The 72,089-nt window shown below is 38.5% G+C and overlaps 3 protein-coding genes, 1 long non-coding RNA gene and 1 pseudogene across 10 annotated transcripts; 3 read left to right on the top strand and 2 right to left on the bottom strand.

Moving 5' to 3' along the window:
* Positions 1 to 8,857: 8,857 nt before the first annotated feature.
* Positions 8,858 to 12,783, bottom strand: LOC103701691 (protein SMAX1-like; annotated as a pseudogene). The gene is made up of 3 exons (XR_015975388.2): positions 11,321 to 12,783; positions 10,615 to 10,921; positions 8,858 to 10,512 (listed from the first exon to the last, which is right to left on the bottom strand). The product of XR_015975388.2 is annotated as a protein SMAX1-like (transcript).
* A 25,662-nt stretch (positions 12,784 to 38,445) lies between these two features.
* LOC103701690 (putative xyloglucan glycosyltransferase 5) lies at positions 38,446 to 42,472 on the top strand. The gene is made up of 5 exons (XM_026802473.3): positions 38,446 to 40,024; positions 40,310 to 40,618; positions 40,720 to 41,010; positions 41,102 to 41,215; positions 41,300 to 42,472. The coding sequence occupies exons 1-5, from the start codon at positions 39,281 to 39,283 to the stop codon at positions 41,942 to 41,944; spliced, it is 2,103 nt and encodes a 700-aa protein (XP_026658274.1). The 5' UTR covers positions 38,446 to 39,280; the 3' UTR covers positions 41,945 to 42,472.
* Positions 42,473 to 48,259: 5,787 nt separating this feature from the next.
* Positions 48,260 to 49,330, top strand: LOC113462368 (uncharacterized). The gene has a single exon (XM_026802428.1). It carries the CDS (start codon positions 48,260 to 48,262, stop codon positions 49,328 to 49,330), a length of 1,071 nt encoding a protein of 356 aa, XP_026658229.1.
* A 5,021-nt stretch (positions 49,331 to 54,351) lies between these two features.
* LOC108511096 (uncharacterized) lies at positions 54,352 to 64,165 on the top strand. 5 transcript variants are annotated; one of them, XR_001879129.4, is made up of 3 exons: positions 54,352 to 54,622; positions 55,808 to 55,913; positions 59,421 to 64,165. It is a non-coding gene; the product is annotated as an uncharacterized LOC108511096 (long non-coding RNA). The 5 variants fall into 5 exon arrangements; XR_003384624.3 differs by having other exon boundaries at positions 55,808 to 59,525; positions 59,635 to 64,165; XR_015975387.1 differs by lacking the exon at positions 55,808 to 55,913 and adding an exon at positions 55,710 to 55,807.
* LOC103701689 (cyclic nucleotide-gated ion channel 17-like) lies at positions 63,106 to 71,719 on the bottom strand. 2 transcript variants are annotated; one of them, XM_008783856.5, is made up of 7 exons: positions 71,326 to 71,719; positions 70,151 to 70,649; positions 66,727 to 66,939; positions 66,275 to 66,582; positions 65,834 to 65,945; positions 64,963 to 65,199; positions 63,106 to 64,145 (listed from the first exon to the last, which is right to left on the bottom strand). In XM_008783856.5, exons 1-7 carry the CDS (start codon positions 71,379 to 71,381, stop codon positions 63,414 to 63,416), a joined length of 2,157 nt encoding a protein of 718 aa, XP_008782078.1. In that variant the 5' UTR covers positions 71,382 to 71,719; the 3' UTR covers positions 63,106 to 63,413. The 2 variants fall into 2 exon arrangements, with proteins under 2 accessions (XP_008782078.1, XP_088572290.1); XM_088716164.1 differs by lacking the exon at positions 64,963 to 65,199 and having other exon boundaries at positions 71,326 to 71,708.
* Between the last annotated feature and the right edge of the window lie 370 nt (positions 71,720 to 72,089).

Below are 72,089 nucleotides of genomic sequence, written 5' to 3'. Positions count from 1 at the left end.
AAAATTAGAGGTAAAGTTTTTTTTTCAAAAAAAAAAGTTGAAGGAATTGAAATATACTTTTCTCTAAGCTAGAGTGCAACGAGAAGGTGCTCATTGATCCAGTTGGGAAATTCTCTAACACAGAAAAGACTTGAGCTTGATACAAATATGAAGTGGATTTAATTGTTTGCGATGAATTATATGACTAAATTGAATTTTCAAAACCTATATACCTAAGATTTAAGGATCTCGCCAAGCATTATTTAGATGGAGAAGAAGGGAGGGCACATAGGAACTATTCTAAAAATTTTATAAAATAAAATAATTTAAAGTAAATTGACCATTTGCAGTGAAACCACCATGAATTATTTTTGTAATATACAAAATGTATTATCATAAAAATATAGTTTTGTCATAACGTGCTACGTTTAATTTGATCGGTCGTCGAATTGATTGGGATTAATGAGACTTTTTTTGGGGTTAAATTCTGAAATTCCAGAGCCTGCTCCTCACGTGATGCAGAAATTGACCGTTAGGGTAAGAAGTATGAAGAGAGAGAGAGAGAGGAGGAGGTACCCAGGTCTCACGTTTTCACATGGCTCATGATTCCCAACAGAAAGAAAAGATTGGAAACGACGAGGAGAAAGGTCGGAGCGGACAGAATAGTTTTGAGTGTTTTCATTGACGAAAGGGAAAAGGGCAAAGAAAGAAGGAAGGAGAGAAAGGAAGAAATAAAGAGCTGGATTTGACTCAAAAGGCGTGGAAAGTTCTGCTGGTCGTTAAAGTAGGGTGGGACCTACCAAACGACGCCACCTTTTCCAGTTTGTGATGAAGCATACGCTAAGCCTCTTCCTTTTGGGTGCCCCCAAAAGGGTGCCCATGGTCGTCGGTCATCTCTTTCTTTCTTTTTAGCTCAAACTTCAAAGTAACGGCATTATAGTGTTATAACAGTCGTTACCGTAGGTTGATGGAACTGTTATGTTTCATAATTACTGATCATTAGATGATCACTATATCGTACCAGTTGCTTTTTTTTTTCTTTCTTTTTGAGGCTGAAGGAGGCAAACTATAGAAGCAACGTCTGCTCGACTTGGATTCCCTCGCAAGTAGGACGGCCTTAGCGAGATTGGCCCTTTTTTTCAAAAATATATATATTTTTAAAAAAATTTAAAATTCTAAACATTAAATTGTTTTATTATTGTGAGGAAATGTAGGTGTTCTAAAAATAAATAAATTTCTCCAATAAGTTAGCGACTTATTTTTTTTTTGAAAGAGAGATAGAGGAAAAGAATGTTTGAAAAATATAATGACGATGCTGCCATCAAGATTTGAGCTCCGTACCAAATATTTTTCTAGAATAGATAAGTCGAAAAAATCAAATTACTTGACGATACATTTCTTAAGACTTGAACCTAGAATGCATGTGGTTATTGATGCGTCACCTAGTTTGCATCCATACATACGTATATATGTGTGTACATATTCATGTTTGTATGGTTATGCATGCATCTATTTTTTAAAAAAATATGAGAATATTTTTATAATTATAATAAAAAGATTATACAAATCCATAAAGTAGGCTATAAACTAGTGATTTTACCCCTACTCGTCCATGGGGGAGGAGGCTGCGAGTTCACATCCTGATTTTGTTATCCCCCAAGCACTTGACTTAGAATTCTAATTTATAATTTTTCAAGATCTTCTAAAAAAAATCAAGGAATAGCAACAGCCTCATTTGCAAATGACCTGTACGGATAAGTTGTCATTTATTGGGGGGCAATAGAGGGGTAGCTTAATTTAGTGCACTAAGGGACAATAATGCTAGTATAACGTGAATTACTAAAAAAATTTGAATTGTTCATGAGTTTTTCATTGACTTAATCTTTCAATTTCTCAATAATCAAATTGCTCGAGTATTACTATTCATGAGTTATATGAGAACTTCATAATTTTTATGACTAGTTATCTATAAAATATTCATTGGCCATTTGAATCAATGATATCATTGCCCTCGTCTACTGTTAATGCCTCTTATATTAATTTTGGATAATTAATAAACAATAGATCAATAATTTATCCTTTTTTTTAGGTTCTACATGGCTAGGTTTTTTTTTTTTTTAGTAAGTCGGCTGCTCATATTGCTCGCTTATGAGCATAGCCAGCTACATCACTATCAAAAAAGCTACGGAAAACTGCTAGGTTTCTTTGTAAATCTCTGATATCATGTTTAACTGGTCGATAGTTTATAATAAAAAAACATGGTTGCGGAAACGTTCCTTCTAAGCTTTTGTTGAGAAAGAAAAGCTGCATGTGGGGCAGGACAAGGATAGAAAGTCCAACTGAGATGACGAAGGAGGCTTAAAAAAGAGAAAGGATTGGAAAGTTGTGCACAGTGCCCTTTCAAATATATAACCAACCTCACAAACGTGTTTCAGCTAGATGTATCGAGTAATGTTCTCTGCTCCTTTTTAAGCTTTTAAGGAGAAATAGATTGCTTTAGAGATGAACAAATGGCCTCCTCTGGCCATCGCAAGTCGTTGAAGAAAGAAAAGATGGTAATCACCGAGCTTGTTGGTTTCTGTTCTGCCTTTTTTTGTTACCTTTGCGTGGTCCTCTCGAAAGCTACTTTATTGACCCTTAATTTGCTATGTATTCTTTCATGAATAACCTTTATCCCTACTCTCTCTCTCTCTCTCTCTCTCCACACAAAGTCCAAAAGCTTCTTTTCTTGAAAGGAAAAAAAGAAATTAAAAACCATTAACTTCCCTGTTTGCGACAATTAGGTGACATAAGAGCATTTCCGAATGCTAGTCAAAATTGGTTTATTATTTCTCAAGAAGGCCTAAAAAACTTTACTCAGAAAGGTTGGTCAAAATAACTTTTCCAGGAATTTTTGAATAGGATGACATGCACATTCTTAAGTTCATGGAACTTTTTTTTAAGGCACTAAGCTTATCTTAGGCCGTAGGATTACTATGCCCTAAACTTTGAAAGGAATCGAGGCCATGCTGCACATGCCATTTAATATATTTCTCTTATTTATAATCATATCAAGTTTTATCGTATCTATTTGAATTTGTCTTTTTAAAGTTATTTTTCATTTTTATTTGAGTAAAAATCCTCTTTTGATTATTAAACTAATCCATGATGACATGTACATACAACGAAAAGGAGGCTAATTGTCGTATATCTATGCTAAAGCTAATCATGGGCTAGATTTAGGCGCAAAAAAAAATCAAATTTTAAATAGATCCAACCTAAAGTCGAACTAAAATATGTCCGAGGCCCAGCATATGATCAGCTCTAATCCATACTCCTCTGCCATAGAACCGCTTTGGGTCTCCTTGGGATAGCATTTCATGGGGATCAGCTGAAGAGCTCATCCAATATTTCATGACTCATACAATGCACATTGCCCACCCAATAGAAAACAAAATTCAACTCTTCTCGTCATCGTTGCCTTTCCTACATCCGAGCACGGCTTTCATTACTTTTACTTCTTTTGGCACCACGCATCAAGACTTCCTTTCCTTCCTCTCAATGCCTCCTAATGTTCGCTTTAATGGGTCCTCGCGGACAATGTAGGTAGAGGAAAGCTACAACTCCGCCCAAAGTGGCCCGCCTTTCACGTGGGACGGTTGTAATTTGGCTCGCCACCTTTGTTTCAACCCTTGGGTCCTCATCGCTCATGTCGCCATCCTTTGATTAGTCTTGCACTTGTTTTTTTTCATTTGTTCCAATGTTACTAACATGTAGGCCCAACCTTTGCAACGCCAAGTTGTTTGAATTCCCCAAAACATAAATGCAGATATATAAGCTTTTATTAGACCAAAAAAGAGTTCGACATAGCCTATGGTATTTGAGAAACATTTGCCCTCTAATACAATAAAACTTGGGGTTGATGAAGTATTAGTTAATGAAGGCATGGATGCGTGTGTGAAAGGAGCGAAAGGGAAGGAGAAAAAAGGAAGTTTGGAACAGGGAAAAGGCAATGAATGGAAGCACATGAGTTGCAGTTGGGAGCAGGACCCACCTTTTTCTTTTTGTTTTTGACAACCCCTCGGCTCTCGTCTTTGTCTGAATGGCTCGAACCTTTTCAGACTGCTGGTGGATGGATGGCTGCTGCTGCCTCCTTTTAAACTACCCCTGGTGCATTAATGAGTGGGGTCTATGGTTGGAAATCACACCCAAAAAGAAGAGGTTTAATTGGGTTGGCTTAGCCTTTACGGCAGTGATATCGTATACGGCCGCTGCTCTCCGTTTCAAACAATACAAACTAAGGCGAAGGGAAAAGAGTTCAAGGGTGCGATCGGGCAAAGCTAGTTGAAAGAAAAAACTAGAGGTCCCCCCCCCCCTCCCCCAATTCACGTTTCTTACTTTTAAACGAATGCTGATGTGGTGGTGCTCAGAGAACAGCCAAATATCATGTGAACTTATCCTGGCACTCCTCAATGTACTGCATCGATCCTCAATTACTACATAACACATGGAAATATTTAAGACCAAGTATCCATTTTCTAGAACTAGATCGCCTTCGTCCATTTGCTGCAACTGTTCGTGACTCCATCTTATACCTAGCTAGGTTGAAATCCATCTCCCTCGATAGATCGAATCAAATGCTTGCGAACCGGGATATTGAGTAATAAGGATTTGGAAGACAGGTCAATGCCTTTCAAAATGAACCTCCACCCCTTGCCTTAAAGCTATAAACGATAATAAAAAAAAAAATTATTTTTTTTTCCTATGGGATTCAGATTGTTCCACTTCAAAGTTATTTCTACCTGCTTAAATATAGGCTTAGTCCAGCATGTAACCCTATAATTTTATTGGCTGTACTGGCCTAATCTATAAACTCAATAAAATTTTCAGTCTAATCATCTAAATAGATTCTTAATTGAAAATAGATTGACTGAAAAATAAATTAAGTAAACAAATATTATTATCAATTCAAAAGGTAAACTATGATGTTCTTCCTCATTGTGACATCGGATTACCATTTTGCTTTCCCATTCCTCTACTTTTTTCCATCCTTCATGTGATGGGTAGATCTTTGTTGCACTTGCTCATATCATCTCACCAATCAACTTTCAGCTCTTTATCTTCGCTTAGTGCGACTTCTTATTCTAGTTATGGTTTTTATTATTTTAAAGACTTGCTCACTTAATTTACATGCTTATTCCTATATATGTATGTACACAAATTAATTTTTAGACCTCTTCCCCATCCACTACAATATTTTCTACCATTACAATTTACTAGAAGAAAAAACTTTCACATGATAGCAAGCATTATCCAAAAAACTACACAACGCTTTGTACAAACTTTCCCTTTATATATAAAGAAAACTTGTATTTTGATGTTTTATAACTGTAACTATGAACATTGACCGAGAATGACCCCAACTTGATCTTGTCCAGTCATTTGAGTGCAAAATCTCTGAATTATCTTGTTCTTTTTCTTTAAATACATCTTAGCGGCTTTAGATGAAAGCTGAAAGAGTCAGATAAATACAGAGACCCCAACATTTGGTTGGGTCACTTGAATGTGCTTGGGGGAGTCGGCTTTGGCACCAAGGTGCAATCGGGTTTTTTTTGTTTTCTTTGCTTGCTATGACGGACATGTTAAATTACACGAGTCCGAACACACCTAATAAAGTTAGAAAATAAAACATCACGGAATATTCTAAGCAAATTTTCATTTTGAATCCACAAGATATCACTGCGTGGTTGGTCGTATAAGCGACTATCCAGTCCGCAGCACCGTTAGCCTCCTTAAAGACGTGCTTGGCCTCAAGACCCGCTCTGTCTCCATCCATCAACCAAATATAACGCAGCAGAGGATGGTCCTCTTCTAAACCGCTCGGGCCCCTCTGGATCAAGCATATCACGGTGATGGAGGCGCACTCGGCTTATTTGCCTGGTCCATGCAAGAGAAATAGCGTTCCCAACGGCAGCGAAAAGAAAGGTTCGTCCCTGCAACGCCATGCGCATGCCGTTCTTCTGGCGGGCAGGGTTGGCCTCGTCCAAACCAGACTGGTCCATGCAAGTGGGGTGGTTCGATCCTTCAGCGGTGCTAAAAGGCAGCATTGTCAGCCACCCTCCTCCTCCTTGGAGTTAGCGTAAAGGTTTCGTGGGGATCGCTCTAGATTTCGTGTCTGACAGCACCAAAAACATAGCACCCCACCTAAGCTAGCAGCCACTCCCTTCCCCACCTGCTCTATGGTTTCTCTCTTTCTGCGTGTCGAGTTGGAATCCGTCCACATGTAGGTCGGATTGGATAAAAATCCAATCAAAAATTTATCAACCCAAATCTAATTTATTTATTAAATAAATTAACATTTTAAATATAAATTCGATACACGTAATTCAATTTGGCTCACGCAACCCATCTATTAAATAGGTTGGATCAAGTTAAACAGATCAGATGTATTTTTAATAGCATAAATAGATTAAATAGATTGAGCGTTAAATATACTAAAAATAGATTTTAAATGGACTCAATTATTAAATGGGTTAAAAATGGATTATAATCGGATCAAAGGTTGATTAAAGGTTTAAATTTGAACCCAACACGTTCAATAAACTGGTTTATAAGAGTTGATCTATTTAGGACCGATACCTATTTATGTCACATTGAAATCTGTTTAGAGCAGGTTGTTTGCTCGTCATATCATAAATTGTCACCCCTAGTTGGAAGCTAGTTTGGATAAATAAATATATTGGTTCAAGGCATGGAATATTAATGTTTTTTTTATGGCTGGGATGTCATAAAGTTAGATGGTAAATTTCTTTCAGATATTTGTAAAGCTGCATCACGGTCCAAGAGAGATCGAATATTGTAAAGGTTTGGAGGACACATCATAGAATGTTTCATTTTTCCTTTTATTACTAACATGGCCATGGATGTCCCCAAATTTTGTGGTATACTTAGATACATCAGGTATTGTCCTGGACAGTTGTAGGTGATTATCATCAATGCTAAGTCCTCCTAAGTGAATTTAAAAGCCATCTCAAACTTAAATGATATATTAGAAAGGAAAATCCCAAGTGTATAATCCAAAATCCAATTATCTATTGGTTTCATCAGGTGCATCATTCAAATACAAGTCCAATTCTCAGACATTTGCTGGCTCTTGTTATTATTGCCGTCCATATTTTTTTTTTAATATAATTCGGTCACATATTTTAAGTTAGAAATCAGCATGAACATAGGTAGACTTTTGCCAGACACACGAGGTCAAAAAGTAAGTAATACATTGCCTTTCTCATGCAGGGTTGAGAACTCGGTGAAATCAAACCAACCCTCAAGAAAAAGGTTTCTGCTTTTAACTAGGTCTAATCATTACCCATTGGAAGAAAGATCAGGGAGGAAGGTTTTAGGCTGCCAACTTATATAAATGTTGGTCAATACGTTAGGCCAGTAAATTTGTCAAACTGGATGGAAAGTCAATTAAAGATTTGTTTGGAACATTGGATTGAAAATTTTATGAAATCCATAAATTAAATTAGTACAACTATCAAAGTCATAGAATTATATATTAGATTAGACCTATATTCATAAATACGACGAAGTAGCTTTGGAATGAGCCAACCCGAATTTTATAGAGAAAAAAAAAAAATCTGACAAGATCTTTCTTTTCTTCTAGATTTTTATGAATATATGTTTAACTCAATTTGTAATTTTATAATTTTGCTTGTTGTGTTGGTCCAACTTACGAGCCCTATAGAATTTTTAACCTAATCACCTAAACAAGTTGTAAAATTGGACTGAGCCTGTAATTGATTGGATCTAACAACTTTATGAGTTAGAAGAAAGTCCATCTTTACTGGCTACGTACAAAACCAAATTGGTAATACAGGTTTTCCGTATTGGACTCACATTTGCTATTATAATCAGAAAAAAAAAAGTACAATAAGGGGCAACATATTTTTTAAGAACTAAAAACTTAAGAATTCAAACTTTTAATATTCACAATTTTTTATGTAAAATTCAGAATCTTATATGTGCATTATACATGCCAAATATATAGGTCCTTCCAAGAATGGAGTCATAATGGTCCTGAAAGTTTATGAAACAATATTTGTTTTTTCCACAGGCCACAAACGCTGTTTCTTCCTCACTGCTTGGTTTTCAGCTATCACCAAGTTGGACCATAAAAAATTGCATATAAATAGTTGTCGTTTTCAACCTGACCATCTTAATTAAGATGCTCCTGCACGAGACCACCAATGTCCCAAACGCAGCAGTACTAGAAGAGATGACTCAAATGAGAACACGACCTCTCGGACCCGAAAGAATCTGCCCACCTAAATGACCACGTCTTGCTGAATACAATGCGCGAGAAAAAAACAATGTGTTTTTTTTTTTATTATTTTGGGTACAGCTGTTGCTCAGTTTTAAGGTGAGTGCAGCCCAAAAAAAAGAAAAAAAAACCTAGAATGTGGGATGGACATGCGGACCAAACATATATACTGAGAAACTAACGGAGCAGCAGCTTCGGTAGTCTCCTATATAGCTAACTATTCTGATGAGATTTTTTGGCGGGAGGAGAGAGGACTATCCAGTATATTCCAAAATTTATTATTTTTTGATTTTTTTTGGAAAGAAAAGTTCAGACTGAAGATGTGATGCAAGGATGGTGAGCTACATAACATGTCCAAAAAGCCTTTTTCGAGTATTGAAATAATATTTAGTGGACGCCAATATAATTTTTAATAAAATAAATAAATAATATCTTAAAAGAACGTATTAGTAACTATCCTCAAAATTACAAATCATACGAGCGCTGAGCCTCTCGCCTCCAGATTTTCCTTCTTTTTTTTTTGGTTGGTAGTTAAAGATTCTCTCCTGGAACACTAACCACCCAAAGAAAGGTAAAGAACAAAAGGATACCACTATATTTACATATCTACCCTTAACAATATGTGAATGCCCACCAATTCTCCGGTGCCCATCTACGGCGGTGGCCACCGTCCCCGGCAGCCAATTTCCGCTGCAGCTCCACCGCCACACCAGGGACCGACACCCTTTCCACCCACTCCTCGAATCCACCGCAACTGGTGGCTCCGGCGAGTCAAAGGCCGCCGACGATCCGATCAAGCGATCGTGCGTCGTCGTCGATCAGTATTGACCGCCCACCGCCCACGACTGCAGCGAATTTCGCTGATACGGACTCGAAGACCTTCCTCCGCAGTGGTTGCTGGAGTCCACAGGCTTGAACACGACCGCATCGTCCACCAAGTCCATGAGCTCAGAGGCCGCCGACGATGACGTCGAACACTTGACCGCGAGTCGCCGCTTCTCGATCTCATGCTCGACGGTGAGGTCGCTGGAGTTCCTCGAGCCTTCCCCGACGTCGTTGTCCGCCCCCGCTACCAAATTTAAATCGAGCGATAGGCCTGCGCCACCCGACGGCTCCTTTCTTGGCTTCACTGTTTGATCGTCATCGCACAGCCAATCCGCTCGACGCTTACGGGGACTGTCCCCGATCGAGAGCTCCAGTTGCCACCGACGATTGGCCGAATCCAATCTTTTCTGCTCGCTCTGCAGAATGGAGTCGGTGGAGGTCCGGAGCTCCTCCGGCAACCAGTCAGCCGTAAGGATGAATATGACGCTCCCCAGGCTGACCTCCCGGCCATAAGAGTCCGGCAGCCGGCCCCTTTCCATGGCACGCTTGATGCTGCCATGGACGAGCCCGTCTGCCCGATCGATGTCTTCGAGAACGACAACCGAAAATGGGTTCCGGCGGATGGCCTCCACCACCCGGTCCAGAGAGGTCCTCCCTCGGGAATTAGCAGTCGACTCACGGTCATCGCCGTCCGACCGTGGGATGCCACTAAAATTAACAGTCACCGGGCTAGTGCCAAACACCAGCTCGGACACCGCGGTCGCCATCTTCCTCTTCCCGACCTTATCAGGGCCGATGAAGAGAAGCCAAGTGTCGCCCTTTGGCCCCAAGCTCCGCCGCCTCCCATTGCCGGACTTGCACCGCATCACGACTGTCGCTACGGTGGAGGCTGCCTCTGGCTGCCAACTGACCTTATCGGTGAGTCCCCTGAAGAGCCTCTTGAAGGTGTCCATATCGGAAATGCCAGCAATCTTGGCTCTCTGTAGATCTGAGAATCCATCTTGCATGCACCCGGCCGACTCCTCGGCAAGCTCTTTATGAGTCTTTTCCAAGGAATTATCGTCCTTAGGGGACTTCAAATGCCCGAGAACAAGATCGGTCCTCACCGGGCTTCCGGGAGAGCTCGTAGACTGCTCCGGCAATGTGGTCGGTGCAATGTTGCCCTGGTTGCTGTTCACCTGAAGCGGGGGAAGGCTCCGAGAAAGTGTTAATTTCGGTTCAGATGGTGGGCGAGGAGCGAGCATACTGGAATTGCCCAAAGCGGGCATTGAAAGGGCTGGAAGCAGAGGCCTTTCAGAGCTGAGAAGCATCGGTTGGAAGTTGGAGTGGAGGAGGGAGCACGTCTCGCGCCACCTCTTCAGCAGATCCTCTGTGCTCTGCTTCCACACGGAATCTTGCTCCTTGGACTACAGAAGATCGCCACCACAGTTCAAAAGAATCAGCTTTAAGAATCACGAGAGTTTCGGTTCGTAAATTGGATTAGGGGATGATGGAAAAAGCATTCAGACCTGAAAATGATCGGTTGTGGATTTAGCGCTGCCTCCATTGCTCATCTTCGCGAGCTGGAGCCATTGAGGCAGCGTCTGATGAGCATCCGGTTTCGAAGACGATTTCTCGAACTCCTTTGCAACAAGCTTGGCTAGCTCGCGCTCGTAACCATCCATGCACAGTGGGCAGAGGGTTATCCTTCGGGAAGGGTCAGCGCTTTCCGGCGGTCGTCTTGGAGGTATGGCGGCAGCGCCCACCACCACCGGGAAACCTTTCATCGGGGCTAGAGTTTCGACAGAGCTGCTGAGGATTCCATTGCCCCCAGGCCTGCAATTCAAGTAAAACCATAGCTCAGCTTCATGGCAACCATGTTTCCTTTTAAAGTTCACGTCTCAAATGAAACCAATGGATCTACCAGCATTGCAGCTAATTGAACGGATGAGGCGAGACTGTGAGCCTTACGATCTCAACCAAGACCAGAATGCAATCAGTTGGAACTCTTCGCTTTTAAAAAAACAATAGCAGCGGAAGCAGCGACTAACGCCATCAGAGAAACTAGTACTGTTCACTAAAGGATGGGTCCAAAAATAGAAACTATGGAACCAAAGCAATAAAATGGAATGCAATCCAGGGAGTTCTATTGAAACGGCTGACGAAGAGGATGAGGAGGGGGAGGAACAATGAGAATAGGAGGAGGAGAAGAAAAAAAAGAGAAAAAAATCACACCTTGGGAACATACAGGGGAGGGGCGACCTCGGGGCGATCGGCACAGCCTGGAGGTCCCAGTCGTTCTCCATCGTGGGGTGGTAGACCTGACACCGGAGGTAGGTGGCGCACGACGCGGTGCCAACGAGCCACAGCCGGCCAGCTTCGCCGAAGCTCTTCAAAAGCCTCCCCATCTCCACCACCGCCGCCCGGCCCGCATCCGAGATGATCGGCTGTGGCTGAGCTGGTGCTGGACCCAAGGAAGCCCCGACGCCGGGAGGGCACTCCACGAGCCATTTTAGGTCCCCGAGATTGAGAATCATGCTGCGGCCGCCGCCGATCCGGGCCTCGATCAAGCTACCCAATTCTCTGATCCTCGATGGAATTTGGGACCGGTCGGGGACCACAGTGGATTCCTTGTCCAAGTAGATGACTTGGGCGGCCCGGAGGGGAGGCGGGGCGCCGCCGGACTCGATCCTCTGCAGGACCTCTCGCATGACGGCGTCCGGCTCGGAGTCGCCGACGAAGACCGGGTTTCTCTTCTTGGGTCTCATCAGTATGTCCATCACCCCGTTCACCTCCTCCCTCCGGTGCAGGTCTGCGCCGCCACCAGCGGCGGCGTCGGCTTGGTGCTGGTGGAGGCGGGGGTTGATGTAGAGGTTCCGGGGCGGGGCGCGGTAGGCCAGATTGATGCCGAGAGCGGAGGCGGCGGAGGGGGAGGGGGAATTGGTGGTGGAAGGGGCGGCGGCGGAGGAGGAGGAGGGGGAAGAGGAGGGGAGGGACTGCTCGATGGTAGCCTTGACGGCGGTGCTGGAAAAGCTGGCCTCGCGCATGACGCGGCTGACGGAGGGGTCGTCGAGGATGGATATGACGAGCTGCTCCAGCTCGACCTTCACGGCGAGGAGCGGCTGCTGCTGCTGCTCCGGGCAGCCGCGGCGCTGGTGGGCCTGGGCGCGCTTGAGGGCGGCCAGGAGGGCGTTGGAGATGGGAGGCTCGGTGACGCCGGAGGAGGAACTGGTGGGAGGATTGGAATTGGTGGAATTATCCCTGGTGGGATTGGGGTTGGAGGAGGAAGAGGAAGAGGAGGTGGGGAGGCGGTCGAGGGCGACGGAGAAGCAGAGCTCGAGGGCGCGGCACTGGAGAGGGTGGGAGGAGTTCGGATGGGAGCGGATGCAGGCCTGGCGGAGTAGGCCGGAGGGGGCCGCCAGGAGGGTGGCGGCCACATGGAGAGGGGTTGTCTGCCCGTGGTTCCGCCGCGCCGCCTCCGCGATCGAGTGCGTCAGGACGCTCGCCGCCTCCGGCGTCAGAGTCTGCTGGATTGTGCTCAGTCCCGCCCTCATCCCGAATCTCTTCTATCTCTATCTCTCTCTTCTAATTCTAATCTAATGAATAAAAATCTCACCTTTCCAAGCTTACACACATTGGCAACCAAGAAAAAACACAACTTTTTTTTTTCCTTAAAAACTCTATTCTTTTTCCTGACAAAAAGATTAGAAAGAGAAGAGAAGGAAAGATGCGGAGGAGAAAGAGATATGATGATCAAATTGGAGGTACCCCGTTACCACCAGAAATGTGAAGGGAATTCTAAGAAATTTGGAAAGGAAGGAGCCAAGGAAGTAGAAGAAGAAATGGAGGGGCCTTCTTTTTGTTCAACAAAGGAGGATTGTACGGATGTTAGAAGAAAGGGAAAGAGAAGTAGGGGAGAAAAGAGAAGGGGAGGGGGGGGGGGGGGGGGGGGGGGGGTGCGAATAGAATCTTCCTCCCCTTATATGTTGCTCGCTTTATTTTTAGGGACGAGAACGAAACTGGGATTTGAGAAGAGAGAGAGAGAGAGAGGGGGGGGAGAGGGAAGGAAGAAGAGAAGAGAGATAAAGAAAGATGGGAAGGAGAATAAGTTTGGGAGAATGGTGAGGATTTTTGGGCCATGTAGTTGGCTTTCTAAGAGACAAATTCTCTCTCTTTCTCTCACAACCTTTTTCCTTTTTTTAAAAGTTTTTTTAGTTTGATCTTTTAAAAGATTGCTGTCTTCTTCTGATTTGTTTATATCTGAAATGCTTCACATATTATATTAGTTTCTCTCACTTGCTTTTAATGCATAGCTTCTTTTTTTTTTATCTCCCTTTTCCTCCGGCCTTCTCCCTATCTATCTTTTTTCCCATCCCTTCCGTCTCTCAATCTTATCAATGGTTGTGCTGACCGACGATTGACCATACCTTTTCCCAGCAGACACCACACAGTCTCTCTTTCTCTCTCTCTCTCTCTCCAAATATCTGCTTTTCACACGCAACCACTGCCTGGAAAAAGGCACCACCGCACGGATTTTGCCTTTTATCACTTCCAATCTGCCCTTCGTCGCCCCGCTCCAATTATTTATACAAACAGTCGCCGTATAGTAAATATTATTTTAGTCTAAGTAGATTTATTTAGTTCGCCAAAGCAGCTAATCTTGCTATCTGCACCCTCGTTTTTCAATTTGAAAATGAATTTATTGCCTTTCAGTTGGGACAGTTTAACTGACTCCAGTTTGGGTCCCACGACCTGATCCAATTGGTATCGGCCGAATCCTCTTGTGCGTTCCGAAGACTCCATAAAAATATCCATACATAGACGATCGAAAACAAGCCACACAATTTTAATACCAATACCTCCAATAAATTTAGAAAACAATATATATGATTTTAGCAAATATAAATCTAATTTACACAAGTAAAGCTGGATAAATACAATTCAAAACATGATGTAGATGAATATATTCAGCTAGATTCAAATGCTAAAATTCTCGATCTCCCGCGAGCCGGTGGAATATGCATAATATTTGAAGCTGAATAATTAGAATACAAATAGGAGAGTGGAAATATCAGATTTTTTTTGTTCCCCAAAGATCCGTTCAGTGAATCATATTTCAAGTCGGTTAGATGTCACACTCTCTCCCCTCTCTTTTCGTTTTTTTTTTTAATCTTTTTAAGGTAATATGACCTTATTTGGTCACTCCTTTTCAAGTCTCCGAAGTCGGCCAAAAACAACGAGACCATCATCATCCTTATTCCCCTCAGTCCCACCACTCACGATAACGCGCGCGCACGCTCTCCTCCCCCTCCCGGCCTTCCCTTTTACGCGTCTTTCGAGCAGTTTGTTAAAGCGGGCACCCCCCCTTCTTTTGTTAAAGCGGGCACTGGAGTTAAGTGCCCCTCTTTTGTTCTTTATTACCTGCCACCCTCTCAGCTTTTCATGCCCAAGGAGCTCTTTTTTTCCAACTCCCCACCCCCTTGTCTGCTCTATTTTATCAAAATACCACCCTGCCCCTAAATAAAAAGTTAAAAAAATAATTATATCAATTAATTTAATAGATAAAAATATTAGAAAATAAAATATTTATTCATCTTCTGCACTCAATCAATACATAGAAATCTATAGATGACTGCTTTCTTTGCGGCTCATGGGCTGCCATTATATATAAAAAGAAATCTATAGGTGAGTGGTAATATTAGGAATGGTTCTGGTTTGATAATAGTTAAAAATAATATATGTTTTTTTTAGTGTTTTTATATGAATTTATAGGTGAGATGTAATATTGTGCAAATTTGTTTGTCTTACTCAATCATGTTGAACTTTTAGATACGACGCAAACTTCATTGTGAATTTATTGCAGTCCACAGGCCAATGCTATCGGTTTCTATGGTGGAGAAAGGGTTGGAGTCAAGGGAATCCAAAAGGAGGTAACGCGTGTAATGGCGCATGAATTGGTGACTTGAGTAAAGTTGAGTGAGTGGAGGAGAGACTTGGCGTGTTGCAAGGGATGTGGACTTCTTTTCTGCTAATACGCCAAAAGTATTATGTTGGTGATAAGTCTAGGACAAAAGAGTTAAAATAGATTTAGTCGAAATTCGTATGCCATTAATAATTATACTTTTTTTTTTTTGGAGATTTTATTGCAACATTCAAATTTCATCAAGTATAAAAACAACAATGTCCCTGCAAGATATGCCTAGTTCTAGTAAAAATTGGTGATGTTGTTACATTATTAGTCATGCGAGGAAGTAATTTCATGTATGCTAATACTCAAAACAATAAATGATCCTAAATACATTTTTGTTGTTCAAAAAAAGAGGGGTCGAATTTTATTGTAGAACTTATTATTTTTTCGTCCAACATAAGTCGAGTACTACATTAAGTATGCCTTGTGAAATTATCAAGATATACATTGATATATTGCTTATATTTGAATAGGTAAAAATTATTTTCTTAATCCCATAGCATTTCATCTTGAAATGACTTGATGATGACACATTGGCTCTTACCAAGAAAAGAAAAACATCGCATTGACCAGACCAGAAGAGCTCATGCAGTTTCTATGTGGGATGACGACCAAGGAATTTATCAATCTTTTTTTTGACAATAAAATATTTGAGACCATAACCTCCAAGGTATCGCATGCAAATCAAGGTTATGGGGCATAACGTATGCCGCATCAAATTTGCCAAGTTGTATCTTGTTATATTAATTATAAATTCAAAATAATTTATTAAATGTCTAAATTCATTTTAAGAAAAAAAACATCCTCAACCACAGCCTTAATCTTGCGAATATCCACACTTAAAAGTAATTTTATTTACACCTTGTCTTTTATTATAACCCACTACATGAAAAGGTTATGGTGACTAACCTTTTACAAATCAAAGGAACTGAATCTGTGAAACAAAAGAAACACAAATATATATAGGAGAGATATCATGAGAAATTAGTGCCATCATAAACTTCAACTGACTGCGGAAAACCTAGGAGACAAAGCGATCCGTTCACAAGTTTATTGATTTCTCCAATAATTAAAAGTAACTATCTACATCCTTTCAGATCATGACCACCAACCGAACCTAATATTACCGATTCAATTTACTTGATCAACATTTTTGTTTTCTTGGATTAAAATAATATAAATATTGATAGAAATATACAAAGGAAAAGAGTGAAAAATGAATATTAGTTAATTTTCTTGACCAATTTTTCTCGAAGAAATGGGAAAAATGGATCCAGCCAAACCAATATTTTCCCCACTTTATAAACAAACATATAAGATATATCGCGTTGGAGTTGGGGACCAATGCCCAATTAGCATTTTATGTTGGTAATTTTGCGCTGTATTCATGAGTTGTTCCAATATGATGCCCAAATGGAGTGATAAATAAATTAGTGATAAAACAGCCACAAATGTAGCGGCTAAATATCTAGGGATGCCTTGCCGGGCATGCTAAATTTAAAATTTTGGTATTGACTATTTAGATATGAAATAGTTTTGAGATATACATTCTGAGATTAATTTTAATGTGACATCATTTTGATTGGATGCAGGCAAACAAAATAGACCTCATAGAAGAGAAGCATTAGCTCGAGATGATCTAGTTAATCACATTGATATGGCATGCGGTCTTATGCTACTTCTTAATCAGCAAAGTGTTTCACTTATTTATATTATCATAGTTTATTTTAATTTCAAAAGAGTAAATTTGGTGCTTCTCCCAGATTCCTTGATGATTATTACGACAAAAAAAAAAATTCGCAAAAACAAATATATTTTTAATCCTTTTGATCACCTCCATATAGTATGATCTGTATAGCTATGGAAGTACTGGTTGTTTTGAAAACTACCATGCAAATAGCCCACTTTATGACACTTTAATTCAGTCTTGCATTATTAGGTGGATCTCATAATTTTATTAGAAGTGTAAACAACCAAGTAGATAAATAACTACAACTAAGATGTTTCAGTGGCCTCATGACAGGGAATAATACTTTGATTTGCTCCTAAGTTAGGCGGAAAATTCCAAAGGTCTATTGAGATGGAGAAAAAAATTGTGGACATTCAAAAAGCATGCACTAAAAGAAACATGCAGGGTGGCTGCCAGTTGTTCGACACATTAGTTCCTGGGGCGGGGTTGCGGACTTTCTGGGCGGGTCTTCATCATGCGAGGCAAGTGCTGCAGGCTAGTTCGGTTATCTTGGAGGGTGATTCAGCCACGGTGATCAGGTGGATTCAAGGAGATCCGAGAGGTGAGAGCACGGACCATCTCTTGATTCGAGATATTGGAATAATGACGAGGAAGGGAGCGGCCTTCCAGGCCAAGCATGTATTTAAAGAGGCCAACGGGGTGACCGACTGGAGGGTTGCCTATGTGGCTTACCACTCAAGATACATCCTGTGGTCAGAAGAGGATGAGCTGCCATGGGCGCTTTGTGAGTTTGTGTTTTTTAATTTTATTTGATGTATTCGTACATGCATTTTATAATAAACCTGCCAAAAAAAAAAAAAAAAAAAAACATGCAAGGCATAGGGGCCATAAATGTCCACTCAGGTATTCTGAAGAACGGCCAAAGCAAATTGATAAATACACCGCTGTAAGTCCGGTCCCTCTGCAAGTCAGCGTCCACGGAGAGAGAAGAACGAGACCTCGAAAAAAAAAATGAAGCAAAAGATTATAGGAAGTAAGATTATACTCTCTGCACACATAACATCCCTGTTCTCCTCCATCTAGAAAAGTGGTAGTAGTTGAATTGCTTTGAAGGATGATGTTTCCTTGAGAACTTTTTTCCTCCCCTAGTCTCTACCAAACCCACATCTCTAAAGCATCATTCTTTAACGATCCCTTTCCCACCCCAAAAGCCATGACTGACTTCATCTCTCCAACTCCCACCACCTTTATGCAACCTTTGGAGGACCATCTATCACCATCATTCTTCTCCCCACCATCTTATTCAAAATTCAAACACCTCTTCCCCCTATCCTTCCCAAGTGTGGCACTTCGAGCTGCTGATTTTGTCGATTAATTCGAGGTTTCCGATCGAGGGGCGAGCATATGCAAATCGACTGCAGCGACATTGATGCCTTCTATCGAGATCTCATGAATTGAGGAGAGAACAAGGAAGAAAGTCAAAGAATGAATCATGTTTGCATGAGCCCGACACGAGCCCATCGGTGCCTAATTGATTGGAAATCATGAGACATGGGGGTCCATTTGGTTTTCCACCGGCGCAAGCTACCACCACCCAACCTACCTGTATGTGATCTTTCCTTCATGATGCTCTTGTCATCTTGGCCATGCTTTAAGCAACAAACACAATCTCATTGTGAGGTGTGTTGAAGAGGTGAAAGGATCAGGTCGCATCTTCGAACCTATAGGGAGTGAGTGGTGCATTTTGAAAGTGGGTATGCTTTTGGGAGAGATCAGACAATTGGATACACTAATCAAGTAGGAGAAGACCACTCATTCCTTTTGGAAAAGGAAGGGCTTCATTATTCTACAGAAAATTGAAAGTGGGGATGCTTTCCAAAAGGCTTGCTTGCTTGCACCAAGGCACACTCCTTCCCCAAAGCTCTAGTGGCTTAGGATTCCTTAAAACTTGCCAACAATGGAAATCCTCTCCACTTGAAAGGGCCAAAGGAAAAGTTTATTCTACGAATTGTGTAGGGATGTTGATCTTAGCACTTATGCAAGACCACATCCTGCACTGATGAATCAAAACATTAATTGAAACTTTAATGCAAGATTAGAATTGGTAAAACTTTATCAGGATTTCTCATGGCTTTTTTCCTTGATGGGACCCACATATGTTTCAAAGTGAAGAAAAGTTGGCTAAGGCTAAAAGTGGGCATGCCACCTTTATTGCCATCAGGCTTTCCTTGTACCCTGAAGTATCTAAAAAGCTAAACATATCCTTTCTTCTAAAGTCTTTCAACCTAACATTGCACATAAGGCCATACAAATTTACAAGTTGTAATGGTGGATAATATGTTCTCCGACAAAACGTACATATTTATTAAGCCAGAAGAAAAAAAAAAAGGTGAACTCAAACATACTAGATACTATATAGTATGCATGTACATATATGGGTATACGTTACAACCTGAATTACTGCAAGCGTAGACGAGTAATATCTGAACATGAGCACTTGCACAACATATAGAAATCTTTCCATATATTGCCATGAATATTAATTAAATCAGACCACAAGATCTTGGAGATCATATCATCCCAATTTAACTTATGCCGGTATGAGAAAATTTGATAAAAAGGCCAATCTCCACTTGATCCATCAGATAGCAAAATAGAGGGAGGAAAGTTAAAAAAAAATCCCCGATTCTTTTAGATATTGTCGAAGGGCCATTTATTGACCCTCCATTATTTCAGCTGCATTTCTCCTTTTCATCTGCCATTCTTAAATGCCAACTACCAAAAGAACACTATATATGGTGCAGGAGGGAAAAATCAATCAGATCAAATGGTCTTATGGTGTCACTATCCCCTTTGTTGAGCAAATCAATCGATTGTATTTTAATCTTTTATACATGAAATACGCCATTTTTGCTAGCTAGATCTTGGGCATGTTTGTATTAGACCATTCCCTTATCTACTCCAAGTTCTTAATTACGCTGCACAACGCTAATTTCCTTTATTCAAGATCATATATTCCAAGCATAAGCTCATCTTTTCTTGAATGATCATGTAATCTAATGTTCTCAGCTTGACATGATTCGCATATCAAGGGTGATCGAATGACAATTGTTCTAACACAGACTATCACCATTTTCCGGTGGAGCAATCGACCTATTAGCGACTAGCAGATCAAACCCTACGGTCCAAAATCAGCTTAAAGCTACTTAGAAAACTCGAATTTAATAAAATTTCTAACCCTATCGGTGACCCCGCTGCCAAGTTCTAACTAGTTGTTTGGTTTGACGCATTGAGAAACCTTCAAAAGGATGACAAGTGCTTCGGGTAGAAGAGGGCCGGGGTAATGATGGAAATGGGATGGGAATCATGACTTGATGAAAGGCAAAGGTTGAATGAGCAAATGAAACAAAAATGAGCAATTATTCTTTCTACATGCATTACATGTGAAGAAAGTTCAGAGGGGTGAAAGGTGAGGGGACAAGCCCACCTTTTATTCATTTTGAGGATGACCCACTGTATATAAGAATGAATTGAGGCCTACATGGTGCAAGCTTTTTGTTGTGTTTTGTTTTTTTTTTTTTTGGAAGGGAGGGGTGAGGTGGAGAAATGGAGGGATTTTTCTTTCTTGTGTGGCCCATCCTTCCATGAGAAGCATTAATTCTTCCTCTAAGAACATACTCCCAAAATGTGAGCATGTGATATGCTAACCCTTATGGGAGTACACATTTGTGTGCATATATGGTATGCAATGTATAGTTAAATTGTTCAAAACGTCATTGCTCGACACATCTTCTTTGTTCGACGTAACTTTATTGTGCATAACAATTTGCATCATGGTAATTTGAGAAGACAAAGCTCGAGCAGCATGGGGCATCCGTTCCAAACCACTAACATCTTAACTTTAGAAGCTTGCTGCAGCTAAATTATTTGGGCACACAAGGATGCTCGTTCAGATCCGAACAATCTCAATCATTTTTCTTTTAATGTAGAGAAAAAAATAGTCCTATTCATAGATACAAATGAAAAACATGATTTAATCATGGTATGGTGGAATAAATTCCAGCTATGATGTATAATTGGCAAATCTTAAAACCACACCCCCGTTCTCGGCAAGATTGACTAATGTTATGCAATCTCCGATCTCCAAGTTCCCCAAAATATGTAAACCTTACCTATTAACTATCTAATTGCTAGCCACTCGACACTATGTTATTATTTTGTACAAGGAATTATCTTCGTGTTTTAAAATCTCAGCTCACTCATCCATTTGATAGATTAACTAATTATTGCCTTTATTTATTTTTTTCACCAAGCCTTTTTCTTTAATAAAAAGATAGATTAATTTTAAGAAAGTGGAGGGGAACTCAGTACCCCTTCTGCTTTTCTATTTCTAGGCCATGTCCACCAATAGGCACAGGGTTAAGTGCATTTTTATGCCAAGAAAAACCAAACTAATACCGTATATGGGTAAAAAAAAGGGAGGGTAGGGGATGCATTGGAGTTAGAATCCAATAACTCCTTCCCCTTATTCGGTATGGAGGTACCAATGGCACTATCTCACCCCCCATCCCTCTCTCTTCCTTGCATTCAGATGACGCATTGAATGTATAAAGCTCCTCTTGATAAAAACTTAAAATGCCCCCCCAACGAAGAAAGTTGATGACTCTGATGACATTAAATTACACCCGGACTGGGCGGGGGACCACAGCACGGACCCGGGCACAGGATGCCATGCAGTGTACTTCATTTCCATCATGAGCCCCACCGAGATTAAAATAAAAGGCATCGAGCGTACGGACGGCCGTGATTAGACCACAAGCCATCGAAGATGTGCCCGTAGAGGGAAGGACCGGTCTGATCAAAATGGGCCGGGCCAGAGTTTGCACGGCGGCTTTGGGAGGGGTGCACCGATCGTACGGCTGGTGGACGTTGGGGAATGGGAAACGGGTAGATGGGCATGCATTAAAAGGGGATCATCATGAGGGGGAGGGTGGTACGTGTCGCGTGTCAGATGGCCAGCTGCGTGTAGTCTCTGTTCCTTGGGAATGCTACCAAAAAGGCGGACTCCTTCAAAAGAGGGGAGTAAGAGGAAAGGCTAGCGGTAACGTAATGATGGAAACTGGAAAACGCTTTGATTTGGATTTTAGAGATTTCAAATAAAAATTTCGCGAGTTGTAGATTATGCCCTGCACGAATCTCAACTTGATTTAGATATGTGATACGTAACATTTTTGGCTTGGCAACCTTCCACCAACTGCCACGTGGCCGGTCATATAAGTGCCATGATGCAATTTCCAAGATTTAGGGGAATCCAGAGGGGGACAGATTTTATGCAACAATCTATAATGGCTCATATTATTCGTCCAGATGGTGTTATGCTGTTGAATTTACCGATGTGGGCTAATATTACGCCGATAAAGAATACGATAACACCAATTGTCTTTTAATAAGTAATTTTACTTAATAAAAAGAAAGGAGAAGACCACTTTCATCTACCAGAAAAGATGGGTTGAACTCGTGATGCAGCAACACGACAAGTTAAAGACTGCTTAAACATACTATTTTTGGTCTAAGTATAATGTTTTGATAGTGTTATTCCTCTAATTAAGTCGAAAATTTTGAATATGTGCGACCTAAATAAAGTCATTTTGCATGATGGCATGAATGGCAGAATTATATTTATTTGGTCACCTTATCCTCATAAATTCTTCGTTTCAAAGAGTTGAAGCTAATTGTAAAATTCTCTCTTGCAACTAATAGGGGTATATATGTACTTATACATGTTGATAAATCAATTGACCACAAAAGTTTAAAGTAACGGGGAATGAGTTAATGATGTATGGTAGCCTTTTAGGAAGGAGGCTATTCAAGTCTTTTAATAAGTAATTTCATTTAATAAAGAAAAGCGAAGACCACTTTCATCTACTAGAAAAGATAGGTTGAACTCTGTGATGTAGCAACACGACAAGTTAAAGACTGCTTAAACATACTGTTTTTGGTCTAAGTATAATGTTTTGACAGTGTTATTCCTCTAATTAAGTCAAGAATTTTGAATATGTGCGACCTAGATAAAGGCATTTTGCATGATCGTATGAATAGCAGGACGGTATTTATTTGGTCACCTTATCCTCATAAATTCTTGGTTTCTCTCTTGCAACTAATAGGGGTATGTATGTACTTATACATGTCGATATATCAATTGACCACAAAAGTTTAAAGTAATGTGAATGAGTTAATGATGTATGGTAGCCTTTTAGAAGGAGGCCATCCAAGTCAACCTGATGGAAGAAAAGTTATTTCATCATGACTGACAGCTAACAATATGAAAATTTTGTTCAAAACCAAGTCAAGATTGGATTTGTTAGAATATTTGAGGCAGAGCCAATTCAATTAACCTGGTGGGATCCAGTCAGTAAGGTTCCAATGTGAGGATAAATTTGGGCGAGCAGCACATGGCCCAGATTTGAGCTTTCAAAGTTCATTTTGGTTGGGTCCATCAAAATCATCTCATCTTTTCCTCTCCCTATCCAATTCTACAAACAACTTGGCTGGATAGACAAGTCAGGCTTTTAAGGCCAAACAACATAATCTATAATTCTCATACAATGCATGATATAAGGTGGGCTCCAACCGAATTTAACCCAACCCAACCAACTTGTGTAGGCAATTCATGAATTAAAGCATGATAAAGATGCTTTTTAAGGTCGCCAGGACCGATTTCAAGATGGTGAGATATCTTGCTAATGTGAATGCTTTTCAAGTATAGATATAAGATTTGACGGTAACTTCATCAGCATTGAGTGGCCGATGTTCATGAGATGTGCTGGATATTAGGTCGGACATGTCCGAAACAACAAAGTTTAGGAGTGTATCTTTCTCCGATCCGTAGATTGCTCAAAAAAACCTTGTAACATATATGGACACAACTGGATGCAAAAATGTCCAGAACAGGAATTAAATTGCTAGAAAAAATATCAAGAGTCATAGTAACTTTGGATGGGGTCATAAAGCTAGCAGAAATAATATATACTTCCCCTGTTAAACAAACTAAATCGCAGTCCTACTGCTGAAACCAGCAACGGATTAGTTTCCACAGAAAAACCCAGGCTCGTTCGTTCGGAGAAGATTATATTGCACTTATAACACCTATCTTGTGGGGTCGGAGCACCTTCTTATACATAATAGCTCATGAGCTTAGGATTCCATATCCAAGGTTATAATTTGGGCCGGGTTTGGGTAAAGCACGGCCGAACATGACTGTTAATACGGTATATGTCACACATAAAGGATGCCTCCATATTGTACATGTTGTATGTAAATAAAGAATTTTCTTATGCATATTGATCATAGAGTATAGATGATGTATAAATCATTCTAAATTGTTATAAGAGAATCATATACAGCAGATTATCTTCTTCTTCTTTGCAATCCGAAAGTGAATTTTAGGTTTGGGCCAAACAAGGCCTGGCTTGGTCAGGGTCTCATATGGAATTTTGGGCCAGGCTGGGCATAATCCTAATCCGGAGCGTACTAGAATTTATAGAAGATGGATCTTTTACAAATATGAGCCTAGTCTAACTCTAGGTAATGGATGAAATAACCAGGTAACTGTTTACTATCAATTAGGGCATGTTTCGTTGGGAGGAGTTGGGCTCTAGAATGGGAATCGGTGACTCCCATTCCAACTATTTGGTTCGAAAGAGTCTCATTCCGATTCCAATTTCAATTCCATGAAAGAATGGGAATACCCTAATCGCCCAAAACCCAATCCCGATTCTTCCTTAGTATTCAAATCCTATTTTGATTTTTATTCTGATTTCGGTCACGAACTAAAAGCATCGAGAAATATGGCCGTTCCGATTTTCATTTCAATTTCAATTTCGATCGCCAACCAAACACACCTATAATGCTGTTTTATGTAGTAATACATGCAGTACTAGAGAGGCTACCCGAGGTTTGAATGTTGGTAGGTTGTATTCTCGAAACATAACATTGATCTTGTTTCGTTAGGAGTGGTGGAGTTCAAAGGAAAAACAGTCAATACTAGTAGGCCAAAACTTCCTTTTGGGCCCATACAACACTTGCTTTCCTTTACGCACCACCTGAATAGGCTTTGAGTGTTAATGTATTGGATTAGATGGGGTGCCCATACCGATATGTGGCTCAAGGTTTTTTGCTTAGGTTTGATTCATATGGGTATACTTAAGTCACCTGGACATTTTATTTCTGAAGAGATATAACAAGCTGGAGCAGGATTGAGCTCGCAAAATATGCTTTCTGGATCTAAACAGGCCGACTTAAGCTTCAGACAGTCAAGCCTAGATGGGTTGAGCTCTGATTTGGTATGTTAGACTGAACCAGTTGACTGCCCTAAGCTTGGTGGTCTTTCCATACTAAAAAGATTTAAATTGTTAAGGGTTCAGTGACTACACTGCAGTTTGCCACCTCTTATTACAATATTCAGCCTTGTTGGATACTTGAAGAAAATTTCTAGAGAATGAAAATCCTCTCATAATAGTTCTCACACCACCATATGAGGACGCCAGACACCATTGCCAACTAGATAATTGGTGGTGAGTGATGTATTCATTGATTTTTTGTGAAATTTTATGTATCCATAGAAAAGCTAATGGTGCAGCAGATTGGAGGGCGACTTACATGGTAAATTATACCGGAACTATATTATGAGATTCTATAGCTAATATTTCTTCTTAATTTTTTAATATTTTATTTTCTGATTCTTAGGAATGTACTTATCCTAGATTGGTTTAATTTTATTCGATTTACCAAAAAAAATCCTCCTATAATAGAGTTATCATGCTAATACTCTAAAACAAAAATTACTCTAGGATTCCATATTTTCTTTTGCTGTCTGGTGACAAAAAAAAAATCTTAAAATATTTTTCTTGTCTCATAGTTCTCTCGTTCACATATTGCTCCTTCATTCAGGCCAAGCGCAAATCATCCATTGCCGCAAGCACCATCAATACTAGTACCGTCCACCACCATGGGCACTGGCACAATAACCACCATCTCCATCACCACCACTACCAACATTACTAGAGCTATTAACACCACCGTCATCACAAACACCACCACTACCACCACCATCGTGGCCACCATTGTCACCGTGACCGCTTCACTATCACCACCATCGGCTATCATCACCAGGGCTGGCCTAATCCTTAGGCAATTGAGGCGGTCGCTTAAGGCCCCAGCCTAAAGAAGGCCCACCGTAGGAAAGACCTCAAAGACAAATAGAAAGAAAAAAAACCTCCTTGCGAGTTCACCTTAGGCGGCCCACTATCACAACTACCACTATCAACAATAATATCACAAGGACAGCCCCCACCTACCACTGTATCACCACCACCACCACCACAACCACCAAAATTTCCATGACCAATATGGTGGTGGGGTGATGGAGGCAGGGCAGAGTGGCAAATCGTCCAGGAAATGAGGTAAAGGAAAAGAGATTAGGACTGAAGGATTGTTTGGATAGGGGGCAGATAGTGGAAGCTTTGGAGGCGGACAAGTCGAGAGATAGAAAGAGAGAGAGAGAGAGTTTGTCATCCCCGGCACTGCGTCTTCGCCATCTCTATAGCCGGCGGGGAGGCTGCCGATGTCGGCTGTCGATTCGGCTTGCAGCATGGGTTCAGATTCCTTGAAGGCATACGCGATGGGTCAAGGAAGGAAGAACAGGGCCCGATGAGTAGAATATTTTCCGGTTGGAGTGGTGTATGAAAATACAATAAAATCCGAAATACTTTCGTACTTTAAAACACCAAATTCAGACATCGATTCAGAAATAGTTTATATTAGATAAATAAAATATCAGAGTATCAAGAAATATTATGATATGATGCTAGTGTTCACTAGTGTTTATTTTTCAATTATGCATGTTTTCATTATGCTTGCTTGCTTTTGTCATTGGTAAAGGCCATCCAAATAGTGATGTTGGAGCGTGAGGGAAGGAAAATTGAGGAGATAAGATCTGCCGGTTTCATCAAAATATCTCACCGAGATTAGCTCTCAACAGTCAACGTTCGATCAGGTTTAATGAACCGAATCTATGTTTCTTCCTTTGTTTTTAAGTACTCTGCGAGATGCCTTGTCACTGTTGTTACTATTACCATTATTGTTAAAGATGTGCTATATATACACTGCATTAGTGCTATCGTTTTTGAATCTCAATATTTCAATTATCTCGGTGGATGGGCGAGCAGTCAAGATTAAAATAAAGCAAGATTTAACTTGGATATTTTACATTTGATACCAAATATTTGTCAATATTGTATATAACACCATTCTTTATGTCTATTTACTAATCGAACCAAAATAAAAATATTTTAGTTGCAAAAGATCACCTCCGTTAACCTATCTTCATCTACTATAATCTTGGCCGCTGGTTAAGTTAATCAAGGATAAGAAATGATTACTCTATACTTTGGAGTGCTCTCTGGGTTAGGGATCCATCGCACCTAATACTCTTCCCCTTTTCCTCTTGAAGGCAAAACCCATGACCAAGTGGTAGCAGAGTGTATTTGTTATCAGAGGCCCAAACTCCAAAGTGGTAGCAGTTAGTGAGAGTCCAATATTTGACATTTTGGTTCTTTCCTGGAGCGAAGATGAGAGCTGCGTGAGCTGGCCTTAGCTATGCTTGCTATATTTTGAAAGCTAACTTTATTTAGTTGGAAAGTGACTCAAGAGCTTAGCAAGAGGTTGCATTTCGTTTGGGATCAGGCATATGTATAGGAAGGCAAGGTGCCGGTTGACTGGATGACATCCCTTGTGGAGGACCACGTAGGTGGGGTACTCTAAACCAGTGAGGCTGACCTGCCGAGTGCGGAATCTTTTAGTTTTCTAGGTTTTTTTTTGGATGAATTTACGTGTGCAGTCTCCTGCTGCAGCAAAAAAAAAAAAAACCACGACCAAGGTTCCACGATCTAGGGTTTGCCTTCTCCTTCGGAACTTATAGATCCCATGGCATCGCAGTCCTCGTTGCCGCCCACGCAGTCCTCGCCGGCGTCGTCGCTGCCCGCGAAGAACCCACGGACCCTGTGATGCAGGTGCCACCGCTCCCCGCTCATACTGTTCCATCCTTTCGAGATCCCACAGACCTCGTGGTCGCAATCATCGATGGGGTTGCTCGAGGTTTCCAAGTGGATTATTCTTCGTTTACCCTGTCGGCTGGCTTATGGAACAGCCAATCCCCCAACAGAAAGCTAGATAAGATCTTGGGCCGTGTGATGGTGGCAAATTTATGAATGCTCCAGCTTAAGAAAAAGATAGCCTTTACGTGGGAGACTATCTCGCTGTTCATCTTCTTGAACAGTTCCCATTCAAAATACCTTCCTTAACTCCCCTTTGTCATCGCCCAGGCATCCATGCTCCATTCCGTTGGCTTAGAAAGAATCCAATGCTCTTGAGCAAATCGCCAATTCTCTAGGTTCTGATCTTTATAGCGACACTTACGGATGGTTAGCTGTCAGTCTCTTCTTCTTACAGTTCAGTACGGGGCCACTGGCCAACTGAGTTGAAGATTTTCTGAGGGTTGCCAGTATTGATCTTGGTTGAACCCCGGCTTGGATTCGGAAGCACATGTCCACCGGATGGGAGCTCTTCTGCTTCTTTTGTTTTATGGAACTGAATGGATCGATTGAGTTCAACGTGCATGGTTTCTTTTTTGTTGGTTCCTACAATCTACAAAGCTGGGGCTAAGAGAATATCTTAATTTTGTACTACTCGAGCCTAGAAATTGACGAGTATGATACAAGTTTATGCTTTCAGTTCTTTCTCAGTTCTTTCAAGGACATAAATGCCATCTCCACAGGATTTTGACCCTTATGCTTCATCATAATTAGATAATTACTTTCATTTCATGTTTGAAAGTTCCCAGCATCTTTGGAATTGAGCGAAGTGTCTCAATAGAAATCACCTGTGGAGAGCTTGGTGAAGGCTAGAAGAATGGGGAAAAAAGAAAGCTAATGAATGATGAAAGAGAGAATCTTATAAATTGAGGATAGGGGAAATTTTATTCCCTAATTTACAAATATCCCACCCAACCATGGTCCCGTGCTCATTTATTGAAGGCGACTTAACCCAAGGTCCATTTTGCTCATAAAAAAAGATAGATTTCTCTGACTTGATTTGCAAATATGCTTAATGAATTTTTTTTGCAGCAGTATTGATAAAATATTGAGTGCAAAATTAAAAGAAGTCCTTCAGTTTACCTTGATTGAGATGTAGAAAAATTTGCAGCGGATTGAGGTTTCCAAGATATCGGCTAATATTTTCGAGATGAGACTTTGACATATCCGCCAACATGATTAATTTCGAATTAAAAATTATGTTTAAATATTAACTTCAAGATTTATTAGATAAAATTTTATTTAAGAAGTTAAAAGTGACTAAAAATATTGATCAATATCATATTAGCTAAATCTTGTATTCTATTAGTTTATCTTGGTCGAGATAATAGGGTCGAGATTTTCAGATTATTGTACTGGGAGATCTTGATACCAATATAAACCATCTCCACCGAGATGGAATTTTACATCAATCATGTTGGGTTCACTATAAGAAAAAGAGGAATTAGGGACGCTTTTTAAGGTCTTTCCCGACGCTTATAAGTATCGGTAAAGGTCCGTCCGACGCTACCAAAAGCGTCGCCGAAGCGCCGGCGATACTTGAGTGGGAAAAGTTTTTTCCGACGCTTTTGGAAAGCATTATAAAAGGTCGGTTTTTAGCGACGCTTGCTAAAAGCCTCAAATTTTTTTTAAAAAATAATTTTTTTCATAAGACGAGCCGCCGGCGAGGACGAAGACGAGCCGAAGCTCGATCCCTCAGCGGCTGCCTTGACCTCGACGTCGAAGCCAAGAAAGTGGGTTACTCGGGAGGCTGCAACTCACCATGTAATTGTTATCAAGAAACCACAAGATCCTCAACTCACCATGGAGTACTCGGGAGGCTGCAACACCAGAGTCTCCTTCTTGCCGCCTCTCTCCCACTACAGCCACCGCTGCTGCTTGCGTCTCCTTCCCGCGCTCGAAGGCCCTCCTCCGCTTGATTCAATCATGGCCGAGCAAACTGAGAAAGCATTTCTGAAGCAACCGAAGGTGTTTCTCTGCTCAAAGAAGGCTGGGAAGGGAAAGAGGCCTGGTAAGGGTGGGAACAGATTTTGACAGAGGGAGGAGTTTGGAGAGAGGACGGAAGGAGACCTGTAGGCTATTGGAAGCTCCTGAAGCCCCATCCATGGGAACCACTGCTTGCAGAGATGGGACTTGACCCATGTACCTGTTAATGGGAATGATGAATCTTCTTTCCAAACACTATCATAACAAATCTAGAACGAAGAACAAGAACAGGTTGCTCACCTAAAAGGAGGAAGGCCCGAGTGACAGCGGCATCTCGAAGAGCACTACACGAACCCTGTGGATGGCCCCAGTGACGACCTCGGAGCCATCGCCGAAGTACGCCCTCTTCCTGACGGAGTTGCCGAGGCTGACGGCTCCATTGGCGAAGCTCTGAGGGGAGAGGGCGGCCGGAGGGTCGGCGGGGTCGCCAACGACGAAGAGGGAGAGCTTGAGGAGGGAGGAGTCGGGCATGGCGGTTGGGACTGAGAAGGAGTCAATCTGGAGCAGCTAGGGCATGGCGGCTGGGACTGAGAGAGAAGAGATCTAACGATGAGAGGAGGAGAGGATAGGAGAGATTTTAAGGGATTGAGGTCGGCGCGGGGGTATAAGAGGAGAAGAGGAGATGAGAGATTTTTAGGGATTGGGTCGGCACTAGGTGTAGCTAGGGCATCAATCGAGATTGTGAAGGGATTTAGCCTCCGACGACGCTTATAAGCGTCGTCTTAGATCTCGACCTTCGGCGACGCTTTTAAGCATCGTCTTAGGTCCAGCTTTACCGACGCTTTTTAGAAGCGTCGGCAAAAGTTGGCGCTGAACAAAGATTTCCCGACGCTTCCTTCTAGCGTCGGAAAAAAAGCGTCGGGAAATCTAGCTTTTTCTATAGTGGTTGTGAGTTCAACAACACTCTTTGTGTTCTGGTTATGCATATATAAAGAGTATGACCTAGTTATGATCCTAAGTGAACCTAAGCCATGAATTGTTTCGAAACAATTTGAATCAAAATTCTTATCATCTTTGAGAAATATTGTAGTTGATTACGGCATCAACAGTGGATCCAACATAATAATTTGCCTCCTGGCTCATCTTCTTCTGCTAGGCCCAATATCAGATAATATCAATCAATGGATTGTAATTTGAGATCACCTACATTATGTACCCAAACTATTTCATGTGAGTATGGATAAGGATACATATGGACCTTCCCTAGTTTTAGGCATGGAGAGAAAGGACCTCATTCTATAAGGTAGGAACTCTTTAACATTATGTTTTGTTCCACGGAATGAGCATTAATTAGAATGGAATGAGAATGTCAACTTTGACTCCATTCCAATGTCTGGTATGACAAGAGCTAGAGAATGGAATTGCATATTCTTTGGAATCGTGATTCCTCATTTGAAGAAATGGTAATTCTACTATTGCACAGAAGGAATGCTCATTTCCATGGAAATATGAATGAACAATATTTTAATAATGAACTATAATGATATCTATGGTACAAAACCACAACAAACAATATATTTTGACATGAACTAATTATCGATCATTTTATTAGAAAATAATAAAAATAACAAGTAGCGTTATTGTAATATTGTATCAACTATTACTTATAGATTGAATATGTATCATATGCTAACAAATAAGCATTTGCCAATGCATGTTAACAAAATAAAAATATAAGCTATTAAATATATATTATGGAACAGAAAAGTTAAAAATATGTTAAATAAATATTACAAACAAATTAAATAAGAACTAAATTAAAAATAAATAGATTGAAAGTAAAAAAGTATACAAACTAAGAACAAATTTAAAGGAACAAATATTAAGTTTAAGATATGAGATATAATGGACAGAAATTAAAATTAATAATATCTTTAAGATATATAATATTAATTATATTTTATTATATAACTAGCTAAATTAAATATTGAAGTCCATGTATTTCTTTATTTCATGTTCAAACAATGGAATGGAATGGATTCTCCAGCCAATTGTTATGTGGTTGACCTTTGACATGGGACATGACATTTTCTTATTTTCATCAAGCAAAGGAATTATTTGTTTATTTTCTTTTATATATTAGTAAATGTTATTCACTATCATTTTCTCTAAGGAGTCATCTATCTATGTTGACAGAATCTAAGAAGACTGTAAGTTAAATCACTGTTGTGATCCGCGCTCTTGGTGCAGTGCAGTGCCCCTCTACTGCCTCGCAGGCCCAAATTAGGGTTTGGAATGCTATATTGGCATCAAAAGTCCATGCCTTTTGGGCGCTTCTTGGAGGGCTGTAGCTTTTGTTTTTTCCCCCCAAAACAATGGTTCCACCTAGTTTTGTAGAATAGTGCTTGGTTGAAATGTTGCTTGGTTTACCAAAGGCAACCTTAGGTTAAGAAAAGTAGTGCCAGATGTTATAGTCCCACAATGAAAAATAAAAAAGGTGTTATAGGGGTTTATCAATCAGGATTGACCATTCGTCTAAAAGCTTAAATTTTTGGACCGTAAGTTCGTAACAAGTGGTATTAGCTCCAGACCTATTGTGTGTCGCCATTTTATTAGTATATGGGTCTTTTATGGAAGAATACCGCCCCTCCTCTTTTGAGGAGCATTGAGAACTCAACAAAATTTGGTGATGAAGATTGCCATAGTTCGATTAATATAAACTAGATGCTACATAAGTTTATCGGTGTGGTTGGTTTCCAATAGCTTAAACTTTTGGAGTATGAGTTCCATGATGCAAGAGCAGCTACATAGGTACTATTGGAGATGACTAACTATAGAGATGCTAGCTCAATGTTAGCGAGCTTGGTCATTATCTCGGGTGCATGTAATTGGCATCCTAATATAGTCCGCTTATGAATGAATCAGCAATGATTGCCCATCTTTAAGTCTCGTCAGGCTCGGTGCCAAATCGAACACCCTACCGAAGTTTTGCATTGTGTGGGTCGAACACATGTGCAACCTACTCTCTATCAAGAATATAAACACTATGTACTTAATAGGAGTTGTATCTTTTGTGATAAAAGAATAATTTATCTTTCTTCATAATGTAAATATTACTTTGAGATATGTGGAAACTGAATGAATGAGAAAGTTCGGAGTGCTTTGAGAGCTATGTGGGGTGCCATCCAAGGGATGACCCCAGAAAAGAAGCCAATTGTTCTTTCCCCTGAAAGATACAACCTGAGCCTGAAACAGTGGCGACCCTAACACTGTAGCATGCCGGTAAGCGGGCCTCCCTAACGTGCTTTTGCTGAACTGGGGAGCCCACCATCTGAAACGAGTCTCGTGGGGCCCGATCCCTCCGTCCCTTGGATCTGGTTCCCCATGACATCCCACATGATCACATGGCCATGGACATCCCATCGCATGCCCCTCATGTCGGCCGCGCCCCGGACTGTCTGTCGCTGGGCTCACCGCGGTCGGCGATTCCATCGCCACCGATCCTGACCGTCCGATGGACCGCTCCTTTCGGCGCTTCTCCCGCTACGGGCCAAGAACCACGAGTAACGGTCTGGATCTTTCCGACCGTTAAAATCCAATCCAGGGCACTAGAAGCCGTTTGATTGAGACGCCACATCATGATTGTACACCTGATCTCTCCTCGCGTATATATGTTTGACTTTTACCCGTTGGACGCAATGGTTAGAGGTATTCTTCTATTGAATAACTTTTTTCTTGGAATATAAAAATATTGTAATGTTAAAATAAATCTAGAATGAGCTCGGAGAGAATCTAGCCGAGTATTCTATAGACTGCAAGATACTATGGCCAGCCAATCACATCTCATCTATGTAATTATATGATTACTGGACCATTCTAGCGCAAATTACAAGAAAATTATTTTTTTCTATTTTTGAAAAGATAACCTGCATATGTTGATGTAATAGCATTTGAATCGAGAATATAAAAAAAAAAAAATTGGCATGCCTAAATTACATGCTAGACTGGGCTTCTATTAATCAAAAATATTTGATTAGTCTTTTTCCTCACATTAGGATGGTTATTTCCTGCCTTTTCTATCATATACTCATCCCATCATTGATGGCCAACTTCTAATGGAACTGAACCCTTAACTTCTTGTCACCAAATAAAATACTATTTAAGCAAGCATTTGGTGATGCCACCGATTGAACTATGAGGATCTTCTTTCTTCTTTTTTTCCCCTTTTTTTTTGAAAAATAGATTGAATTATCAGATCATCAAGTCTTATCTGATCCAACATTGGATGGTCAAGATGAGTTTTCTTTTATGGTGGCAAATTTTATGTGTCATTGTAATGCATCTTGAATCTTAAATCACTTTTTATGCTAGGATGTTTAAAGCTATAAAAGAAAGATAGACTTTTATATTTTAAGTAAATTGATATAGGAGGCTTCAATATAATGATACATGCATATATATGATATATACTTTATTTCTCTCAAGATGAAAATGTATCTACTTTCTCAGATCTAAAATCAATAATAAGTATTCAAATCAAAAGTTCACATCATTAATCATGATCTATACTACTAAAACTACTAGAAATCAAAAGTCACGAATCTTGTTGGTCTCCAACCTTTATATTAAATAGACAGCTAAAATAATATGAGATCATATTTTTCTATAATCTAAGCATTAATATCTATTACTTTTCAATCTATATATATTTTAATATATATACGTATAATGTAATCAATAAAATAGATTCTCAATTTAAATATTTTATCATATATTTTAGTATAGTGGCATGATCAAAACTGTTCACTTTGTGCCTATTTGATGCATAAACTAGAGAGCACTAAAATTAGTAAATTTTGATTTATAGATATTTTTAGTCGCGAAGGTCAGGATAAACTATGGATATTCGATTTAAGCACCTGATTATTAATTTTGGACTTGAGAAGAGTAGATATCTCTCTACTCGGTAGATATCTCTCAGCATATATATATATATATATATATATATATATATATATATATATATATATATATATATATATATATATATATATATGCTAGGATACTTTTAAGAGTATTTAACTTCAAATACTTTCTAATCAAAAATTATGAAAGATCTTTCAAAACAAAAATTACCACTGTTGATTATGATATAAGAAATATAAAATACTTGTACATTGTTGTTTTTTTTTTAATTCCAAGGTCCTTATATATAATCAGAAAAAATGAATTATGGAAATATATCTAATGACAAAAAATATAAGATAAATAATATATATTTATCTAAATATGTTAAATATATAAAAAATAAAAACTTCATTTAATTTGGATATTTTTCAAACTATAAATCAAATTAAAACATGATACCATACTATGATTAATTTTATTTTAATTTGATGCATAGATAAATATCTAAAGAATATATAAAAATTCTGATTTCTTGTCAATTTAAATATTGTAGATCCTAACCTGTGTTATTTATTTTTATTTTAAAATATTTTTTTATTATTTTTGATATAAAGTATTTTTAACTAGGAAGCATTTAGAGCATCCAACCTAACTCTATATTATTTTTAACTGAAAGGATATTTTTTATTTTTTCTTGAAAATTTAGAAATCTACATACCTAAAGTAGGATAGTAAATGATGATGATTAACATCACTAGTTGTATATCTCCAAAGTAGATGAAACCTCACGTGACAGCAATGCAGTTCCACCACAACTTAACCACATATGCACACTCACGTGCCATGTCCTTTACTTGTACCAGGTAGAGTTTTCATCCTATTGCTGAAGTTGAAAAAAAAATATTTTTAATAAATGGAATTATTGAAGATTCATGTCAATTAAAAAAAAGATTTACTAGAAGAACATGGAAAAACGAAAATATAGTTCATCTGATCCTTTGCTTACCAAAGCTAAAAGCCTTCTATCCCAAACCATTGTCCATCTTTATTACACATTGCTATTATTGTATGACCCTACCATATTTAGTAAAAATATGATATGTGTGTGTGTGTAAAAGAGAAGACCCAACACTCATTGAGGCCGGGGATATGCCAAAAGCATATATGTACATACATGCATACATTTACGCACTTTTATAGAAAAAAAATACTTAATTGTATATTTTTACTTTTTAAAAAATTGTAATTTGTATATTTACTCCTAGATCAAGTTCTTTTTTTATATATATCCCCGCTATTAAACTACCATTAGGCTGTTATTAAATTTATAAAATAATAGTTTCGTCCTCATATAAATGAATCTAAAAATTAAAATTAAAGGGTGTTTTATATCACAACTAGGATTTTGTTAAGAACACCTGTCTGTATCCATATTTACAAACTAATCTAGATAATATTGCTTTAATTTGCAAATAAACCCTTAGGTTAAGGTTCTCTTGGTAGACTCAGAGGAGCCATTACTGTTGCAATTAGTAGAGACACTCAAATATTTTGTGGCCAAAATATCTCCATTTTTAGCTGGAGCATGAGGTTCATTTCTTTTCCCCACTTCTTTCTCTTCAATCTTACTGACCCAATAGCTACCCACTGTGTGTTAGAGAGCAGGAGGGCAAGAGTCCAATGTGATGCTTATCAGGTTGTACATGTGTTCTGGAAGATGAATCGAGTTGCTGATTGAGTCGCCTTCTTTACTGCTTACCATTCTAGGAAGATTCTCTGGACCCGCTTTATATCTGTTCCTCCACCTCTGTGGTGTTTTTTGTCTTTTGACTTTGATGGCAATGCTCACGCAAAACTAATGTGAGCTGTAAATGTACTAATTTTTTTTTTGGCATCAGTAGTAGTGGAGACTGGCTAGCGGGTGAACCTCTAGGGGGCGTTTGGTAACCCCAACAGGATCACCATGGTGATCTAAGATCCTCGGTGATCCGAATGCTGGAGTGATTTGATCCTCAGTGATCTAAGATCAATGTGTTTGGTAACCCATGATCCAGTGATTAAAAATTCCCGAATATCCATGAGTAACTTGTTTGGTACGGTACGGAGATCCAAGATCACTGACTACATGATACCACAAATACCCTTTATATATCTTAGATGGATTTTTTTATGTATTTTTAATTCTCATGAATTAAAAATATAAGTCAATATACTAATTCCTATAATAGCTCCATAATTTTGTCACATATTCTACTTTTAGTAGCCCTTATCATATATTTATTAATCATATAAAATATATTATAATAAAATATTAATATATTTATCAATATATTAATTATTAATATATTCTAAAAAAATATTTATTAGTCCTATAAATTATTAATCTTATAAAAATATGTTATTTTTTATTATAGAATTAATATTTTTATTTATACTTATAATAGATTTTTGTAATACTAATAATTATTTTGAGTAGAAAAATAAGGTAAATAGGAGTAATATAGTAATATATTAAATATTTTCATTATATAAATATAAAATATAATAATATACTTCTGTTAGAATTTAAAATTATTCTTCAATAATAATAGGATAATAATATTATTAGTAATATATTATAATATAATATATATCATTAATATAATATATAATATATAACATTGACATAATATATTGATGGTATATCGATATATTAATTTTTTTGCTAACTTGAGGGGTATTTTTGTCTTTAACTTTCAACCCAGGATCACCGTCGTGGGGTGATCTTGGATTTCGGACCTCAAGGACGGGTATCCCATCACCGAGTTGGAGGGTGATTTGAGGAGTAGAAGTGATTTAGGATCACCACCACGTAGGATCACCGTGGTGCAACCAAACGCGGTGATCTCATCACCTCCACCCATATCATCCTTAATCCTAAGACGATCATCCCATACCAAACGCCTCCTAGATGGCTTCTCTACTCCTCCCTCTACTCTTTAGTATCATCATCTCCCTGGTTCTAACCGGGTAGCACAACATTCTGCAAAGGAGTCCCTAGCTGGCACCAAGAATACACTCTCAAATAAGAGTTGACTCAAGTTGAAGGAAAACACAAATCTGTACCAATCAGAGGGATGATTTTATTGGTTATACTGATTGAATTAAATTACTTTTACCGGCTTATAACATTTGAATAATTATTTTTTCAGTTTGATAGAAAAATTAACAAAACACATACTATATTTTATTTTAGAATAAAAACTTTTTTATTATCTAAAATAATTAAAAGACTTTAATGTTTCTAATCATATGTTAAATCTTTATTTTTTTTTTAAAATACATGATTACTGGTGACTTTGTATTATACTATTAGAAAGTGGTGTACAATGTAAGTTCAAATTTATCAATAATTTAAAGTATAATAATTAAAATAAATATTTATCAATAATTTGAAGCTATTTTTAAATGTTGTCTTGATGGTTTGGAGGTTTGTGTTTTGTCGATGGTTCAGATTTATAAATTTGATAATACTTTATTGTAATCTTCAAAAAAAAAAGAAAAAAAAAGAGGGTGACAGTTTTTTTTTTTCTTAAAAAAGTTTGGTAAGAAGGCTCACTACATCAGACTATATTATAGCAATTAATGGAAATCCTAACCGTGGATCCATCCGTTGGTAATTATAGGAAGCTAGGAAACATAACAAGACAAATATAGGCACGTAATGAGTTAATAATTCATTCTCAAAAATAAGCTATAGATTGGTACTAAATCGCCTCGGTGTGCCCAGCTTTCCTTCTCCCCCTGCATTTATATGCGTAGAAAGCCGCTGAAACAGCGGTGCGTCTTCTGCCATTCTGTTCTTGGATCTGAAGCAGAAAGAGATGACCCTGGTGCCTACATTTTGCTTGTGAAGTTCCCTAATTTACCCCATCTTCCATTAGCTTAATTACTTTAGATTCCTGTTTCTTTGTTTTTTTTATTATATAAGTTGCTATTTAGTTAATGTTGTTCTTGCTTGATCAAAGACCTGAAGTGGGTTTGCTGGAGTTTTTTTTTTAATTTTTTACTGTTTTTGTCCACTTTACTCGCCATTACTTGAGTTTTGTCTGGATTTTGTTTCTCTCTTTTTTTTTTTTTGAATTTGGTTTATGTTGTTTGTTTGGTTGCCTTTGAACGGGGGGAAAAATTCACATTCAACCCATGGTAAGATCTGGAAAAGTTGAAGAAAAAGGGTGGAAGATTTGTTTTCCAAGTCCTTATTGAATAATGCCCACATGGTTTGGAGCTTTACAACTGCAGATACCTTTCCCCACCTTGCTGTCTCGTTGAGCTCTGGATGGCAGAGGAGGAACAAAACCCTAAACCTATGTCCTTTTGTTCTCTCCTTGCTTCTTGCTTGCTGCATTGGGCCTGCGGGGCGGGTATCTAGCGGAAAGATCTGATTTTGATGCGGGGGATCGAGGAAAGTTGTGATTTTGGGGTCTGGGTTGTGGATGGTTCAAAAGCATCGTGAGGATTTCAAGAGTTTTCTGCTGCTCAGATCGGCCAGTGCTTGCTGAAAGAGGGAAAGGATGGCTCCTCCCAGCTTTGGTCTTCCTCGATGGTGGGCGAAGGAGACGCGGAATGGCACTCCGGTGGTCGTGACCATGGAGAACCCCAACTACTCGGTAGTCGAGATTGATGGTCCTGAGGCTGCCGCTTTCCAGTCCATGGACAAGGGCCGGGGGAAGAATGCAAAGCAGTTCACCTGGGTGTTGCTGCTCAAGGCCCACCAAGCTGTCGGATGTGTCGCTTGGTTGGTGGCCGGGCTCTGGGCGCTGCTTGGGGCCATCAAGAAGCGATTGATCTCTCGGCAGGGAGTCGCGGTGGAAGGCAATAAGCTCTGCAAAGGCAAGCTACTGTTCAGGTTCCTCAGGGGCTTTTTGGCGCTGTCACTGGTGATGCTTGCGTTTGAGATGATTGCCTATTGGAATGGCTGGCACTTTCAGAAGCCCAATTTGCACCTTCCTGAGAACTTGCACATACCGGAGACCACCGAGATCCAGGGGTGGATGCATTCTGCCTATCTCTCATGGCTTTCTTTCAGAGCTGACTACATTGCCTACCCAATTCAGGCCCTGTCGAACTTCTGTGTGATTCTCTTCATTATACAGTCGGCAGATAGGATGATCTTGTGCCTCGGGTGCTTCTGGATCAAATTCAAGAAGATCAAACCAAGGATAGAAGGTGTTCCCTTCAAATCTGATGATGTGGAGGGTTCAAATTTTGAGTACCCCATGGTTATGGTCCAGATTCCAATGTGCAATGAGAGGGAGGTAAGAAAACTCGGCTGCATTATGATGGCATTCTATCTTTTGCATGTGCTTTTCTTCTTTTATTTTTTATTTTCTTCACCTGAATATATTTATGTGTAGTTCTCTCTGTTCAACAAAAGAATTTGGAGATGATGCATTTGAACCCAAGAGTTCTTTCCGTAATTTGACATCTTTTTACCATAATTTAGCAAGGACGAATTTTGATATATGGTTGCTGCTGATACAGTTTCTGATGGTGTAACTCGGAAGAACAACTTCTTATATCTTAATTTTGATTTATTCTAGGTATATGAGCAATCCATTTCAGCTGTCTGCCAGATTGATTGGCCCAGAGAACGTTTATTAATTCAAGTTCTGGATGACTCGGATGATGAGACCATCAAGATCTTAATCAAAGCAGAGGTGTCCAAGTGGAGCCAACGCGGCGTCAACATTGTCTATCAGCATCGCTTGGTCCGGACTGGTTACAAGGCGGGCAATCTCAAGTCTGCCATGAGCTGTGACTATGTCAAGGACTATGAATTTGTTGCCATATTTGATGCCGACTTCCAGCCTAACCCTGACTTTCTTAAACAAACAGTTCCACATTTTAAGGTATCTATATTATCCAGTCCAACTACAGAAAATAGACTTTGGTTGCATAAACAACATGAATATTCTTCAGTGCATGAACTATCTGATGTTTTTTGATGCAGGGAAATCTTGAACTTGGGTTAGTTCAGGCACGGTGGGGTTTTGTAAATAAGGACGAGAACCTGCTAACCCGTCTCCAAAACATTAACCTCTGCTTTCATTTTGAGGTGGAACAGCAGGTAAATGGTGTTTTCTTAAACTTCTTCGGTTTTAATGGTACTGCTGGTGTTTGGAGAATCAAAGCATTAGAGGACTCTGGGGGTTGGCTTGAGAGAACAACTGTGGAGGATATGGATATTGCAGTTCGTGCCCATCTCAACGGTTGGAAATTCATCTTCCTCAATGATGTCAAGGTGCTTATGTGTTCTGTATCACACTTTGAGTTGTTTGCCATTTCCTTCAGGAAATTTTTGTTAATCCTTTGGGTGAATCCCTTTCGGCCAGGTGCCCTGTGAAGTTCCCGAGTCTTACGAGGCTTACCGGAAGCAACAACATCGATGGCATTCTGGGCCAATGCACCTATTCCGATTGTGTCTTCCAGCAATTATAACTTCCAAGGTTTTCCATCTTTTGATAATTATTAATTTCGTGCTTGTCTGGCCGTGAAAAATTCTCAGGTAACCATCAAACGTTGTATTGCAGATATCCATATGGAAGAAGGCAAACTTAATACTGCTCTTTTTCCTCCTGAGGAAGCTAATCCTTCCGTTCTATTCATTCACATTGTTTTGTGTAATTCTGCCCTTAACCATGTTTGTGCCCGAGGCTGAGCTACCTGTCTGGGTGATCTGTTATGTGCCTGTCGTAATGTCCTTTCTCAACATTCTGCCGGCCCCAAGATCCTTCCCATTCATTGTTCCATACCTTCTTTTCGAGAACACCATGTCAATTACCAAGTTTAATGCTATGGTCTCTGGATTATTCAAACTAGGGAGTTCGTACGAGTGGGTCGTTACTAAAAAAGCAGGTAGGTCATCAGAGTCTGATCTATTGGCAGCAGCAGAAATGGAATCAAAGCCTGCGAACGATCCGCAGCTTCTTAGAGGGGTTTCAGAGAGCGAACTCATGGAGCTGAACAAGTTGAAGGAACAACAAGAAGAATCTCTCCTTCCTGTAAAAAGGACCAATAAAATCTACAAGAAGGAATTGGCTCTTGCTCTTTTACTCCTTACAGCTGCAGTCAGAAGTCTTCTGTCTGCCCAAGGAATTCACTTCTACTTCCTCCTCTTCCAAGGTGTATCGTTTCTTCTTGTGGGTCTTGATCTGATTGGGGAGCAGATTAGCTGATGAGTGAAGGAAAAAGAGAAGGTGCAAATCCCAATTATTCTTGGTCATCCGAGCTTCCTTTCCATGGAAAACGCACTTGTTGGCATTGATAGCTATGAATTTAGTGAATTTATTTAATCGAGATATTCCTTATTGAATTCTTGGTCTTCACCTTTGCAAGAGGTGACGGTGGATAGCAGCTTCTACATGATAAGAGCTCAATCATTTCGAAATCTGGACAGGATTTTTATTGTCTCTTTCTCCTTTGCGAAGTCCTTCTGCTACACAGATTATTATTCTTCCTTCAATTTGATGTTAGCTACGACCTACTCTACTTCTTGCTTGAGTACAGCTTGCCATCGAGATTTAGCCCCAATGTACTTGTAAACAAAGAGTGAAAATGTTGGATTCTAGTATTTATTTCTAAAAGTCGAGGGAGTAGTGTTCTTGTTTCCCACTCCAATTATACTTATGTAACAATCATCTGTATATTTGAATGAATTCAGTTCAATCTAAAGTTGAAATAGATATTTAGTAATCCATTGCCCACTTTGTGTCTTCCATTCACTTATTGTGTTTTCACTCTCTCTTATCTCTCGAGCTTTTTTCTCCTTTTGGTTCGACAATTACTATGCATTCTTGTTTTGAGTAAAGAAGTTGTTTTGCTTTGCGATAGTTCTGGGCTCTCTCATCGTCGTATGTAGTGAGAAGCCGGTTTACCATAAAAAAAAAAAAGAAAAAAAAAAAGAAGAAGAAGTTGTCGGCGGAGATGGACAGAGATGAGGGTGTGGGGTAACAAAGTTTTTGTTAATAGCCACTTCCATTATATCATGGTGTAATGATGGAGGGTGGCCTAGCTCTTAAGCATGTGAACTCTCTTATTAGCATCTCTACCTCGGCACCACAAAGGAACACTGACACGCCCCTCGACATTAACTATATGGGTGCTAAGATTATGTAATCTGTTAAGAACTAGTTTTATAGGAGTGAAGCAGCATCCCTCCAGCTTGTTCTTTCTATCCACTTGCCTTCATAAGCACAACAATCTTACCCTGGCGAGCTCAGTTGTTTTTTGTATAATGCCCAAGAAGTTGTCAGGCTACGGTACCCATATATCAACATGGACATGGATGCTGACAAGAGGTAAGAGTTATTGGCATTGTTTTATTTTTCTGCACTCTGGTGACTGATACAACATGGACGTGGATGCTGACAAGAGGTAAGAGTTATTGGCATTGTTTTATTTTTCTGGACTCTGGTGACTGATACAACTAACTGATGGTAAGTTCTTAATATTTTTCATTACACGAGCATATTATCCTCTGTCAAATGCTTGCCCATAAATAAATATCCTGCAATATTTCTGATTCCATTCTTACGTTTGATGAAGTCTGTAATCTGTTACACTTTGTTTGATAAACACAAGTACATAATATCATGCAGGTTTCTGATCAAAGCAGGTGGCTTTCAGATGTTGAGATGAAAATGCCTTTCATAGTAAATGTAGATCATCTAATGTTTGCAACAAAAATTCCCATATGATATGAATATATAGGTGGTGGTTCAATATTTATTTTTAAGCACATTGCACAAGCAAGACCTTGTCCTCATGAAATGTAGCTCAGCACATATCGTAGGTATTCTGAATCATTAATCTGATGGATCAGATTATCCTTTGATGTTATCTAATCATGAAAGGAAGGAATACTACTCTATTGTATGTTAGTTTCCTATTATCAGGAGAAAGAGAGAGAGAGAGTTTTTTGTATTTAATAATGCTCAATTAGCACATCTAATGAGGTTTACAATTACTTAGGCTCCAGCTAGGGAAAAAAGAAAACTTATCTAATTTGGTCCGAATTAATTGTATGATACATATCATATCATCACACCCCAACGTTGTTGGGGCTCGATGTGCTTGCAATTTACAATGCTTCAACCACAGGAAGGGGGGAAAATTATTCAATTTGGTTCGACTCAATCGTATTATACATATTATACCATCATAGTTGAGTGGTTGATCCGGCTGGACGTGTGTGATGAATGAATTTGCTGGCTTCTGAATTGGAACTGAGGTTACATTTCGGCATATATTCGAGTACTGAAGAGTTCTTGAGAACCATGAACCTATCCTTCCTACATGTGAGTGTAACACAAAATCCTTGGAAGAGTTCCAGCTGAGAGGATGGTGGTCAAGGGGAAATGCAATCCCACTTATTGTGCATACTCTTCTTCATATATTATTTTCTGAAGCGAGATATTAACAACTAGTGTTCTCCAAAAGAAAATGCTGTTAAGCAACAGACGGGAAAACTGTGCAAAAGGCAATGACAGCTTGCACTGGCATAGTTTGGACTGAGTTCTTTGTTGGAGTTAGCTGAAATGTTTCAGGAAACATGTGAAATAAGATATCTTGGTGAGAGAAGCTAATGCAGACTTGGCTCTCTCTTGCTCTGTTCAGTGATTTTATGTAGGCAAGGAAAAGGCTAGGCTGAGAGGCATGGGCATTGCTTTTGCCTGATGAGAAAAAGGAGGGGTCCAGCGAACACTTGCATGGGTCCTCGGTTTGCTATAAATCCAGCAACTTGCCATCTACACCGGTGACACCCCCTACGCAATGATGTTTATGACTTTGCTCCATCTGAATGCCAGGAAAACCTTGCGAACCTGTCATTCTCCAATGGGTGCAAATCTAGTACTGCTTGCCTGTGATATATATGGATGGTGTCACGCAAGCATAGTGGCATTTTTTCGCACTTACTGTCCACCAGAAAAGCTAAAAAAAAAAAATTGTACTATTTTTTTTGAAAATGCATATCATTTAGAAATACTTAGAATACTAGTTTGCAATAACTTTTTCAATATGAATACTAGTTTGCAATTATTATTATTTTTGCAATATTTTTTTGATCAATTAAATTTTTCATTTAGGAAAGGCCTGTTTATTGTATATTGCCTGTCTAGGATATTATAAGAGCTGAGTGCCTATATATATATATGTGTGTGTGTGTGTGTGTGTGTGTGTGTGTGTGTGTGTGTGTGTGTGTCTATATATATATATATATATATATATATATATATATATATATATATATATATATATATATATATATATATATATATATATATATATATATATATATATATATGTATGTATGTATGTATGTATGTATATATATATATATATATATGTATGTATGTATGTATGTATATATATATATCAATCTTAATGTAATAGGAGCTAATGCCTATGAATGTATTAGAATTTAATTTAAAAAGGACCGAAATCTACAAATAAAAAAATTCCATGATTAAAAGGAGGGAGATTTGATTGAAGCTTGAAATAACATAACATTTAAGAATTGCATCTGAATCCGTAAATCATTATCAGATTTTCAATTTTTTCGTAAGATATCAGATTTTCATTGAACAGATAATCTCATGTAGAATGTATGTAAGGATGGTTGCTAGGTACTTGCCAGAGCCCATTAATGCATAATATACGAAGTGTCGAAGTAATGAAGGTGATGAGGATGATGATTATGATATACAGATACATTGAAAAGAGTTTTTTTGGTGAAATAACAATAGAAGAAATGTCAATTGCATCAAAAGAATCACAGGTCAGAAGAAATAACTCCAGTAAATTTTTTTTACTTTGAAGATCTGCTTATATCAGGTGAAGGGCAATCGACCACAGTTCATAATAAATAGGCTTTGTTACTGACTTTTCTGGCACCAAGCTGTTCCAAAAAAGCAATGCTCGTGAAGAGTAAATGTGATAGATTAGAAAAAGCCCTGATAGATATAACTGCAAAGCTATCGTCACAAATTTTGGTGGCCACTTTGGTGAAATCTTTACTCACTCATTGAATTCGCAACTTGTGGTGAAGCCAAATCTCGAGCACTTGAATACTTGCAAATCATAGAAGATTATTTGTTCGTGAATTCTGGCCAGTGGCCATCAACTGGCATCCAATTGGAGATTTACCTTATTTTGATGGCACCATTACCTAGATTGATTGAATATCTTTACATGGAGATGTATTGCACTTTAGCAGTTGTGACTAGGCTGTAAACTGGTACGATCAGTCATGAATCTATAATGTATAGGCATCCAACCTCAATAAGAAAATCTAGTTTGGAGTTGAATTCAGATTCATCAAATGAATAAGCTCAGAAGCCGCATCCAAGTTCAATTAATAATCGAATTCGATTTTTTAATATTCAATTTAGTCTATGATTTTAGTGGACGAACTAGTCAACGGTTAATAATTACCAAAACTGTAAGAACTCCTGCCACGATGGTGAATAGTTTATGGCAGATTGCAATATAGAAGTAGCATGATATACGAAGTGAATGCATGAGTGGCCTTGAAAAAAAAAATTAAATCACTTTTGAAATAGATTTAAATTTCTATTTATGTTTGGTTTGATTGAAACATAGCAACATGTAGGAGTTAAAGAGAGCGTGCATGAGAGAGATGTAAATCCAAATATCAAGAAAAAGAATTTACACAAATCATGAAGCTAATTTTCTTATATTCCTATATTTATAGATATTACATATATATAGTTTTTTTTTTCAGTATTTGGGCTATTGGGTCTTCAGATTTGATCATAATAAATCAAAGTTCGATCTGATAAGAAATCGGATCTTATATACAGAATCCAAATTCAATCAGATAAACTTATTGCAAACTTAGTTCGAATTTATACATGACTACATAAATAATTGGATCAGGTGATCGAGTTTTCGGATATCATCAATATCCCTAGTTTTGATACAATTTTGGGGAAGACAGACATCAAAGAGTGGTCTAGAAAGAATTATTAGGGCAACTTCCTCATGACCTATGTAAAACCTTTTACTTCAAAGTTCAAACATCTCTGAATTTCAGGTTTTACTATGACCACATGAAAGTTAAATAATAACTCAGTTCTTACTTTTGTTTAGTGACGTGAGTCATGGAGGGCAAACATGTGAGGCTTCAACATGTAGAATATAATCCTTTATATATTAACCTCTTTTGAATTGCATCACTGCTATAATTTGCTTAAATAGGTACTTATATTAGTTGAGTTCTGAAAATATTAATGGCAGAGTCATCATCAAACTTCAATTTGAGAGGTGATGCCATGGCATTGATCCAAAATAATATCAGGTTCATTGCTGCAAAACTAGCATTAGAAAGGATCACAACCAGACCATAAGGTTCCTTCAGGGAACAAAATATATATACGAGCATTGTAATTGTTGAAAGTATTGGATGAATGAAGAAATAAATAAATAGAACAAAGTTTATGTTTGGATTGTCTTAGAAGTTTTGGTCCCTTGGCTTGGTCCTCTCCTATAGCAATGCAAATGGGACCAAGTTAGATTTTTCACAGATGATTATGGTCTTTCACGCATGCACGACCACCTGACCATGCTTTGAGATGCATGATCATGCATGATCATATATTTCAAAATGGCTCTTGGGTGTAATTGTATGGTTGTATGTGCGTAAACGATCGAGATGGTCTTTCGCAAGAAAGACCTCATCTTTGCTAGGGTTGGCCCAAAAACCTTACCTAAAATACAAGGTTTAACTTAAAGTAACCTAATTGCGTTCATACTTATTTACTAATGGATTATACAAGGAGGCTAGCTCTAACTAGGCATCACTGCTCTTAGTCAACTTGGCTTATTCGCTAAGATATAAGAGAAATAATATATTTGTTATGAATCCACCGTATTTGGGTGGATGACCACTTAACCTTCACCTCTTGAGTTTTCCCACCTCTTGGGTTTTCCATCTTTTGTAACTCCTAGATGTGCCCCTTATCCATTGGGGATGTCTACATTCATCCACCTTTTCACCTTCTCTTGTCCTTTAATTGTCTTGTGATTATGACTATTATATCTCCTCATTATCCCCATTATATCTCCTCATTATAACCCTAGGCCTATAAAAGGGTACCTTGAGGAGGATGAAATGTACAAGTGAAAAGGGAAAGAAAGGCATTAGAAAGAAATGAGAAATACTATTAGTTCATGAAGAACTAATTTTCTACAATTTTTGTGTCTTATTTAATTTCTTATCTTCAATCTCTTTATCTTTTATTTTACAACACGTTATCAGCACGAATGCTCTACCAATTGTGGAAGTACGTGGTGTTCTTTCTACAAGAAAAATATTTTTTGTGCCATTCTCCAATCTATAAGTTTCTTTTTCAAATTAGTATTCTCAATATCTAATTTATGTTTTTTATGATTGACATAGAATGGTCAAATTGTTCACTTGCAATTTGTATGATACAAATTCATAATCCTATGATTCTTGTTTGTAGAGAATGTCGAATCTTACCAAACTTGAATTTGTTGCTCTTGATATTTCTAGCAAGAATTACTTGTCTTGGATCCTTGATGCTGAGATCCATCTTGATGCAATGAATCTTGGAAATACTATAAAGGAAGAAAATCAAGCGTCCCTGCAGGACCGTGCTAAAGCAATGATTTTTCTTCGGCACCATCTTCATGAGGAATTGAAAACCGAGTATCTAACGGTAAAAGATCCCCTCATTTTGTGGAATAATTTAAAGGAGAGATATGAGCACCAGAAGTGCGTAATCCTCCCAAAAGCTCGATATGATTGGATGCACCTGAGGTTGCAAGATTTTAAGAGTGTTAGTGAATATAATTCTGCACTCTTTAAAATCAGCTCACTTTTGAAATTATGTGGTGAGAAAGTCACCGATGAGGATATGTTAGAGAAGACATTTACTACTTTTCATGCCTCGAATGTGCTCTTGCAGCAGCAATATCGAGAGAGAAAGTTCACAAAGTATTCTGAACTTATATATTGTCTTCTAGTAGCTGAGCAAAATAATGAGCTTTTGTTGAAAAATCATCAATCTCGTCCCACTAGTTCCATACCATTCCCTGAAGCGAGTGGCACATCATTCCCTGAAGCGAATGATAAATCATTCCAAAAGAATCGTAGATATGGGAGAGGACGTGGTAGAAAAAATTATCATGGTGGCACCAGAAGTGAAACCACCAAAAGAGAAAATAACAAGCGGGATGCACCGTACCACCAGAAGTGGAACCACCAAAAGTGGAATAACTCAGATAAAAGAGAAGGTTCTCAGAGTAAAAAGAAATTTGAAGATGTGTGTTATAGATGTGGTATGAATGGACATTGGTCGCGTACCTATCGTACGCCTAAGCATTTGGCAGACCTCTACCAAGCCTCTTTGAAAGAAAAAGAAAAGGGAATTGAAACAAATTTTGCTGAACCATCAACACATTTTAAAACCTCTGATGGGGTTGATATTACTCATCTTGATGTTTCTGATTTCTTTGAAGATCCTAATGGTAGAATTGATCATTTGATTGGTGATGGAAGTGTTTCCTTTAATTAGTGCATTTTTCTTTATCATGTTGTAAGACTTTATGTTATGTTTTAAGTAATAAAATTTTACATATGTTTTGCATATTTGTAGAGACATGGATCTTACTGATGAATTGAATGGTGATGATGTTTGTCTGGTAGACAGTGCTACAACTCACACAATTCTTACAAATGAAAAGTATTTTCAATGCTTGAAATTAAGCAATGCCAATGTCAATACCATATCGGATTCATCAAATTTAATTGAAGGTTCTGGAAGAGCATATATTATGTTGCCAAAAGGCACAACATTTTGTATTAACGATGCTCTATTTTCTTCAAAGTCTAGAAGAAATTTATTGAGTTTTAAAGATATACGTCGTAATGGTTATCATATTGAAACCACCGACAAAGGCAACAAAGAACTTCTTCTTATTACTCAAATGAATTCGGGCCAGAAGCTCGTTTTGGAAAAGTTGCCTGCTTTCTCATCTAGGTTGTATTATACATCGATGAAAATGATTGAATCAAATGTTGTAATGCACCAAAAGTGCACTGATCCAAAGATCTTTATGATTTGGCATGATCGCCTTGGACATCCAGGTTCTATAATGATGAGGAGGATTATTGAGAATTCACTTGGGCATCCATTAAAGAACCAGAAGATTCTTTTACCAAGTGATTATCCATGCTCTGCTTGTTCTCAAGGTAAATTGATTGTTAGGCCATCCCCCTCAAAACTTGTTGTTGAATCTCCTTCATTTTTACAAAGAATTCATGGAGATATTTGTGGGCCTATACATCCATCATGTGGACCATTTAGATATTTTATGGTTTTGATTGATGCATCAACTAGATGGTCACATGTTTGTCTTCTTTCTACTAGAAATGTTGCATTTGCTAGACTTCTTGCTCAAATAATCAGATTGAGAGCACAATTCCTTGATTATCCAATTAAGACAATCCGATTGGATAATGCAGGTGAATTTACATCTCAAGCTTTCAATAGCTATTGCATGTCAATTGGAATTGATATTGAACATCCTGTTGCTCATACACATACTCAAAATGGTTTAGCTGAATCATTTATTAAAAGACTTCAGTTGATTGCTAGACCTTTGCTTATGAAATCAAAATTATCTGTTTCTGCTTGGGGACATGCTATATTGCATGCAGCATCATTCGTTCGAGTTAGACCATCTGCTTATCATAAATATTCTCCCTCGCAACTTGCATTTGGTCAACCACTAAATATTGCTCATCTTCGCACTTTTGGTTGTGTTGTATATGTTCCAATTGCACCCCCACAACACACTAAGATGGGTCCTCAACGTAGACTTGGTATATATGTTGGCTTTGATTCTCCATCTATTATTAGATACGTTGAGCCCCTTACAGGGGATTTGTTTAAGGCATGTTTTGAGGATTGTCATTTTGATGAAACAGTCTTCCCATCATTAGGGGGAGAAAAGTCGATGCCTGAAGCACAACGTGAAATCACTTGGAATAATTTGCCCTTATCTCAATTTGATCCTCGTACAAATCAATGTGAACTGGAAGTTCAGAGGATTATACACTTGCAAAATGTTGCAAATTAATTACCGGATGTATTTACTGACACCAGAAGTGTAGTAAAATATCATATTCCTGTTGGTAATGCTCTAGCAAGAATTGAGATCCCTGAAGGACAACTTGCTAATGAAGCAGCAAATGAGTCTGAGGCATGCCTGAAGCGTGGAAGACCTATTGGATCGAAAGATAAGAATCCTCAGAAGAAAAAAGTACAAAGAAAAGAAACTGGCGCTTCTGAAGAGGCCATACCCACAAAATAGACCATAAAATTTGGTGCTCCTGAAGAGACCATAACTCCCATTTTAAAATCTCCAGAAATACAACCTCCTGAAGAGTTATCCCCTGAAGAGGAAGATATACCTGAAAATAATGAGATCTCAATACATTATATAAGTACAGGAGAAATATGGGATAGAAATAAAACCATTGTCGACAACATATTTTCATTTAAAGTGGCTCTTGACATTACCAGAAGTAATGTTGGCATTACCAAAGGTAATGAGGAAAGTGAGCCAAAGACCGTTGAAGAATGCCGATGTAGAAATAATTGGCCAAAATGGAAAGAAGCTATTGAGGCTGAATTAAGCTCATTAGCAAAAAGAAAAGTTTTTGGACCTGTAGTCCAAACACCTAAAGGTATAATGCCCGTTGGATATAAGTGGGTATTTGTACAGAAGCGTAATGAAAATAATGAAATTGTGCGATATAAAGCACGACTTGTTGCACAAGGTTTCCTACAGAAACCTGGGGTTGATTATGAAGAAACTTATTCCCCCGTTATGGATGCAATTACATTCAGATTTTTGATTAGCTTGGTAGTTACAGAAAAATTAGATATGCGGCTGATGGATGTGGTCACAGCATATTTATATGGATCATTGGATCATGATATATATATGAAAATCCCTGAAGGATATAAAATGCCTGAAGCATGTAATTCAAGTACACCCCGAAGCATGTATTCTATCAAGCTTCAAAGATCTTTATATGGGTTGACGGATTTGCTATTGTTGCAGTTTATGTTGATGATCTTAATCTTGTTGGAACTCCTGAAGAGCTCACAAGAATCGCTGCTTATTTGAAAAATGAGTTTGAAATGAAAGATCTTGGAAAAACAAAATTTTGTCTCGGTCTGCAACTCGAGTATTTTCCAAATGGAATCTTTGTTCATCAGTCAACATATACAGAAAAAGTTCTGAAGCACTTTTATATGGATAAAGCTCATCCTTTGAGTACCCCAATGGTTGTTCGATCACTTGACGTGAAGAAAGACCCATTTCATCCTCCTAAGGAGGATGAAGAAATTCTTGATCCCGAAGTATCATATTTGAGTGCTATTGGTGCACTATTGTATCTTGCAAATTGCACTCGACCTGATATAGCCTTTGCGGTTAACTTATTAGCAAGATTCAGTTCTACTCCAACCCGAAGACATTGGAATGGGGTCAAGTATATTCTTCGTTACCTCCGTGGAACAACTAATATGGGATTGTTTTATCCTAATGGATCAAACTCACAGTTGATTGGATATGCAGATGCTGGCTATCTATCTGATCCACACAGGGGTCGATCTCAAACAGGATATTTGTTTACTTGTGGAGGTACTGTTATATTATGAAAATCTGTGAAGCAAACATTATCTGCTACTTCTTCGAATCACTCAGAGATTATTGCTATCCATGAGGCAAGTCGGGAATGTGTTCGGCTGAGATCACTAATTCACCATATTTGAAAAAGGTGTGGTCTATCCACAATCAATGATAGCCCAACAATCTTATATGAAGATAATACTGCTTGCATCACCCAGATTAGAGGAGGTTATATTGAAGGTGACAGAACGAAGCATATTTCACCTAAGTTCTTTTATACTCATGAACTCCAGGAGAAAAGTGATATTGACATCAAACAGATACGGTCAAGTGAAAATCTGGCAGATTTATTCACCAAGGCATTGCCAACCGCAACATTTAAGAAGATTGTGCATAACATTGGAATGCGACAACTTAAAGACCTTTGATCATGCATTTTTCAGGGGGAGTCAAGGACCTTGAAGATTTTGTGCCGATTATACTCTTTTTCCTTCGCTAAGGTTTTGTCCCACTGGGTTTACCTTTGCAAGGTTTTAATGAGGCAATCCTAAAGTACTTGGTGGTACATAAGAATACTGTACTCTTTTTCCTTCGCCATTGGTTTTTTCTCATTGGGTTTTTCCTTGGCAAGATTTTAACGAGGCATGTTCTTTGTGTGTGGTCATCCAAGGGGGAGTGTTATGAATCCACCGTATTTAGGTGGATGACCACTTAACCTTCACCTCTTGAGTTTCCCCACCTCTTGGGTTTTCCATCTTTTGTAACTCCTAGATGTGCCCCTTACCCCTTGGGGATGTCTACATTCATCCACCTTTTCACCTTCTCTTGTCCTTTAATTGTCTTGTGATTATGACTATTATATCTCCTCATTATCACCATTATATCTCCTCATTATAACCCTAGGCCTATAAAAGGATACCCTGAGGAGGATGAAATGTACAAGTGAAAAGAGAAAGAAAGACATTAGAAAGAAATGAGAAATACTATTAGTTCATGAAGAACTAATTTTCTACAATTTCCGTGTTTATTTTCTTGTCTCCAATCTCTTTACCTTTTATTTTACAACAATATTCAAATAATGGTATTATAACTGTTATAATGACTGTTATATCAATAACGGCCACTCTTCATTTTGTTATTAAGGTGAATAATATGAGATATAAAATGACAATTCTCCATTACACTATTAAGTAAATAATATGAGAATATATAATAGTTGTTATTTTCATTATTTTCATTATAAGTCCATTATAACATAAATAACAGTCATTATTTTTATTGTACTTTCTTTCAAAAAAAAAATCTAAGTTCCAAAATTTTTTCTCAAAATTCTCCCTAAAAATGATTTTATCATCAAAAATGTATATTACTTTATCTAATAGAAACTAAGAAAAAAATAAGGTTGTTAATTTTTTAATATTATCTTTTTTTTTCTAACATCAATTCTGTACTATTATTATGAGTAGCTGCCATATGAGCAGACACTCTTTTGTTTTTTTTTTTTTTGTTGTGTTAGAATGGATGATTCATGTCTCACGAGTACGAATGCATCCAATAAAATCAGAAAACAGAATATTTTGAAACGCCTATGGCAGCTCTTCATTTCAGCCCACAAGGTACTACCAGCAAGCTGACTACATAAGCAGCCACCTAATATGCAGCTTCATTAACTTCACAGAATACATGCTTGATGAGCAAACACTTTTATACTGCAATGAATGATGCGTGAGGTAAACCTGAGACCCGCATAGAGAGATATGGGGCGGATGCAGTAAATCTGAGACCGCATAGAGAGATATGGGGCCTCCGCGGGATACCGTTCCCCACAACCGTTTTGAGACGTAGCTATATATACTCTAAAACGTTATTAACGGAAAGGAAGAGAGAAGGGGAAGGCGAGAGCGTAGCAGCGGCGACACCATGCTCCTCTCGCCGGTACGAAAGCCTCTCTCTTCCCCCTCTTCCTCTTCCTCCGGTTTTCTTCTTCTTCTTCTCTCCGCCCTCTCTCCTTCCCTCCCTCGACCTCCCACCGCCTCCTCGTGTCCCGGCCGCCGCGTCCTCAGGGCTTCCTCGTCCTCCTCGGCAGTGGAGGGAGCGCCCAAAAGAAGCCCCAGATTGGAATCTATCCTCGGGATCACATCCAGGATCGGAAACAGCGCGATGTCCGTTTCTTCCCTTCCGTTTTAGGTTTTCGACTTCTATTTAGATGGCAGCATATTTTCTCTTTTTTTCTTGATTTGATTTTCTTTCTTGATTGCTTCTGCATTAGGGTGTTCGTTTTCCCTGTTTTTTGAAGCTGGTTAGGTGGTGATTTTCTGGGCTTTGATGAAATCTTGAAATTCAATTCGTGCAGACTTTTCCACTTTTGTATTCGTTATTGCGCTTGCTTTATTTCTTTTAAATTTTTGCTTCTTTTGGGGCTCAATTTGGAGCTCATTAAAGTTATTGGAGGCATTAATTTTACAGGACTTAAGTGAAATTTAAAGAAAGCTGCAATCTTGGAGCCTTCTACCAATGGGTTTCCTCTCTTTCTTCTCTTCTTCTTCTTTTCTCTCTCTCTCACAAAGAAAGAAGGCGAAAGCTACGAGGAAGGTGACCCTCCTTTACCAAGATGGCAGAATCGGGAAGACCAACATGTCATGCAAAAGAAGATCATTCTAATTCTGTTAACTGTGAACATATTATAATGTATATGAGATAATTGCTGAAAACAGAATCTGGTTCCAGCAGACTAATGGGTGGGTGTTCGGTTAAAAGATTACCAGAAATCAAATTTTATACCCAAACAGATCAACATGGCTACACGGTTTACAATCTTTTGCTGCTGCACCATTGAATACTGACTTTCCTGTTGCTGCATTTGACTTCACTCTACAACAATATGACCAAATGCTGTCGTAACTTGCATCTTTTGGTAAACCTAGAAGTGAAAAATGTATGTTTCATTTTGTCCTGAGCAATCAACTAAAAAATTATTGATACTAGCAGCACTGACCATATGATCTCTTGCCTCAAGTTAATTCTGTTGTCTGAACTTTTCTTTATTTATCTTCTATCAAATTGCCTATTTTGTGAACCATTCAAACTACTCATGTTTCTCATGTTTGTTGTGTATAACTTACTTCCTAATCACCATTATGTAATATCTAACACGTGCCCTCTTTTAATTTTCATCAACTTTAGTTAGCAAAATCATTGAGTCTCTTAATTGCTTGGTTATGTTTTTCTTCTAACTATTTGTTTTTCTAGATATACATACAAATAAAGATAATTGGAGGGGGTAGGGGGGATCACAGTCTTGGCATTTGGAGGCTAATTTCAACTCTTTTGCTTACTCTGCTGTGCAGGTAAATACATTATTTATGGAACTGGCATTTCAGACATCCTCTGCTGTCTTTTTCCAATCACTTATCGCATATGGACTCCTACATTTCAATCTTCAAAACTAAACTTGTACTATCTTTCCTTTAACCAAATGATGTTGTTTGCTATTTTGTTCGAATAGTGTTCTTAGTACTTCTTGCTTTGATTCAATAAATTGTGATGTTCAGAGCTCATATTATCTTGTGTTTATTTGATGCTATTCAAATCTGATGCTTTCTCTAGTTTATAATTTTTATTTTAAATCCTATTCTAACTCTTCCATGAATTCGTTAGTCATGATATTTATGCCTTCTTGTTTGTTATTATTATTCATGGATCATCGTAGTTTTCTAGACTCTAAGCATGGTTATCTCAACCCTTCTCAATGAAACAGGGTTGTTAAATGAAAGCCCTGACATTCTCTAAATGTGCCACTGCTCTTTGCGTTTAAGCTAACGACCCTTAAATTGTTATGGTGATGGACTGTTTGTATGCTTTCTGTTGATGCTCTTATTAATTAACTACCTACGGGTGCTAAATGGTGGTTTATATTTCAAAAATTATTCACCATGAAACTATCTGATGACGCTGTTTCTGTTTCTGAATGCTTGTGTCAAACAGACAACATTGCTTCCTAGCAGTCCTTGTTATAACATAAATAAAGCTGGCACTCATAAGAGCTATACCCTGCCTGTTTTGAATTCTTTATACCAATTCACTATTACATCTCATATTCTCATTTTACCCTTTCCTAGGTTTTGATGAAAACTCACAAACATTTCATGGACATTCTTCACTATTCGGTCCCAAAACTTTTCCCAATTTTGCATGTATGAGGTCCCACCAATCTTCTTAGTTAATCTCCAATCAAAATTTAGGCCAAACCTTCTGTTGATTCCTTGGTGCTACTAGTGGCGTGAATTTGGGCACTGGGAGTAATTATTTTAGTCAAAAATTTTCTTATTCTTCTTTATACTTAGTTTTCAGGGCTGTTTACTATTGGTTTGGATATCCTTAGAATGACAAACCAGGGAAGTTAGTACCTAAACCATTGAACGTATGAGTTTTAAGACTAGACATCGAAGGCAAAGGTATAACCCTTTATTGGTGAGTAAACTTAGGAAAGTAAAGTGAGATTTCCCAGAGAAATCCTTTAAGACTCCCATCTCCAGAATATTTAGCTATCAATAGTAAAATCCTAGAACAGTGGGAGTCTTGAATTCTATATTTGGTAAAATCTTGCTTGAACAGTGTTAGAGGACCTTCACATTTGTTTTAAGCTCTAATAGAATTATGGTTTCTTTTCACAGAAAATTATCTTATTGTTTTAGAATGTGTGTTGTTGATACTCCAGAAGAGTATCAAAGTCTGAAGCCTGAAGATGAAACATGTTGTAAATAGAACTGCAGTAGAAACTTGTTCCAGAGTAAAAGCTCAACCTTTAGTTAATAATGTAGTGCAGTATCTACATCAGTCAAGTCATCATCACCATAGTTACGAGTAACAAAAATTATCCAAATATTAAGGTTTGGATATGTGAACCCGTTCCTTTAAGGGACAATATTTGATGTCCCTGCCAGCTTCTTCAAAATCATTCCTCATTTCCATTGATCTCTTTTTGCAGTATATCTTGATATTTATATCATTTTCTTCAATATAACTTTTTCATATTTGGCAAAAGCTTGCCGGAACAGCAGTAGAGGACCTCCATTTTTGGTTTCTATATAGGGTTATGGTTTGTTTTAGCAGAAAGTGATTTTATGGTTTTAGAATATTTGCTGCTGAACATCTGAAGCCTGAAGAATGAAACACATCATAAATAGAATTGCCATAGAAACTTGTTCCAGGGAAACTTTTAGTTGTTGATGCAGTAAAGTACGTAGATCAGTCAAGTCATGCATCATCAGGTAACAAACCTTATCCAAATATTAAGGTTTAGCTTTGTGAATCCATTCCTTAAGGTTAAGGGCAATTTCTGATGTGACTGCTTGTTTCACCAAATTTCTGATGTCCCTGCCAGTTTCTCCAAAATCATTCCTCATTTCCATTCATGTCTTTTTGTGGCGTATCTTGATATTTATATCCTTTTCTTCCATGTAGCTTTTCATATTTGGCAAAATCTTGCCGGAACAGCAGTTTAGGACCTCAAATTTGTTTGCTACTTTTAAAAAATTATTATTTCTTTTAACAGAAGTTAATTTTATGGTCTTAGAATATTTCTTCCTGATACTCCAGCAAATCATCAACATCTGAAGTTTGAAGAATGAAACATGTCATCTGTAGAAACTTGTTCTAGAGTAAAAGCTCAACCTTGAGGCTGCATTTGGTTCAGGCATAAGCAGGCTAAAGGCTTAACCAAGGAATAGTTATGCCGGTCAAACTTGCAATGACTGGCATGACTATTCCAGAGGGGAGCTGTCATAATTCACTCCTTGGCATAAAGGCGCCTTTTATGCCTACTTTCTACTTTTTTATGGACAAGAAAGTCATCATCCAAAAATTATTCCAAAAACTAGAGCCAAACAAAAATTGGCATGACTCAGGGCATAACTATTCCTTTAAGCATAACTTTTCCTATTCCCATTTTTTCTTTTCCCTGAACCAAATAAAGCCTTAGTTAATAATATAATACAATACTTACATCATCAAATCATTCATCATCATGTTCATGAGGTATCAAACCTCATCCAAATATTAAGGTTTAGATTTGCGAATCCATTTTTGAAGGGACAATGTTTATGTCACTGCCAGCTTCGCCAGAGTCATTCCTTTTTTCCATTCATGTCTTTTTGAGTCCTTCCCCACCTCAAATTGAACCTGGATCCCCTCTTCTATTCTATGTTCCTCACATCTTTATTGCATATGGGCATGCCATCTCAATAAAATTCACTAATGCTTCCATAGTGATGCAACTATTGTGCCTCCTCAAATGTACTCATATCCTACTTCCATTGAACCTATCATATCCATCAAAGCATTTTATATCCACGAACCTATAACCTAAAGCTCATGGCCAATCTTTGTTGCCAATATTTTGAACCATACAGCACAAGTAGATGGTTTCTTGATTCTTTCCCCTAATTCTATACTGTCTTACATACAAAGATTGGATTCTTTAATGGCGGAATCTAAGAAGGATGTGTGTCGAAGCACCAAATATACTTCATGAAGATGAAAATTTTTGAACCCGTGCTGAATTGTTCTGCACTCTAGAACTGATTAAATTTTTAAAAATTAACTTTGACATAGCCCATAATGCTACACTTGATTCTTGGGTATTGAAGAAAAAGGTAATTATATCTTCATCAAATGCATAATTATATGATGAGCTTCTGCCAGAATTGTGCATTACATGCACATAATTTCCTCCTTCCTCTATGAAGATTCATATTTGTATCCCATGTTTATTTTTTATCTTGGTATCTGAAAGGACAATATTAATGAAGGCTACTGTGCTGAAACTTTACTTTCCACTCAACAAACTATTGGTGGGTTTTTACTCGGAAGTATGATCTTTTAAAGTTTTGGAAAAGTGCTTTCATAAATAATTTCTTCAAATAATAGTGACTTTCTTTTGGTTGCTTGCGATGTGTACAGGATTTGGCAACTAATTATATATGCTAATAATTTTGTAATTTCTACACGAGGCCATTGCAAGTACTTTACCTTGGTCCATATGTCAGTGACTTCAGTATAATATCGGTACTGTCATCAGTTACATTATCAGCTCTTGGATAAGTTACTGCTTATATTGGGGAAGGGATATTTGAAGTGAAAGTTGGAAATGGAACGTCTCTTTTAAAATTCACAGGTATCATATCATACTTGCCCGCATCATTTGGATGAACAGTTAGTTGCACAAGCATTTCAGGATAGAAACTACATGGGACTTGCTATTAGTCCTTGGTATTGTATATGTCCAGGTAACTCCATTTTCTTTTCCCTCAAAAAAAGATTTATTTTAAATTTATTGTTTTGGGATAACCGGCATCCCAACAAAGGGTTTCAGGAAGCTGAGAGGAAAATACCACTCAATTATTGTTTGAGATGCAGCAGTAGAAGCAGGGGGCTTCAAAAATCTGCATATCTTTCTTTCAAGGTTTGTAACGTTTTCTCACTTATGTGAATCTATTGTGCTCAGGAGTTTCTGTTGGTGCTTTTGATGTAATTTTATTTATTGTTGTGAATTGTGATAGTGTGTAGGTCTGTATATCTTAGTCAAAAATTTTCAGAACCATTATAATTCAAGGTCTTATACTTTGATTTAGGATTATGTTGTGCCATCTTCTTAGGTCAATAATTTTGGTTTTTCCATGTTTGTTTTAGATGCTTTTAATGAGATGGCCAAAAATAGAAAACAATATAATGTTTGTCCATAAACTAAAATGATATCATGCATGAAGTGTCAATGTATTTGAGATCGTTCTATTACGAAACAGAGAAAATAAATGATACAAATCAAATAGCAGACTGTATGAAGATCTGGATATAAGGATTGTAACTTCCAAGATTGTAGTTGCAAAGCTCATCATTATATGTTTATTTAGCTACACTTTTCTTCTTTGTTATATCCAGAACTGTTGTTTTGTCAGGAGATTGGTTCAGATATGTCTAAAACAGACTAAATGAGGCTGAAATCCATGGCAGTTTTGGTTCTTGTTACATTTTGGAAGGCTAAGCTTTGAACTTCCACTTCCGGGATAAGTTAACTTTATTATTAAAACTCTAATGCAGAATATGAGGAGTAAAAACCTAGTTTTGATTTTTACTTTCTCAGCATGACTCTAGCTTGTGAAAACTGAAACAAAAGGTAGGTTATCACACTTACATACATGAAGAATTTTGAAGAGGACATGAGCAAGGTCAAATAGCCATTTTAGATTTACTTGATTTTGTAAAGGTTGAAGTATTGACAAAAATGAATTAAAGTTGAGACATGTTTTATCCATGTGTGCAATTGATATGGGATGACTTATTGAGTTATAGAGCTAATAATGGAGAACATTATTAAATGACTTATTTTCATGTATGGGATGACTTAATGAGTCATAGAGCTGCTGTGACACATCCAACATTCTGAAGGTATATCCTTATAATTTTGTTTTTGGTAAGAATATTCTTATCGAATTTCATCACCTAAAGTTTATATTGAACTAAATAAATGATAGTCAGGCTCAGACTACTGCAGTGATGCCTCATTTTGTATATTTCTTTCCTGTGTTTGGGGGAATATAAATTTTCAATTTATTGCCTTTGCTGGACTTTCTACACCGAGAATGAGTCATCGTTTTTTTTTTATATTGGGTGGGTGGTTGGGTGGGTGCAACAGGAGTCATAGGTTTTGCTGGCCACATAGTTTGATTTTATTTTTCTAAATCACAATTGTACTCCAAAGATACTTTCTTTTCCATTTGACTTGGCCGCTTTTATTTTCCATTTCACCTTAACCATATAGGTTTTGGGAAAACTTCATTTTCTGTCTCTGTAGTCGTTTACCAACCACTGCCTTGTAATTGCTGTTGTCACCATGCCTTTTTGTTCATGCTTTTGTTTTGCTATATCAAACTAATATGGCTAGCTACTTCCCAAAGTTGTGCTAGCGATGTTGGCACTAACTTTCAGTCCTGGGTTCAAATCTCAGTACACTTTGCTATTGGTTATCAATCTGTTCACGATCTTAATGAAGTGAATTTGGATAGGCCTGCCCATCTTTTCTCCGGCAGCTCCTACCCTAATCGGTGTATCTCGGTTCTGCACTGTCCAAATGGATGATGGCCACTAATTTTGGCACATGATCTGTTCTGGTTTTGCTATTGGTCCTGGAAAGCTTTTTTTTTTTCCTTCCATTTTGCCATAGTTGGTTGGTATCTTTTCCCATTTTATAGTTTAATAGGGGATCCAGCATCATAGAGTATTCAATTACCTGTAGGAAAGGAAAAGAGACAGCCCATGCGGTCAGCAAGGAATAGAATGGAGAGCTCATGAGACACCTTATGTAAAGCCTACGTTGGTTTAAGGCTTTACACCTTATGTAAAGCCCGCGGGTCCGGGTTGGATCCTAAAATTAGATCCGAATTATTTTCTGGATCGGGTCTGGGTTTACCGAACAAACCCGATCCGACCCAAATGGACCCGAAGAGAGAGAGGAAAAGTAAGAGAGAGTTTTTGTGTGTGTGTGTGTGTAGGTGTGGGTCATGGTACTATTGGTCGTTTTTAAGTGAATTTATGGCGGGTTTTCAGGGCAGACAGGAAGGAGATATGGGTTTCTTAGGAGCTTGTTAGCTTGTTCCCTAGGGGATGGGAAATGCCCTCCATCAAGGAGGGAAAGCTTTGGACCAAAAAAAAAAGAAAAAAAAGAAAAGCCTTAAGGGGAGTACGGTTCAAGCGTGGAAGGATAGAAACAAGCATAGGTTCACAGAATCCAAAGGAACCTTGGCCCGTCAAGATTCTCTCTCGATCTATTACAATGTTGATACCTCTGGTGTCTCGGTAGCTGGCTTTTTTTTTTCCTTCTGTTTTTTGGTTTTTGTTTCTTTTAACTTTTGAAGGGAGAAAGTGAGGGAACACTGAACTGAATATGGGTCATGTGCCAGTTTTCTGCAATGGAATTGGATTTTGGAAGAAGGCCTGGGATCTTTTTTGCCCTCGTGAGAGGGGAGCTGGGAGACACCAAGTTCCGTCCAATCAGTCATATAGATAAAAAATAGTGTGATATGAAATTTGGCTTGTAGACCGACTTAGTAAGTCATGGGTCATCTGTTCTGACTGGAGGTCAACTGCAAGTCTTTCAAGTCATGGGTCACCCAGCACCTCATACTTAAGATATGACCAAATGCTCAAATTCTTTCCCAAAGGCACAAAGAAATCGTACCTGATTGGACCAGAACCTGACCCGACCCGGACCTAAACCCAACTTGGACTCGACCCGGCCCGATCTTCAACCGAGTCGAATTTGGGTCTAAAATTAGGATCCGAACAAAAAATCAGATCGGGTCGAGATTACTCATGACCTGATCTGATCCGACCAATTTGCATCCCTAGTTCCGTTCCTGACAGTATGAGACACCTTAAAGGGCCCTCAATTTGATGCTTAGCTTCCCTAGTAATCTGAACACGCGAACCGGTTGCCTTCCCAGGCTGCAGTCAAACAGAGGTTGAGGATAAATGCTTGCACCAGCACCTGCTACAATTCTTTGCAGAGAGCTCTGCTGTCAAAATTCCCCTCGACATAAGCTGATCTACAATGCAAATTTCTCTTGACAGAAAAAAGGAGGGCCGTCGATTAAACTGATGATATTAGATTATCACATAAGTTTCATTGACAGATGAGTCCATATTGTACAACGACAAAGCTAAATTCTGAAATATTACAAGCGTATCAATAACAGAAAGAGAGTCAAACCAACACAACCAAATACCATGTCATTTGGCAAAGCCTTCAGTTTTTCCTATAATTTAGACTCCAATGTACATCTTACTGTCTGTTGGGGGGGCTTGGGCGTGGAAACCTCCCAATGCAATACGGGCAGAAGTAGAATTGTAGCAGCTATGATCATTAGTAATTATGGATTACGAGCATAGTATGAGGCACTAATCATCGGGGTCGGCAGAGAAGTCGGGCTCACTTGGCTTCAGGAACTTGGTGGGCATGTCAAGAGCCTTCACCTTCTGAGATTTCCTGAAACTTGCAGCTAACTTAGATGCTGATTTCAAGGCCTCCAGATTCTTTGCAGTAGGATGAGAAGGATCGATGGAGCTGCCAGAGAACTCATCCTCCTGCCCTGACTCATTGGTTGCTTGCTCATCTGGTATGGAGGAGAATGACTCCCACCTACTCAGGTCTTTAGCCATTTTCCTTCTCTTGTACCGATGCCACGCTGCCTGGATGAAGCAACTAGCCCATGTCCTCCAATGGTGGGAATAGAAGCGGAATGTGTGCTGCAGCTTCTTGCTGTGCAGTCTTCTAAATTGGTTTGCAACAAACTTCAGGTCCTCTGCTCGCAAGACAAAGGCCTCTACTTCAACCAGAGCTCTCACAGTCCTGGTGGAAGAGGGCAGGTTGGCGTTGGACTTGGGAAGCAGTGCCCAGGTGAGCAGCTCTTCACCACAGAAATCACCAGGTCTAAGAATAATGGAGTTGTAGAAACCTGTTCTGCCCCCATCGGTGGTGGAGCTCTCTAATCTCCCACGGATAATGAAAAGCATCTCCGTCACAGGGTCACCCTCACGAACAATGCAGGTGCCTTCTGTGCTCAGGCAGGATACGAGACGCAAACATATGGCATCAAGGAGCTGATCATCCATCTCCGAGAAGAAAGGGACCTGCAATTTTGCAAAAGAAACGGGCTTGGAACTTGGAGCATCTAAGGCAATGAATGTTGATCTGCATCTATGGAGTTACACTTGCAGGAGGAAAAAAAAATGGTTTGACATAAGAATTCCAACAAACTATTGGAAAAGAGTAGAACCAATTTGTCATTGCATGGCGAGAGCAGAACTTGAAGTTTTAAGACAATGAAGAGGAATAAACATGGAATTGTTCAGTTTAGAAAACAATATGCTTTCGATAACGAGAAACCATCAACGGGCAAATGCATGAGATGATTCGTATGGATCTCCACGAATAAAATGGAGCTTCCAAAATGCTGCAGAATCGTATTACAGATTCACTTAGACATGGTTTGTTTTAGAAAAGACCATTGTAACTAAGGTTCGCTGTCTCTGTACCGGACTCCGTATCAGTGTCACACTAGCACAGTGTCGATATGATATGATACAAATTTTTTTTGGCGTACCGGATGTCAGTACATCACCCATACCGGATGCCGATACCAAACTGGTACAGTACAATATGCTTCGTACTGCTCGGTTCAGGTCGGCATGGCATACCATTATTATAACCATCTTGCATAATTGCAGCATTCTTCCTCAATTCAATATTTCTATCTATGAGGTTTCAATTTCTGTAAAAAAAAAAAGCTGAAAGCAAGAATTTTGAAGGTTGGATCTGTCCCCATTTTTATTCCCCCAAATCTAGTTTTCATTTTTCCACCCCCATATCCATCATTTCGATGATTGTACCAAAAAAATGTCATTGCGAGCAAAGAAAAACTATATCAAGCATGGGGAAACCACTTACACCGCGAACAAGGTCTAAGCTTAGGTGACGTCTGATATCTCGACGAAGATCTGTAGGTAAACCTTGCAGAACGCTTTCTTCATCAACTCCTCGCGTTGCAAGCCACGTGTACTGAACAAACCGTCTGACACGTTCCCGCAGCTCATGAGGAAGTTGGCGATGGCTCATCCACTCTTCGGTGTCTGTTCGCTTCAGCCTCCACTCTTCAACCCTTTTAGTAATAGATTGCAGGTAGGTCTAAAACATATTTAATGTTTTATCAGTTAACAGAAACCAGAATAGCAGCAGGTGTGATCTCCACCATTCAACCCTTTTAGTAATAGATTGCAAGTAGGTCTAAAATATATCTAATGGTTTATCAATTAATGGAAACAGAATAATATCCATTTTAGATCTAATAGCAGTAGGTGGTGTTATGGTTGAAATCTGTATCCAATGGTTTATCCTTTTTGCCTCCCATCAGGTGTGATCTAAGAACTGAATGAGCCAAACAAGAGAGAGAGAAAATGTCCGCCGCCAAACTCTTGAAATTTTTAGAGGCATGTGATTTGTAATCTTTTAGACAAAGTGAGAAGTATACGATAAATTGGATATCAACTTAACAAATCTCCAAGAACTAAATTTCCCTCTTTTACAGTATAGTATCATCAGATGAAATAATGCACCAAGGAATCAAAGGCTTTGATTATTGATGTCGATATCAAATTTCAAGTACCAAATTAAGGAATAATTTCTAAAAGATAATCAACAAAAGAAAGAAAACATTCATATATAATTTCTAAAAGATAATCAACAAAAGAAAGGAAACATTCTAAAAGAAAGAAAACAAAAGATATTTAAAAGTTTCTGCAAATTATAAAATTTAAAATACCTGCATGTTGCCGATCAAAAGAGCAAACAAGACAAGACCAAGGAGACCTATGAATATGGAAAATGACGTTTCACCAATGAAAGCACTTGTTGTCAGAGTTTGGCCATATGAACTGACAAAAGAAACAGAAAATGCCATGAAAGTCTACAATAACATGCCAACAAAGAGAAAGATATATCAGGTCATGTAAAGTTTGGTCCCGGAAATTGATAACATTTTGACCACATCAGACTAGCTAATGGCGCTGCAGTACAATAACTAAAGGAACCGAAGTCGAGCTTCATTTTGCAAGCTATGGAAGGAAGAAAAAGAAGCGCTTCATTTTGCAAGTTATGGAAGGAAGAAAAAGAAGCAAACCCAGTGAAGAAGTAATCATATTCCATACATGAAGAGAAAATCAAATAGAAACACTATAGCTTGTTAAAAAAAAGGGATTCTAACCTCAAATTTTGCAAGCCCCACCAAAGGCAATAGAGGTATTTCTCAATGAATTTTGTGGAGACAACATCATTTTGCAATGCGTTTTCGAATATGCCATATTTGAAAGTGATGGTTTTATTATTCACATCACAGTTTGAGAAAACATTTGTTTCCTTTGCCCATCGTTGGCGATCGTTCCAGTTTGAAATGTCACAATCTAGAAATTTAAGATCACATGTTCCATTCAACCTATTCTCCGTCTGGCATTCTGATTTCCAGCATGTAATCTGCCGGCTGATTGACAAAAGATACCAAACCGCTCCTATGACCTACAAGATAGATCATCATTTAATAGTTATACTCCCGCTAGAGTGCAATTGGTAAGATAAGAAATGAATCTATAAGTGCTTCACATTTGTTGTAAAATATCATACAATTGAAATGTGCAAGGAAGGTGAAGTGAGATGACATACATGGCTCGCTAACATGAATAGTACTAAATTGTATGCAGCTCCTCCCCAAGCAGTTTTTGCAACAAGCCCGGCAGCTTTAATAATTTGATTGCTTAAAGGGAATATGAGACACAATCTAAGCATATACTGAATAAGAATAACCAGTGCCAGAGTAGTAGTTTTATGATTGGCGTAATGTTTTCCTACGACAGGCATCACCAACCAGATGAAAATCTGCAGAAAGGAAATACAAAAACATCAGCCAAAATACAGCCTGCAGTTAGATATGACGATTCAAGTAAAGAAGTTTCCTCCACGGTTTACTCTTCCCTCTTCTCTTGCATCTTCTCAGGGGTAAGCTTCAGGCAGCAGGACCAGGACTTACTAATAAAGCCATGTTAAATGGCCAGAGTGTATATGAGAGTTGAAAACAGAAAGATTCAAGAAAAAATAACGTAAATTGTCATGTGGAAGAGTTTTAAAGCAAAAAAAGTAAAATGCGAGCGTAAAACCATAAACGATACAACACAAAGTAAAGATCTAATAAGCTTAATATCTTTAACTCAAGTATTACATTACTCAAGAGTAGCAATTGAACAAAAGCGAACCATCTATTTCTAACTTTATTTCATAAATGAAATATACTGGTTTTTTATTACTAGTTGGCGGAAAAATGAAATATTCCTATTGTCAAAATATACCATAGCTCATATTACATTAGATATGAAGTTGGTAACCTCATTTTTCTTTATGATGTTTCTTATGTCTATAACCGGTTTCATAGCAGCTCCACTGGTTAAGCCTATTCTATGAAACAGAAATTAGCCTCCTAGAGATCCTTCCTTTAGCTATAACTAGTAACATCCTCCAATTTTATGATTATATGATCATTCACATGGCATATCCATGTATTTCCAATTATTTGAGTTCTTAGTATACACATGCAAAAGCACAAAGCTGCTGCGAAGATTCCCAATTCAGCAGGGACCATATTCAAGATTACGACAATGATTCTTGTGTAACAATGAAGGAGAAAATGGCCATCTGGACAATGCAGAGGGATCGTACATGCTCATTTCCACTTGCACTTTGGACTACTTTCCCCTTTCCAGGTTACAACCATACAGGAGCATTGAGAAGGAACTGAAACCAGCTTATGCGGGAGATTTTTGAGAAGTCCTGGGAAAGAAATTTCATTTACGAGCTGCATAAAGAAGCTGGGTGGGGGCAGAGTGGGAGGATTGCAAGGTGACAAGCCATCAAGGGTGATTCAACAGGGTTATTTCAATAATGGGCCAGTGGAGATTACAGGCTAACTAGTTTGCAGGAGAATCTACGGACAAATAGTATTCAGACAAAGTGGAGAGTCATTGATGCAGAGAATGATATTAAATTTACTAGGTTCTTAATTGAAAATAGTGGGGAAAATTACACTAGTATGAGAAGAATGCTTTTTGCCAGACGACAGCGAAACTGGGGTCCACCTAGAGAAAAGGCTTCTTTGAGTGAGCTAGTTCAAAAGAACATCTTAAGTTGATGGATTATATAGTTGCACAGAGGACCAAAAATGAAAATTCTAGTTTCCTATAATCAATGTGTGAAAAATAGCCTTCCAAATTACTTGAGGCTCTAAGAGTAATTGATACTCACATCTATTGGAACTTCTGTTGGAGAAGACAAGAGTAACCAAAGGTTCTTGCTTCCCATTTTTGATCAAGAATAATGCATCAAAGACCTTTCAGGCTAGAGGGAGTTGCATTCCCAAGAGTGTAGTTCTGCGCTTACAGTCCCACAGTCACAAAAAAAACCTTGGAGTCACTCTATGGATTCCATAAATCGAATTTTAATTCATTAGAATGAATGACAAAATTCTCAATTTGCCTAGATTTTGAGTTTGAGCCCTTCCACAATTGCTCAGCATGCTGCTAAATGCTTACCACTAGACAAGTTTTATCTTGTATTCCAAAGACGTGCTTGTTGCTGCTTTTGGCACCACTTTAACGTATTCCTCCTCCAACTCCTCTAGTATTCAATGGAAATGTCTGAGCCATTTCAAGAAAGCTTCCTACAAGTGGTCAAAAAAGCAGGACAGTGTTTGAGACCTTTGGTTGCTATGTTCGATCCAGGATGAACCTTATGGGCTCTCCAATTTATTATTATTGGCTGCCGCTGCTCAACTAGCTGAGCAGTTTAAGTGGATGCCCTAAAAAGACATCAAAGTGGACAAAGTTAAAGAAAGAGAGATTAATATCAAGAGAAGTTAACAAGCATCTTGCAACAAAATGAAGAAACTCCATTTTGCTAATGATGTTGGCATTGGTTTTGGTGAAGCTGGTGATGCTCAGGGATGAGGTGCAAGGGACACTAATATCATAATTTCAGAAATAGGACTGCAAAAAAGAGAGTGGAAAAAAGCTAGATGAAAGAAAAAAAAAAGCAAGAATTAGGTAGTGGTGATGTAGAACATGAAAATGGGAAACTTCGATAAACAAAGACATTTTCTGTTCTAGTAAAAAGTGACTAACATTGAATGAGGAATATTTCCTTTAGATTCTATCTAGCTTCACGAAGATTTAATCAAATGTTACATAAAACACACACATACACACACACACACATATATACTGTAGAGTCAGCTTGCAAATAAAATTAAATGTCATCAACCATTTTTGATAAATGAAGGGATAATGCGAAGCCTTTCATTAAGTTTTACTTTTCACAAAATGTTGAAATCAGGAAGTTGAAAAGCATTACAGTTGGGTTCAGGGGATAGTTTCATGGATATTTTGTTTATGGTTTTGTGGAGCTTTGAATGAAAGAACTAAAGCTATGGTGTGCCTCTGTTCTATCTTTTCTGCGATGTGGTCCTAAACCACCTTGTCTCTGGTTATGTGACTTGATCAGATCCAAATCACATCAGCATCTGTGTTATATCTCCTGTCTCCAAAAACTTAACTCTAAGTTGATCTTTGGCATGCTTTTCAAGCATTCAGAGGCCAATACTTAACTAATAAGCTTCTTTTGTTTTTTTTTGCTGAAAAAGGTTCCATGATCTGAAATCTGCATCTCAGAGAAGATTGTTTTAGTCAATTGTTTCAACTCTTAACGTTTAAAAAAATCATTGAAACATTTCAAACAAAAACTTGGCCCGATATGACTTCAAGTTGCACACTTATTAAAAGTAAAGATAGGAACCCACCCATTTCATTCATGAGAAGGAAACAAACTCTATATCCTAGAGGCACAGGATTAAGAAGAAACATCACATGTAGTTGCTTATTTATGTGAAGTTGAAGCTATCTAAAACATTTATCTACAGAACTGCCTCTACAGTTATTCACATGAACTATAATCTTCAATACAAGTTGCTTGATTAGACAATAAAAAAGATAAACCATGGGACAACATATTAGTTTTAAGACTATCTCAAGAAATGAGAAAGTACCTGTGGAAAAGGAAAGGCTGCTGCGAGGTCAATGAAGAATTCTGATCTCATATATCTCTTTTTAATCTCTCCTGGATCCATGACAAGCTCTCCCCTCCCAAATACTCTGGTGCTTGGGGCTACAAATGCAGTGTGAAATTTTACAACGATGTGCAATATATAGAATAAGTCGACAAGTGACCGTACACAAGTGAGTGTAATGTTCAGACGTCGGTCCGTTTTAACACATGAGTAACGTTCAGGAGTTTCAATCAAAGGCAAGTAGAAGAACAAAGGATCTATGAAAAGAGCAACCAAACATGCAACAAGAAAAGCCCGGTTCCATATCAGCACAACATGGCTTCCAGGATCTAGTATCTGCTTTTGCCATGACTTGCGGCCCCCAGGGAATACCCTAGACCTTCCAAACCTTCTTCCCCATGGTATACTAGCATCAATCCTACCAGGTCTTTGTACCTGGTACATGGGTTTGCCTTGGTCCTTCTCATCAGTATAGAACCTGCATAGGGAATAAATGACGTCAAAGAAAGAAAAGTCCTAAAGGAATTCAACGAAGTCCATGGAGTTATAAGGGATGATGGAGTTTTGCTGGATAGCACAAGAGCCTGGCTGCTCTGATTAGATAGATTAGTCTAAATGAATGTCTAAGGATGAGATTTGTTCCTCAAACAGAAAAAAGTTGACATCTCAAACAGAAAAAAAGAAAAGAAACGCCAAAAGAGTTTCAGTAATGATTTGTTTGCCTCTCCTGAGTTATAAATCAAGGTATTAATTATCACTTACAGAAAAGTAAGAAAATTCTTAGGAGAATGAAAGATTCGTAACATTTAATCGCACCAATAAAAAAAACATCCACTCAAACAATTAATGAATAGCACAGTAACCAAAATATTTCCTATGTCTACATGCCCAAAAATCAGAAGCCAAAACTAAGAATAAAGTTAAGAAGATTAATCATCATTGTTAGCTGAAATTCAACTCTTATGAGACAAACCTATAAATCCTAGATTTAAGAAGACAAAGGAAAGATTTCGTCAACACAATTAAAAGCAAGATGTTTTTTTTTTTTTTTTCTCGGGTTTTGATTCTTAAAATTTAGAACCCACATCAAAATCGAATCTTTATGTTAGCTTTTATATCTGCAAGACGAGACAGAGCAAAGTCTTTCAACTCACCGTACGGTTCTCTCCTTGTTCGCCTCCGCCTCATCAATGACCTTGGACCCAAACATCGCTCTAATCCCAACAATACTCGGAAAGAATCTACCGACGACCGCCCTCCAACATCTGGGTCTCAACGAAAGAAGAAATTAACCCAATAAATGGAAAGGAAGCAGTTTTAAGCTCGCTAAACCCCCGGTGTCCGAGTTCCAACCGTCAGGGAGTCGAATAGAGAAGGAATCAAGCACCGCCACGAGCTCTTGAAAACCAATTCTTATCCCTTTCTGGAAGCAGAATGGGAGCTCCGAGACCAGGGGAGGGAAGCCATGGCTTGCTTCAAAGACAACGCTTTTCTAACTTCCATAAGCTTAAGGCTTTCCGTCTCGCAGTCAATAAACTAAAACTTTATGAACCGAGGAGAGTGAGAGAGAGAGAGAGGAGCGTTGACGACGACGGCGTATTACGGGAGTAACGCGGACCCTGCTAACGCCGTTGAATAAGTCATAAGTCTTCGCGCGTTGATGGAAAGCGTCAAGGCGTTCATTTATCATGATAGCTCACCCTTCGACCAATAATTAAACCCCACGTGCACTCACAATTCGAGTCTGGAGTTAGCTGAGGAAATATTCTTCAGTATCCATATTCTCGTTTGGCAACAGACGCATCGCATGTTTATAAATTCTTTTAAACCAATTCCCAACCCAAACATGATGTCCATTACGCATGAAGGATAAATATTCATCCTAGGATTGCTTTATTTGCGTAAAAAATAGCTTGGT

This window comes from Phoenix dactylifera, chromosome 2 (assembly GCF_051530095.1).
Source record: "Phoenix dactylifera cultivar Ajwa chromosome 2, Ajwa_hap1_PhDact_Kaust_v1.1, whole genome shotgun sequence".
In the NCBI taxonomy this organism is placed as follows: domain Eukaryota; kingdom Viridiplantae; phylum Streptophyta; class Magnoliopsida; order Arecales; family Arecaceae; genus Phoenix; species Phoenix dactylifera.
This window is presented reverse-complemented; position numbering and strand designations above follow the sequence as displayed.

Excerpts from the sequence above, each read along its gene's own strand:
- LOC103701690 (XM_026802473.3), top strand. The coding sequence starts at position 39,281 with ATGGCTCCTCCCAGCTTTGGTCTTCCTCGATGGTGGGCGAAGGAGACG. Across the intron at positions 41,011-41,101 it reads TCTTCCTCAATGATGTCAAG|GTGCCCTGTGAAGTTCCCGA; the intron begins GTGCTTATGTGT and ends CCTTTCGGCCAG. Across the intron at positions 41,216-41,299 it reads CAGCAATTATAACTTCCAAG|ATATCCATATGGAAGAAGGC; the intron begins GTTTTCCATCTT and ends GTTGTATTGCAG.
- LOC113462368 (XM_026802428.1), top strand. The coding sequence starts at position 48,260 with ATGTCGAATCTTACCAAACTTGAATTTGTTGCTCTTGATATTTCTAGC.
- LOC103701689 (XM_008783856.5), bottom strand. The coding sequence starts at position 71,381 with ATGTTTGGGTCCAAGGTCATTGATGAGGCGGAGGCGAACAAGGAGAGA. Across the intron at positions 70,650-71,325 it reads AACAAGGAGAGAACCGTACG|GTTCTATACTGATGAGAAGG; the intron begins GTGAGTTGAAAG and ends TTCCCTATGCAG. Across the intron at positions 66,940-70,150 it reads CAGCCTTTCCTTTTCCACAG|ATTTTCATCTGGTTGGTGAT; the intron begins GTACTTTCTCAT and ends TCCTTTCTGCAG.